General features: G+C 40.9%; 2 protein-coding genes across 4 annotated transcripts in view; one reads left to right on the top strand and one right to left on the bottom strand.

Annotated features, from left to right (window-relative positions):
• The window catches only part of LOC138971061 (caprin-1-like), a 28,701-nt gene extending 11,320 nt beyond the window's left edge, over positions 1-17,381 (bottom strand). Inside the window, exons 1-8 of the mRNA XM_070343664.1 lie at positions 17,194-17,381; positions 15,116-15,178; positions 14,490-14,576; positions 12,479-12,640; positions 8,362-8,605; positions 3,271-3,446; positions 1,017-1,230; positions 1-389 (exon numbers count right to left, since the gene is read on the bottom strand). The exon at positions 1-389 is cut by the window's left edge and continues 42 nt beyond it. Of these exons, the coding sequence (XP_070199765.1) occupies positions 1-389; positions 1,017-1,230; positions 3,271-3,446; positions 8,362-8,605; positions 12,479-12,640; positions 14,490-14,576; positions 15,116-15,178; positions 17,194-17,310 (1,452 nt within the window). The 5' untranslated portion in view covers positions 17,311-17,381. The remainder of the gene's footprint in view (positions 390-1,016; positions 1,231-3,270; positions 3,447-8,361; positions 8,606-12,478; positions 12,641-14,489; positions 14,577-15,115; positions 15,179-17,193) is intronic.
• Positions 17,382-26,514: 9,133 nt separating this feature from the next.
• On the top strand, positions 26,515-60,397 carry LOC138971065 (serine/threonine-protein phosphatase 6 regulatory ankyrin repeat subunit B-like). Of its 3 annotated transcripts, none has more exons than XM_070343666.1 (23): positions 26,515-26,594; positions 27,415-27,478; positions 30,178-30,273; positions 30,585-30,686; positions 31,356-31,595; positions 33,034-33,129; positions 33,574-33,669; positions 34,039-34,137; positions 35,105-35,167; positions 38,671-38,763; positions 41,718-41,816; positions 43,083-43,175; positions 44,372-44,491; positions 45,450-45,563; positions 46,100-46,207; positions 46,532-46,600; positions 46,924-47,010; positions 47,382-47,468; positions 48,235-48,321; positions 53,482-53,583; positions 54,717-54,830; positions 56,231-56,326; positions 57,005-60,397. In XM_070343666.1, exons 2-23 carry the CDS (start codon positions 27,458-27,460, stop codon positions 57,068-57,070), a joined length of 2,148 nt encoding a protein of 715 aa, XP_070199767.1. In that variant the 5' UTR covers positions 26,515-26,594; positions 27,415-27,457; the 3' UTR covers positions 57,071-60,397. The 3 variants fall into 3 exon arrangements, with proteins under 3 accessions (XP_070199767.1, XP_070199768.1, XP_070199766.1); XM_070343667.1 differs by lacking the exon at positions 38,671-38,763 and adding an exon at positions 40,148-40,240 and having other exon boundaries at positions 26,570-26,858; XM_070343665.1 differs by having other exon boundaries at positions 26,571-26,858.
• Positions 60,398-63,810: the final 3,413 nt, after the last annotated feature.

Below are 63,810 nucleotides of genomic sequence, written 5' to 3' on the forward strand. Positions count from 1 at the left end.
GTCAAACGGAGGGTTGGCTGGCTCCCCCGCACTGCGGCCCTGCCCCAACATGACATGGGGGGCCGAATGCTGCGGCTGCTGCTGCTGCGGAACGGTGGGTTTGGTCGTCTCCTCCACGCCTGACTGGAACAAATTGTCGGCGCCGGGGGCAGAGGGCATGTTCTGTGAGTGGGACAGGCCGGCCTGAGCAAAGCTCTGACTGGCACCGCTATAGTCCAAGTTTGATTGAGTGAGGCTCTGCTGGGACAGGGACAGGGGGTCCTGCGCCTCAGTGTCCAGCGACTGGTCCACCACGGGGGGTGCGGGGAATCCCACGGGGAGCTGCGAGCTGGCGGAGGACGGTCGCATCATGGGCTGGGCCGCTACCACTGCTGGGTCCATGTGTGGTGCTGAAACACGACCAGGGATTACATTACAATACAAGCAGGAATCTGAATACGATGACTGCTATACCACTGCTGGGTCCATGTGTGGTGCCCAAATACAACCAGTTTTTCTGCTCACTGCTACCAGGGTACCACAGTCAAAAGTGGAAGACTTAAATCAACAACTTGCCTCCCTTGTTATATTGTATTCTAACCCCCTCCTTTTGATATCAAAATAAAACGAAAACAATTCAAAAATGTGCAGGTTGAAGGTAAGCGTGAGCAAGTGAAATAAGGGTGAGTGTATCTGACTATGTGTGCTTGCATGCACATATTTTGATTACCTTTGGGACATATTTTTCTTGAGAAGACAGTGACCTACAATACTACCAATCCTGATGGGGCTATGAAGTAAATATCACCAAGTTGAATTCTTTGTACATCTCCCAGTGCCAAGTTTCAAAAGCTTCTCGTCAGTCAAATTGAACAAACAGTATGACCTACGCCGAACAATCACTGAAAATAATTATAAGGTGATGCTGAAAACAGCTAAATGTAACTCGTTCCAGCCTTTTAAACTTCCACTCAATTCTGAACGCATCACAGTAACCATTTACTGCAGACATAAGTGAAAGAGAGAAGGAAACTCACAGTCGAGTTCAATCTCCGAGTCCTGCAGAAAGCTGAATGTTCCCCTGACAGAGGAGATGATCTCGGGCAGTGGTCGTGTCTTTGCGGAGGCGTTTTGTGGTGGTGGTTGTGTCTGTGATGGCTGGAAGGCGGTGGGGGTGGGGGTGGTGGTGGTGGGCTGGTTGTAATATGAAGTGTGTGCTACCTCTGACTGCTGCACAACCGTGGGCAAAACCTGACACAAACAACACAACACTTACAATGTATGGACACTCTAATCATTAGTCTCTGCTAATTCAATTTTTTTTTTAAACACGACCAAATAACAGGATGCTTTCAACACACAGACACTTGTCATTGCATCTCTGGAAGTCTTAAAAAGAAATCATGTTACTGTGTTCTGCCTCTGCTGGACAAACAAAGAAATGTGTTGTCAAGCGCCGTCTCAGCTAGAAAGAAGAAACTTTTGCTTGCGTACTGTGTATGTGTCTTTCCATTTTCAATCATCTGAGGAAAACTGAGGCAAAGTGACTTTTTTGGTAAATGACAAAATAAACCCTTGTGCAACCTATAAGAACATGTTTACTGTTGGTAGCCATATTGAATAAGTTTTGTACATGACTTGCAAGTTTTTCACACACAAAAAAGTTTTCCATAGCTGAGCAAGTATGTAACACAACAAAGGCCACTCCAACATTTTGTCCCGAGTCATAAATTAATGAGAAAACACGGATTCACACCACTCTAAACCTGCAGCACATGTATGGGCACAGACCTTGAATCAATGATAACACGCATGCATATCTATAAGAATTGTTCGTTCCACCTTCATTCAAACCTCCCTGAAACCATACCAAAGCTAACACCAACAAGAAGAGCAAACGCTCGATCGAGTCACTTTCGCAGTTCTGAATATTATATGAGGCATCAGATGGACAGGAAGAAATTGCTATTCACAACACAATGAGTCACGTTCACATAAAATTTGAGCCCGGTCACTTTTATAGTTTCCGAGAAAAGCCCAACGTTAAGTTGTGTGTTGCCGAACAGAAAAGGCTAGTTATCTCCCTTGTTTTTCTGATAACGTTCGTAAAAGGCTACAGATGTAAATACTTTGATGTAAAGAATAATCCTACAAAGTTTCAATCACATCCGATGAACTTTGTCAAAGATATAAAATGTCTAATTTTTCCTTTGACGCTGACCTGTGACCTTGAAAAAGGTCAAAGGTCAACGAAACCATCGTTAAAGTGTAGAGGTCATTGGAGGTCACGACTAAACAAAATATGAGCCCGATCGCTTTGATAGTTTCCGAGAAAAGTCCAACGTTAAGGTGGTGTCTACGGACATTTTTGAGTCACTTGAGAAAAAGTGACTATGTAATCGGTCAGTGTTAGTCTGTCCGGCCGGCCGGCCGGACAGACTAACACTGACCGATTACATAGAGTCACTTTTTCTCAAGTGACTCAAAAATGGTCGATTCTTCAAAGGTACTTTCTGAAAAAGGAAAAAATGGGATCAGCCGCACAGCAAAAACTGTACAAAGAATAGCGGGTTATTTTCAGAAACCAGATTTGTGTGCTTGGTGTAATTTTGCTTTCTTTCTTTATATGGTGTTTAACGTTGTTTTCAACCATTCAAGGTTATATCGCGACGGGGAAAGGGGGGAGATGGGATAGGGGAAAGGGGGGAGATGGGATAGAGCCACTTGTTAATTGTTTCTTGTTCACAAAAGCACTAATCAAAAAATTGCTCCAGGGGCTTGCAACGTAGTACAATATATGACCTTACTGGGAGAATGCAAGTTTCCAGTACAAAGGACTTAACATTTCTTACATACTGCTTGACTAAAATCTTTACAAACATTGACTATATTCTATACAAGAAACACTTAACAAGGGTAAAAGAAGAAACAGAACCGTTAGTCGCCTCTTACGACATGCTGGGTAGCATCGGGTAAATTCTTTCTCGTCCCAACCAATATGGGACTCCCCCTAACCTGCGGGGGGGGGGGGTGTAATTTTTAAAACCCAGAATTTCTAGCAGCTACCCTGAAAGGTGTTTACCCTGCCACACTGTAGCCCTAGACTGAGGTAGACCAAGTCAAAGTGGGTGCCAACCAAACGGGAGAGAACAACCCGCCGGGTCTGATTGGTTGAAATCACAACAAATCTCAATTTCAACCAATCCAACACCGCGACTGACTCTCACCCGGTTGGTAACTTATTTGTGCACCTCGGTCGGCCCTGGTACCCTGTCCCTCATCAGCACCTACCTGTTGATGTGAGAGATTGGGCTCCTCCAGATCCGAGGCCGACTGCTGAACAGTGGCGTTGTTCTGAAGGTCTGATTCCGCAACCTCAGGGAAGGTCTCGGCAGGAGCTTGGACGACGGGGGTGGGTGTTTCCTCCTCCACCTTCTGCTCTGCCACTTCCTCTGCTGCTGTTGGTTCTGCACACAAAAATAGGACAGTTTCATCACACAGACCTGCCTACCCCAAAAATTACAAGGAGTAATGAGCCCAGCCAAAAAGAGTAATCTGGTGGTAGAAAGAGTAGTTTTTCGTTGCCAAAAGTAACGGCCATCGGTGGGTGTGACTAAAAGGAGAACCCAAATAAAGAATATGACACTACCTTGCCTGTAGACATCCTCATTTTTCTCCCAACAGAGAAATAGTTGTTCATAAAGTCTTGCAGGACACAAACATTCTTCTGCACACTTTCTGTTCATATTCAGATCACATGGCCTGACCAAACAGATCTGAGGACCAAAATGTGGGGAGCACTGGAGGACCTGGAAAGAACGTCCATGTTCATGGCATCCTCCAGATTCCGAGTCTGACACAACCGTCGTACGAAGAAGAAGAAGAAGAAGAAGATGCTTCGCAAAAATAAAATGTCATTGATTTTCTAAAATTGTGACGTCAGTCAATACGACCCTAGAACACAGCACTGGGAAACTATACTGATTAGAACGATCTAGGATGACAAAAGCAAAATATGTCATGTGCACAGTGGTCACACATCTCGAGAAATCAGCCTCGCACAAAACCAGCGCTCCACCATTTTGAGTTTGCTGAATGAGCATAGAGTTTATTTGGAGGTAGAGGGCTTTTTCAAAGACTTGTAATAGCATGACTTAAATCTGCCAAGTTCTGCTTGGCTGTACTGCCTGGTGCCGAAGGTTCCTGATCTTGATTTCAGGAGGAGCAGACTCTCCAATGTCTCATCCGACAAAGCTCACAAAGCTCGGCGAGAGCAAAAATACGAATCGGATTTATATCGGGACGAAATGTGAAAAATCGTACTTTCGATTTCATAAAAATCGTATTTCCATCGCGGAAAGCGTTGTGGCGTAATTTGGAATAAAATTCGTAGTAAATTACACCCAAATCGTAAGGGTAGGCAGGTCTGCATCACACCATGCTGTGCTAAGTGCAACACACTCTATCACACTCTAAACCTCTGCTGCTGGCAGCTCTACAAACGAAAGTACAGTTTCACTGTAAGACACCATGTCATGTTAAATGCCAACCTGCAGTCTTGGTACTACGCCCTCATGCAGGGTGTACTCGTGATTTCAAAGACCCAACAAACACTGAGATGGACCACAGGATCTTCAGAGTGCACATATATATATATATATGGGTCATTCTCAGAAATGGTGGTCCAAAGTGTTACATACAAAGTAAAAAATAAAGTGTCAAGAAATACAAAATAATTGTTTTTACTATGAAGTCTATTATTTGCTATACATAATAATGCAAAAATTAGACAAGAAGAGCAAACGCTCGATCGAGTCACTTTCGCAGTTCTGAATATTATATGAGGCATCAGATGGACAGGAAGAAATTGCTATTCACAACACAATGAGTCACGTTCACATAAAATTTGAGCCCGGTCACTTTTATAGTTTCCGAGAAAAGCCCAACGTTAAGTTGTGTGTTGCCGAACAGAAAAGGCTAGTTATCTCCCTTGTTTTTCTGATAACGTTCGTAAAAGGCTACAGATGTAAATACTTTGATGTAAAGAATAATCCTACAAAGTTTCAATCACATCCGATGAACTTTGTCAAAGATATAAAATGTCTAATTTTTCCTTTGACGCTGACCTGTGACCTTGAAAAAGGTCAAAGGTCAACGAAACCATCGTTAAAGTGTAGAGGTCATTGGAGGTCACGACTAAACAAAATATGAGCCCGATCGCTTTGATAGTTTCCGAGAAAAGTCCAACGTTAAGGTGGTGTCTACGGACGGCCGGCCGGACAGACTAACACTGACCGATTACATAGTCACTTTTTCTCAAGTGACTCAAAAAATGACATTTGGAACAAAACTAAGGTGAATGTCGCAACACAGAAACGAAATGCTTGAACCACTTTCGGTTCCTGTGCGACAGACATGAATCTGCACTGTTTGGCCTTTCCTGCCGGCAAAACCCGCCTGACCCAAAATAACTACACAAAACACAATTCGTCAGAGTTTGCTGTATTTGTTGAAAGTTCCTGTTGCGTTCAGATTACCCATTTTAAGTACTTGATGAATGTCGAACATCGACGATCAGAGGATACGAACACTTCTTGGCTGCTTTGTTCCGCTAAACTTCGCGCTTTGAGAGACTGTTTGCACTCGATATCCTTCCGACACTACATTGTCGCCATCCGCGGTGTGTAAGTTTGTGACAAAGCTTTGCAGGCTCGACAATTAAGTAAAAACCATCTTCAGTCGTAACGTAGGTCAGGAAACGACGCCATGAGTTGCAGCAAATGATATGATTCTGGTGTTTTCTGTGAATATTTGGCTGTGATTCAAAGGACTATTTTCTTGTTCGAACTTCCTGTGCGCCAAAGAGCTAAAAATAGCCGTGATGTGGCAAAGTCATGGAGCACATTGCTGTCCGATGTTCGCGCGTCAAGTCCGGATACGAAGTGTTACGACATTCATAATTTTTTGTTCGAAGCCCGTAACTTCAAATTCAGCGTAAGTTTTTGCAAAGATGTGTTGCTACGTCCAATACTGAACTCCTGACTGTCGATTGCAGTAATTTGTTGGTGTTTGCATGTTTGCATTTAGCCATGAGACTGAACATATTGTTGATCACGAAAGTCGTGTAACGCTTCGGCGATCCGTAAACGGCCGAACTTCGCAATTGAAAAGCACACAAAAACAACACCAACGTATAGAAACCATTTTTATTGACATACAACAATGCTTTAATGTTTCAGGAATAGATTCAGATGAAAAAAGTCGTGGTAGACATTTTTCATGATTTCAAATGTGTCACCCCTACTCACTCTCACTGGACCACCATTTCTGAGAATGACCCATATACTAGATGATTACCCGCTTCGCCGGGTACCGGCTTCGCCGGGAAGAAGTAGAGCCGAATACCAGGCTGCGCCTTTGCCGGGTGTACAACGGCTTTGCCGGCGCACAAAGGAAAGGAAATAAACGCGCAAAACACTGGAGACCTTCTAAAAATAGTAACGTGCAGTGACCTTCTAAAAATAGTAACGTAGTAACGGGAATATGGATTGACACCACACGGAGGAAGGCAGATAATCGCGGCTGAAAACACTGGAGAAGATAAGGAAGAGTTACTGGTAGTGGATCCCGACAACAAAAACAAAATCGGTTCAGCGCGCACAGCGCTGCGCGCTGAGAGCACGTGTTGAAATATCTCATCGATGAGGTTGTGTCCAGGGTGTAGCTGAATACGGTGTCCAAATTTGAAAAAGATCCACCGAGAACTTTGGCCGTGCATCGCAAACAGACAGACACTAGTCGTATATATTGTTTTATCGCATTTTTACTGATCACATGACAAAACATGCTGTTGTCATTGGTCAACTGTATATCAATTGACATCGCGCAGGAAGTTCCCAGCAAATTTGATATCGCGCAGGAAGTAGTTCATCAATTTTAATTTTGAAGAATAAAATCTCACCTGAAGGAAACAAATGTCTCCCTTTTTAAATCACAAATTTATAAAAGAAAAGTAATTGCATCAGAAAGATTAAGCTGTGCAATGAATAAAATCAAACTGTTCCCACCCAGCTTTAACAGAGAAGTAGTAGAAAAGAATGTTACAATCTTACCGACTGAGGTAGTTGGAACAGCCATAAACAAAGCTGACCTTGAAAGTACCAGTATAGTGGCAGTACTTAGAAAACTGTGAGATCTCTTGCAGTGTTTCAGCGCACATCACTCACAAAAAGGCAGGAAATGAGCAGACGATTTAAACAGTTCGCACCTGCATGAACCATTGTCCACCTTTCTTAGTCGTAGCCGTACAACATCAACCGAACAACTTTCAGCATCTTTCACAGTCACAGCGCCGTCGGAGGACGCCATTTTGGATGCGTCGTAAGCGAGACTGAGCTTCGACAACATTATTATGCAGTCCGCCGATACCGACAAATACCTGGAAGCTTTCTTGGGCACAGAAAATGAGCCAGAGGACTTCGCTGATACTGCCTGGCGCACTTCAGTTCCTGCCATCGTTCAGAATTGCCAAATCGAACAGTCAAAAAGAGTACGACTGAGGAAGTAACTGGGACATTCTTCGCTGTTCCTTCGAACTGGCAACTCCACTGAACTTGTTAGCCTTTGTTGGTGATCTGTTTCGACCGTATATTTTTGTTCTTTTTTCATTATAAATGCCTTATTTTGTCTGAGAAAAAGAACCAGTTACTGAAAAATAAAAGTAAGAGCAGCAAAGTTACGAAAGCAGGAAAAGACAACCCAACATTTCCAACATTAAATACAAGGCAGTAGCCTCCCTTGCGTTTGTCTGACTTCTTAGGTAGGTTTATGATTCCTACTGTTCCGAAATCGAATGCGATAAAATCGTTATCGTTAGATTTGACTGTGATATCAACATTTATCAGTCTGAATGTCTCGAAAGGCTGAATCATATCAGATCTCGGCGTAAGCTTTCTCGACATTCAGACTGATAAATGTTGATATCACAGTCAAATCTAATGATAACTAATAATATATATATATATCAGATTACTGCATGGGTGGGACTAAAAAATTTCATGAATACTGAATAATCTTAAGGGGGGGGGGGGGGGGGGTCTGGGGGCCCCCAGACGCTGAAGGATTTGTACAATCAACAATCAAAGAAACATCACCACAGACATTACGAATCTGGATTTCCGGAATATACCAGAAGAATCCCACCCATGTTACTGGCATGCCCAAACACATGACGGAGGTTTAGGCCGAGGTCCACACATATCTAGACCCAGGCACCCTTTACCCATCAGGTGCTGCCAGGATTCCTACCCCAAACCTTCCACTAGGAAGGCAGTAGCACTGGCGTACACACCAGTCTTCTTTTTTCAAAATCCTCCTCCTCACCTGCAGAAGTTTCCTCGGCCTCGCGAGCGCGCTCAAAGTAGCCACAACCATTGATGAGATCGATCAGCTCCATCAGCTCTTTGTAGGTTGAGCCGGCCACCGCACGGTCCCGGAACTCCAGCAAACTGATTACGTGTTCGCTGGCCACGTTCAGCTTGTTCCCGAAGTTCTCCTCGCCCTCCCGCGTGGGGCATATCAGCTGGTACAAATCGTCCAGTGCTGTCAGGTTGTCTTCAGTTAACACCTGCACACACAGAATTCTTATGTCAAGTTGTCTTCTGTTAACACCTTAACACACAGAATTCTTATGTCGAGTTGTCTTCTGTTAACACCTTAAAACACACAATACTTGTGTCCAGTTGTTTTCTGTTTACACCAAAACACATATAATTCTTATATCAAGTTGTCTTCTGTTAATACCTTCACACACAAAATTCTAATGTCAAGACGCTTTCTGTTTACACCTTAACAGAACAAAATTCTAATGTCAAGACGCTTTCTGTTTACACCTTAACAGAACAAAATTCTAATGTCAAGACGCTTTCTGTTTACACCTTAACAGAACAAAATTCTAATGTCAAGACGCTTTCTGTTTACACCTTAACAGAACAAAATTCTAATGTCAAGACGCTTTCTGTTTACACCTTAACAGAACAAAATTCTAATGTCAAGACGCTTTCTGTTTACACCTTAACAGAACAAAATTCTTATGTCAAGACGCTTTCTGTTTACACCTTAACAGAACAAAATTCTAATGTCAAGACGCTTTCTGTTTACACCTTAACAGAACAAAATTCTTATGTCAAGACGCTTTCTGTTTATGAACAGCTCAGATCATGGGTCATTTTAACACCTTCACATTTAAATGCTTATTTTATAGCCATCCATTGAATTGAGAAGAAAACAAAGCATACTAAACTGCTAAGCATGAATCAAACAATAAGAAAATAAAAAGAAACAACAGCATCGTTTTGTATGTGTGGGTAGTAAACACGTTTTATTTACAAAACACGGCGGAAAATGGCGACAAATTTGTTGCACAGCGACAGGTCACTTTCTTCAACCAAGGCCAGTACTTGCATACATGACAAAGGAAAGCAAATATGGCCTGAATAATAAAGTTATAGTGTTCCTTTGCGTGTCTGAGTGATAAACTGTTTTAAACAACTATCTTCTGAAACGTAATTGCACTCAGCAGATTTTGTCTTCAGCTCATAACTTTCGTGTCACACGGGCTTTGCGACAAACAGATAGATCGCATTCTCGCAGAAAATCATTGACAACACAGACCAGTCATTTTTAGCATTGCATTTGGGAAGGGCTACTATTATAGTGTGTTTTAAAAAAGAAAGACATTACAGTATCGGCAAAACACGACCAAATAAGTTTTCGTGTCACAGCGTTATGGGCGTGAGATTGTGTTCTCACACTGTAGCAAAATCATTGACAACACAGACAAGTCAGTTTTAGCATAGACATTGGGAAAGGCTACTATTATAGTGTGTTTTAGGAAAGAAAAACATTATAGTATCAGCAGAACACGACCAAATCATTTGCGTTTTGGGCGTTATGGGCGTTTTTTCACACTGCAGATCATATCTCAAAAACTACGGAGTGGATCTTTATGAAATTTGATATGGATATTTTTGACTGGATTTTCTCAAAGAAGGTTTTCCCGTTTATTGATAGGACAGTTTGATGACGTCATATTTTACCGTTTGCCAAAAGGTCGAGGCAGCACTTTCACAGTTACAGTTTTTCATCAATTTGATCTTATTTCTTATCACACAATCTCAGATCTAGGCCGGATTATGGGATTGCATTTCAGTTTGGTCACTTAAAGTTTTGTTATTGAAATGTTTGTTCGAAATATGTCATTTTTTCAAATTTTTAAAAACTAATATTTGAAACAAAAAAAATATATTGGTGTATTCCCTATTGCGTCCTGTATCTAAAACTATATAGTTTTGTTGTTTTGTATTGATAATTATGCTTAAAAATGAAGAAAACCGATAAATAACCACTATCTTTATTTATGAAAAAAGACACTTAAAAACAACTTCTATCTATTCCTTACCATTTTCTGATTCCAAATATATATAGTTTCATGGTGTTTGACGTTGAAAATAGGCTAAAACTTAACAAACTCAGATCGTTGAATGGAAATTATACTTCCAAGCTCCGTGCAGCTGACAACATGATAAAAACACGTCATTTCAAGTGTGGAACACGCTCATGACGTCATACTGAAAGGTGATGAATTATGGCTTCACCTTGCGATGTTTCATTTCAAACATGGTAACATTTTTAAAGGGGTTTCTTTCTCAGATTTCTGTTTGCCCTCTGTCTGTCTCTCTATGTCTCCGTCTGTCTGACTGATTCAATTAAATGTGTAATTACTTAGTTTCTCAAAAGTCAAACTAAGTAGGATATACCTAATTGATTCAGGTCTCTAAATTCTTATTGTAAAATTGTGAGTTTTATTCAAAAAAAATTTAATTGGTGTTTTAAACTCAATAATGGGGCATGCTGTGATGAGTGGAAGAATGTGTGCTTACGAGCAGAAAAAGCCCATCAAAGTCAAGAATCGTGTTTTTCTTTTTCTATTTTCACCTTGTAGCTTCATACAGACACTAAGCAACAGTGTAGTTCCACTTCCAGTGCAATATCTTGTACTTTAATTTTGACCATCTGTGTAACACTTTATTGACCCATGATCTGAGCTGTTCACCTTTACACCTTAACAGAACAAAATTCTAATGTCAAGACGCTTTCTGTTTACACCTTAACAGAACAAAATTCTTATGTCAAGACGCTTTCTGTTTACACCTTAACAGAACAAAATTCTAATGTCAAGACGCTTTCTGTTTACACCTTAACAGAACAAAATTCTAATGTCAAGACGCTTTCTGTTTACACCTTAACAGAACAAAATTCTAATGTCAAGACGCTTTCTGTTTACACCTTAACAGAACAAAATTCTAATGTCAAGACGCTTTCTGTTTACACCTTAACAGAACAAAATTCTAATGTCAAGACGCTTTCTGTTTACACCTTAACAGAACAAAATTCTAATGTCAAGACGCTTTCTGTTTACACCTTAACAGAACAAAATTCTTATGTCAAGACGCTTTCTGTTTACACCTTAACAGAACAAAATTCTAATGTCAAGACGCTTTCTGTTTACACCTTAACAGAACAAAATTCTAATATCAAGACGCTTTCTGTTTACACCTTAACAGAACAAAATTCTAATGTCAAGACGCTTTCTGTTTACACCTTAACAGAACAAAATTCTAATGTCAAGACGCTTTCTGTTTACACCTTAACAGAACAAAATTCTAATGTCAAGACGCTTTCTGTTTACACCTTAACAGAACAAAATTCTAATGTCAAGACGCTTTCTGTTTACACCTTAACAGAACAAAATTCTAATGTCAAGACGCTTTCTGTTTACACCTTAACAGAACAAAATTCTAATGTCAAGACGCTTTCTGTTTACACCTTAACAGAACAAAATTCTAATGTCAAGACGCTTTCTGTTTACACCTTAACAGAACAAAATTCTAATGTCAAGACGCTTTCTGTTTACACCTTAACAGAACAAAATTCTAATGTCAAGACGCTTTCTGTTTACACCTTAACAGAACAAAATTCTAATGTCAAGACGCTTTCTGTTTACACCTTAACAGAACAAAATTCTTATGTCAACTCAGTGTACCCAAAACCTGCACTCGTAATTCCAGTCAACTAAGTGTACTCTGCAAACGGTTCAAACCTAAAACATTGACTAAGTCTATAACAACAACCCAAGAGTGGTGGTTGTAATGGAGAGGTGGTCGCCAATGCAGGGGTGACTGTTCCTGTAATGAGGGGGCATGTGCTGGGCCAGCAACCTATCCTTACATTGCAGATGCCCTCACACGATTTGTGTACTTTGTCAACTCAATTTTATGAACAGAGAAAACGCCAAAGACTTGTATAGTTGCAAGAAGGGCCTACTGTGACTACCACCAGACAAGTGTTTTTTTCCAAACAACTCATAACACGAAACACTTTTTGCATGACACACCCTCTCAGACCAACACAACACAGATAGAAAAAAAACATTACATACCACAGCGCCAAATTTGCCAGTTTTGAAGTGCTGTCGAACGGCGTCCCCTCCCATCGAGTCGAGTGTTGTTTGTACCTGCAGCACCTCCATGATACGCTTCACTTCACACGTCGCCTTCTCCATCTTCTCTCGCTTCGCTTGCTTCTTCTGCTGCTTCTCAATCTGCAACATGTGACAAGTATAAAGAATAAGCTTTGCAAACTAGAAACAAACAGGTCCAGGGATGTTGCTACAAATTCATACCTATAGGACAAAGTTCTTCAGCATCAATAGGACATTTGACCGCTTTCAGAAAGTGTAATAGGACATTATGAATTTGCGCCAAACAGCTTTTAACACATTCCATGGAATTGTTCCAAAGTCATGCGCCCACACACACACACACACCCATGCGCGCGCGCTGTAGAACACACACATAATATAGTAAATACATCAACACAGTGTGCGTATAATGTTGTATTTGTTTAGTTTCAAAGAAACCACAAAAAAGAAACCAACATGAACAACTTCAGAGCTCTTACTTTGATTACAAACTGCATGATTTGGATAACATTTGAAAAACAAGAAGAGCAAACGCTCGATCGAGTCACTTTCGCAGTTCTGAATATTATATGAGGCAATTTTTCCTTCAAGACATACCTGTGACCTTGAAAAAGGTCAAAGGTCACCAAAGCAGACGTCAAAGTGTAGAGGTCACTGGGAGTCACGTTCACATAAAATTTGAGCCCGGTCACTTTTATAGTTTCCGAGAAAAGCCCAACGTTAAGTTGTGTGTTGCCGAACAGAAAAGGCTAGTTATCTCCCTTGTTTTTCTGATAACGTTCGTAAAAGGCTACAGATGTAAATACTTTGATGTAAAGAATAATCCTACAAAGTTTCAATCACATCCGATGAACTTTGTCAAAGATATAAAATGTCTCATTTTTCCTTTGACGCTGACCTGTGACCTTGAAAAAGGTCAAAGGTCAACGAAACCATCGTTAAAGTGTAGAGGTCATTGGAGGTCACGACTAAACAAAATATGAGCCCGATCGCTTTGATAGTTTCCGAGAAAAGTCCAACGTTAAGGTGGTGTCTACGGACGGCCGGCCGGCCGGACGGCCGGCCGGACGGCCGGCTGGCCGGCCGGACAGACTAACACTGACCGATTACATAGTCACTTTTTCTCAAGTGACTCAACAAAATGATCGGTTTGATCTAATGCTGATCTTTTGCAGGCTTTAGTTTTTTTTTCAGCGGCATAATTCAGTGCTTCGTCTCGTATCGAAAACAAAAGCAGACGACAAATTTAGTCAGTTGGAGTTGTCTCCCGTACTCCTGTAGCATGCACTGATCTAAAAATAATCCACTATTTTTAGATCTGTGCGCTGCACCGAGACGGTTATACCCAAACGACGCATACCGCAAACGGTTCGGGAATTCCCGACAAAAGAAAAGATCCGCACGCGGCACTGGCAACTTCAGTGTCAGCTGAACACGAGAGCGTTCGGTCTTTTAGAAGATTTGTATCTTGAAATGAAAATTAACGAATATCGCGCTGTCCAATGGAATGGAGTACTAATCGGACAATGACCACGCTCAGGCTAAAACGATAGGACATCTGACCGACATGCGGCAATGTGAATCAGACATTTGGGGATTTTCATCATTATATGTCCGATTCCTGACGCCTATCGACATCCCTGCAGGTCATTTCCACAAAGTGTCAAAAATAACAACAGAAGTCATGTTTTCATATTCTTAGATTTACAATGAAGTAGAGTATCCTGAGTTTAGGGAATTATCAACGCTTTTCCTCTCATTACTTAAATATTTTTTGAAAGCCAATTTCGTGAGAGGGGATCGGCGTGCAGAATGGTAAGGTCGCAGTTTAAGTGAAAAATTGTATGGTCAAAGTTCTGAAGAATCAAATGAAAACAAAACTGTGGACTGTACTGGGAGCATGGCAGTATAGCTGAATCAAGGGAACGAAAGAAATGGCCAGCTGAAAATGTCAGCAACCAACACCTACGTCAGCAGCAACTTGGTTGAAGTTTTTCTGCAATTCCCTGGCAAACTCCAAGTTTGCGATGACCTCCTCATAATGAGTAATGGCCTCCTGCAATCATACCACATTCAAAACGTGCAGTCAGTGAGTCACTCTTACACAAGGTCAAATCAAAACACATTAATCACATTCAGAAGAAAAACTGAACATCAATATCACTAGAAATAGTACATTACATGCACACAACACCACCAAAAAGTAGGTACAAGAAATCCCTGCTTCAATTCTTTGAGACTAAACAAATCATGCTTGACAGTATTACAATGGTGCTTATCAACCAGCGCACACCTACCCTGACATATGATCACATAAATTACCAGTTAAATGTAGATAGACTTATCATCAGGGCTAAATACATATTACTTAGTATTAGTAATACTATTATAGTAATACTATTTCTAAGACTCAGTCACAAGAGCGCTTCTGTAAAAATACAAAATTACAATTTAAAGATATAACCCCTCTGCCATAAAACACCTTAACTTTTACCAATTCCGGACACAGCATTTCCACAACATTTATTGATTCAAATTTACAGGAAAAAATAATTTTTTTAAAAACATCTCATTTATTCAAATTATTGGTTTTACCTTTTGTTCTCTCTCCAAAATCTCTCCTGCGTCCTGCTTGGCACGCACAGCGTCCAACTTGGACTGAAAAACAGAGAAAACACAGTTGTGAAACTTGAAACAGTTGTTCTCAAACATGCACCATTGCACACTGCTATCAGTATCACTAGTTTTATGAACACTCAGTAACTGTTGACAAAACAATCTTTGTTGTATAACAACGGCAACAGATCAGTTATTCAGTGGTTCGACACAGCAACAACAAACGACTAAAAACTATCAAATGTAGATCAAGTACACGCCTGAAAGTGACGAGTAGAAACATGTATTGATGTAACTGGCGAGTAGAAATGTCCATCTACTCACCAAATGCAAGTAAAGTTGCTGAAACAAATTGTTGGTGTGGCTAGTAAAGTTTGCTCTGTGGCTAGTAGTGTACTAGTACATTTTCAGAATCACTAGCAAAAGGCGAGTATACCGTTTGTTGGACTTTCAGAGCTGAAGTGGTAATTGTACCAAACTTTACTTGGGATCATGTTTACTCTGCGCTATAGTCATACTCATAGAACAAGACATGGATGGATCGTTTTGCAAAGTTGGGTTAAATGTTGTCAGTGTCACATGAATCATTGAATGTTCCCTTCAAAGTTCAAGGCATGTATTAAACTATTGAATATAAAGTGGCAAATAGATTATGGAATGTGTACTCTTGATTTCTGTTACAAATACTTCCAAAAATATACATTCATGGGTGGGAGCCCAAAATGTTGCCAGGACTGATCATTTTGTAAGGCAGGGGGGGGGGCTGCAGGGGCAGCGCCCTTGGCAGTAGCCCCCCAGCCAATAACGAATTTTAGCATTTTAGGGAAGGTTTAGGTGGCATCTTTTGACTCTAAATCTAAGAACAAACAAGCTTTTTGGAGATGCATAATATGAACAACCTTGTAAACTTGAACGTATTTGTAACCACCCAGCCGAAAATTCATTTTAGCATTTCAGGGAGGGTTTAGGTGGCTTCTCCTGACTCCAAATCTAAGAACAAACATGTACCAGACACTGACAGCTATTTGTAATTGTAATTTGTAAAGCATGTTAGTTTGCTAGTAGTAGTATGCTACACTGTTTATTGGTACAGTCGATCAAGTCTACAACAACCATGACCAAAAGTGGTCATTATAATGAGATAGTTGCTATGGAGGGGTTAATAATAATATAGAAGATAAACTTGTCTGGTATCCTTCACTGCGTCAGAGTTGTACATACTTGTATTTGTGGGCAGGTTCAACTTTTCGTGTGATAGTGACAGAGTCTACTTTTCGATTCAGGATCATAACAATCCACAAAAGCGGGCTATATCGATATAGAAATTGTTAAAACAAATTCACCAAACCAAATGCTCATAACATAAATAAAATCACTGAAGGAGTCTGGTTATGTTTACATCCTGGTTAGATACCTTTTGTGACATTCTAATTATGATCTGACCAGCACCACACTTTGTTTTGTTCTGATGAAGTGACACCTAGAACTTATCTAAAAATATATGCACCTGAACTTACGATCGACACGATACTCTGTCTCTCTGAAAGGTACAATATTTCATGCCTGAACTACAGCCCCCACTACCCTAGCTCACATTTTGGCTATTTTGAAATTTGACTGAACTCATATTCGTCATAATTAGACATCACAGTGAATGTTTCTGTCAAGAGAATAGGTTATGGCACAACATCATCTCATCAACATTTTGATTCATTATTTTACATGTCTAATGAGTGCGTAAAATGCTGCCGTTCCCCCGGCCATGTGCGTTTTGCCTTGTTCATGCTTGTGTTGGCCGCCATGTTGGATTATTTGATCAAGAGGCAGCAAAACGCAACAAACTATGACAGAAACAAAGCATAACAGGTGACTTCTCACACTGCAATGTAAGTAAATGCATTAAATGCAATTGTAAGATAGCTTACGGCTGCTGTTTTCACTGGGCAAACGTGTTCGACATTTGACGGAGATCGTTACCGATAATCTTTGTTGTCTCCTCTGGCAGCCATTATAGATAGTTGACGGAATTTCCATTAAAGATTCAAGAAACAACTTACTTTCCTCTTCTCAATGTTCCGGACCTTCTTGTCCAGTAAACTGAGAAACTGCTTCGTCGGATCCAGTGCCTCCGCAGAGGGCTTTGTTTCGATTTTGTTAGATGCGGCCGGCATCATTCAGACAGGCAACCAACTATTTTCACTCAGACATCTACCTTCACGTGCATTCGTGTATTGGTTTCTAGAGTCTCGCGAGAACTCGCTTTACTCTCTAGCTCTTCTCGGGTTAAATTTCTATCTCAACGTGTTTATTTTGCTTATGTAACCATCGTTGAACACTGGAAACAGTATAACAAGAAATTTGAATCTTAAAAGCGACAAATTTGCTACTTGGTTGCATTTTTCCGCTTGCAAACTAACTAAATGTAATCCATTACCAAGGAGCCATCGCGGAACCTTCCTGAAGCCGCGATAGCTCAGCATGCGCAACTAAAAAATACCGCGTGATGTGAGACTCGATGCTCGGGTCACGGAACAACAAAAGACTACAACACCAGCAACATCAACAACAACAACTACGCATAGACTACGCCCAGTATCGAGTAAACGCCTACCCCCTACTTTTGGTCAAATTCATCGCACAGCGTGAGTTCCTGGTAAACGCCCACCCCCACCCCCATTTTCGATCATTGGAGTAACAGGAAGCAAAACATGAATTTTCAGTCTGCTGTTGTTGTTATTTTTAATTGTTTCTCTTCCTTGGAAATGTTTTGCGCGCGGTAGAGATTTCAGTGTGACCAGATGCCATCGCTCACTAATGTTTCCCCTCATTAGGTGAACAAACTGACAACAAATAATCTTTCGCGGTTTCAGAGACAAACCTGACTTTTACACTGTCTTGATTGTGATATTGGTTTATTAAAGTTTCAAATGCTGATCGGTTTGTTCACCACTGATCTGGATTTATCTTAGTGGCCAGTTAGCATTATCTTTTAACGTTATAAAGTTATAAACTGCAACTGTCAGTTTACAGACAATAAACCAACAAGATTTCCTTCATGGCCCGTTTGCTTGCAGAATTCCTTGTGTGTGAGTGTGTGTGAGAGAGAGAGAGAGAGAGAGAGAGAGAGAGAGAGAGAGAGAGAGAGAGAGAGAGAGAGAGAGAGAGAGAGAGAGAGAGAGAGGACATTTTTGTGCAATAACACTTCGATCATAGCAAGTGACCAAAATATCTTTATTCCAGCAAAGAAACCGCTCATCAGTGCAAAGGGCATAGTACCTAGACACATAAACGCCCACCCTGCCAACTTTTGGGCAAAATTGGTGCAATTGTGGGGGGGGGGGGGGCGTATACAAGGTAGTTTACGGTACTTTTACTGCTACTACTCAGGCATGAGACCAAGCGGGTAGGGCGGATGATGGCGAGAGGTGAAGGGACGGAGAATGTTTACAGTGCGGTGTGCCGGTGTAACACGAGAAAATTACTCCCACGAGATTTTTACTCCGGAGTAAACATTTCGTACGAAAAAGTTACTCCCTTTACGAAAAAGGCACTCCCCCATTTCACGAGAAAATTACTCCCCAAGACAGGTGAGGTCCGAGTAAACATTTCGTACAAAAATGTTACTCCCCTGACGAATGAATAACGAATAAATTACTTCACCCAAACACAAGCAATTTAACTTCCCATGCCAGGTGTACGAAATTTTTACTCCCTTTGTCCCCTGTTAGTCTTGGTGGTGGAAGGGGTGGAAGGAGGGTAGCGCGACATTCGTGTGCGCGAGATCACTTATTGGCATTATCCCTTCGCCCGCATCCCATTTTTGCATACGATATTTTTACTGGAAGTAAAAAAAATGGGGAGTAAAAATTTCGTGGAGGGAGTAATTTTTTCGTGCCGTGTGGAGTTCTTTTCTCGAACGAAAAGTGTACTCAGAGTAAGAATTTCGTACGAAATATTTACTCCGGAGTAAATTTTTCGTGGAGTAAAAATTTCGTGTTACACCGGGCTGTGAGCAGTGCTCGCAATGTTTAGCTCAGGCACCGTCGCGGCAGACGCGCCTAATTAGTTCTATGCAGGAACATGCAGCGCACTATTCTGGTCATCAGTCTGGCCAACTGTCGTCAGTCCTCATCTCTAAGGCAGACTGACTGATACCAAGAGGTGTAAGTTACACCCGCCTTCAGACTCAGGCATTTTCAAACGCTCGACTCAAGACTATACTACTAGTGTACTACTACTTCTACTACTACTACTACAGTAGGCCTACTGCAATGTCAGTGCCCACGCGCGTGCACGGTCTCAGTGTCACTACTCAGTGAAGGTTTATAGAAGGTGTTTTTTTACTAGACGTATGTTCGGAGGTGGACAGGCTGTCCGCACCGATCCCTAGTGTTTATGGGTCGAGTGAGCTGAAATTCGATGTGCCGGCATCGGTGAGTGAGATTGATGACGGTGCCAGAGCGGTGTGTGTGTGTCTGTCTGTTGGTAGCCAGAGCGAGGCTGTTCAGTGGTCACAGTGCCCCTGCCACCAGACCCGTGCTAGCGAGTGATAATGGTAGTATAGCGAGTTTTTTTAACATTAAAAAGCTGCGCTGAGAGTTAGAATGTTCTTACCTCGCCAAACGTAAGAAAAGGTCATACTGACACAGTCAATGAAGGGAAGGTTTGTCAAATATGGCTGTGGAAGGTGTAATAATTAATTAAAGTCGTTAGTTTCAGTATAAATGACACACATCGCCGACCATACAAATTAAGCGATGCGGTGCCCGCCGCGTCAGAATCTGACACCGGATGGGAGCAGAATTATAAGGTTCGGCGGGTCTGCAAGTCTAGCACTACCGTGGAGCATGTTGGTGAAGACATATGCAATTTTAAACGACCGTTCATCAGGATGAAGATAAAACGGCCCGGAAACACCTCAGTCGACACAAACAAGCAGGGGAGGGTGCTTGTTTTAAGAAACAGGTTGCTATGTTAAAGGCAGAGTAAGCCTCCCGTAAACCATCACAGATACGGTCAGGCTTTTACACACAGTACAGACACTCTTTCATTTAAACACTCACCAATTGAGAACATCCTAGGTGCCCTCCGTAAAGAGCGAACAATTTTCAAAGAATTTATTTTTGCGTGGTTTATCTTACCCCTGAGCCATCGTGAACCCGTGTGATCCAGTTTTCCCTTTTCACAATGCAGTCGTCATAGTTAGTCATTTGAATGCGACTCGACGTGAGCTTATCTACAAAAGCACGTTTTTTATGCACGAAACAACGGCTGTGGTTCACAAGAACTCTAGCGATGGCTTTTGACTGTTGAGAGGAACGGCGATTTGCACTGATAAAACCGTCGTCTGCCACGACCCTTGCGTGACCCTGCTTCTGGGCTTTTCTTTTTTTTTTTAAACTTTCACAACTTCGAATTGTTCTGATCTTGTCTTGATGAAAAACGAATTCTTTTATGATTAAAGAATGTTTGTGTAACAAGCTGTCAATTTATTATTTAGATTTTAAAAGTTAGGTCTAGCACCAAAACGAGGCGCCATTGTTGTAGAGGACCAAGTCCACGAAAATAAATTCTTGGAAAATGTCTTACGCTCGACAGAAAGCAGCCAGGATGTTCCCGTTCGGTGAGCGTTCAAATGGAAGTATGCTTGTACTGTATTTAGACGCTCGGGGAGCTCTGTGATGGTTTACGGGAGGCTTACTGTGCCTTTAAAGGTTATTTGCAAAGTAATCACTGAGAATACTGTGGGGTTTTTTTTTTTGTATGCGCACATAGCTTATCAGGGATGGTGTTTGACTTGATTGATCGGCAGTCTGGAAGACGTACCCACAACTTTTTTTTTTTTTTTTTAAACCATGAAGTCTTTGTCGTCCGTTCGCAGATCAGCCGAACCGATTCAGTTCAAGTACTGCCGTAAAATTTCCAAAAAATTGCGAAGCTTTAGGCCCTACTGTCCATTACATAAACTCGTCAAAGCAAATAAATCACAGCAAGATCTCTGATATGACACAGAAATCTGTCGTGTTGAACGGTAAACAGTCTGTGAAAATCAATAAGATGTAGTGCAGACAGAGTTTGAGTGTTACAGTGAGAGAGGTTTTCCTGTAAGCTGGCAGTGTGGGGTCATTCGGGAGTACAATGTATGGCAGGCCAACAGTTGTCACACCAGTATATTTTAATCTTCATGGGCATTTGTATTCATAAAGGCGTGGTGCATGTTAGCAATGTTGAGTATTTATTGTTTTGTTTCTAGTAAACATTGGAATTACTTGTAATTCGGTAATTATTTGTTGTTGACTTTTGGTTTAAACAATTTTAAGTTCAGCAAAATTACATACAACAAAGCCGCATACCATGAATTAGTAAATGGAGCACAACAAGCAAAGCTTTTAAACGTGCTCTTAAAAGCAATAATGATATTTGGTTTGGCGGACGATACGGGGAACTGTAGAAGGGAAAACAAATGAGAAAAAAAAACCGAAGAAAAAAACATATGCAAAAGCAACAACAACAAGACAGTTTGAGACTACATGTAACAACATGCAATTTAACACACTCACACACTCACTCACCCACGCACGCCCGCACACACACACACACACACACACACACACACACACACACACACACACACACACACACACACGTCGTCCGCATTAGAAATGCATTCTGAATTGGATAATAATGTTGAACAAACATAAAACATGTACATAGGGTAAATTAATAATTATCCAAACCGTTTGCTGGAGGCAATGAACCTGTACAACTGGACTTTTGACATAATTGTGTACTATAGGGACATTGCTGCTTCTGTTTAAAACGGGGCATTAATCCTCCAGTGATGATGATATAGTGTGAAGGATCAGTCTCGCCCGCGACTGTCAAGCATGACATCAAAGAATAAACGAAAATACAGACACGACTCTGTGTCATATACATGTACAAAACTCTTAGTCTGTCACTACAACAGAATCTGCAGCAATACTGGTACCTGTGTGTACTGTGTCAAACAAGAACTGACACGAGATTAAATAAATCCAAAAACAAAGAGACTGCCAAAGTTCCACATTTCAGAATTAAAAAAAACAAGAAAGGTAGGTTGTTGGAACGTTTGTTATTGACAAAACAATACGTTACACGGTCACAAATATATCGACCGAACGGTCTTTACAGTGCACAGACAAACAATTACAAACAAGAACTTAGCTTGATCGAATGTTTCGGCCACTTGTTGGGAAAGTCCCAAGCGAATCATTCGCTTGAAACATTCGATCAAGCTAAGTTCTTGTTACTAATTGTTTGTCTGTGTACTTTGTTGCAGCAATATCAAGGTCGAGAATATCATGTCCTGATGAAGTTTGACAAATACACAGGAGATGCAATCAATGAAGCCTGTTCGCAAGATACAGAAGTGCTGCATTTCGCAAAAGCTGCACAACTCATACGCAGAGAAATGTTCAAACTCTCAAACACTTTCAATTGAACCTTCAAGCGTGGATGTCAAAATAATGCTGTATATTTTGATATAAGCTGTGGTTAGCATGATACTACATGGCCCTGAAACAACGGAAGGTACAAACAAACAACCCTTGCAAAGCCAAGCTGTCTTGACGATGGCTCAACGCCAAGCTTTCAGCGCCAAGAAAAAGACACATAAAAGTAGGACTGCACACCCAAGGCACAGTCACAAACACGAGTCACAACTACCAGTGTACCTTTGCCTGAAGGTGCACTCGCTGACCAAGAAAAAAGACCTTGTTTACACTCTGCACACTCTTGGTATGGGAATCTCCTACAACAGTCGTGTGCTGACAATATATACAGACATAGCAAACACTGCCTGCAAGATATTTGAGGAAAATGGCGTTGTGGTTCCTCCTCAAATGACTGACGACATTATGTTTACCTAAGTTCTACAACATCAACTGAGTCTTTCAACGGGATACAGAATGGTGTGAAAGATTCTGATCGTCAGCAAAGTTTTATTTACATATTGAACCGCGGTCAGTCAAAGGAAGGACACATGTTGCCCAGTGTCCTCCGTGTTTGGTACACAGACATCGTCCCTCTTGCCTTCGCTAGGGATGATCAATTCCCACCGCCTTGTAACAAACCTACAGGTAACCATTCGTCCTGAAACTATCAGTCATACAACAGAATACACGTGGCTCAGTGGAACATTGCAGAAAAACAATCGGGGAGTACTGTTATGCTGACCACCCTGTATCAAGGTTAGCTTTTCACGCTGCGCATCAGGAAGAACCAGCTCAGTCTGCTGCAACCATTGCTCTGCTACCGCTCCGTAGAAATGTCCTGACACACACGGAGAGAAAGGTTTTCAAGTCTTTGTCATGATGGGCGGGTTTCACATTGAAATGGCGGCGTTAAAGTCCCTTGGTGACTGGCTTGACGGTAGTGGGAGGACCAACGTCACCTCAGCTTCAGGAATCCCATCCTGCGGTACATCAGATTCTGTCATTAAAGTCAGTCACGTGCCAAGAACCAGACATGCAGCACAAGGCCTTCTCCAAGTACGCTCAATCATGTGATTCTCCCATCAGTTTCGAGGAGTGATGCAACAAAACGAAGCAAGACCAACCTCAGTTTGCCAACTGGTTCCTCGTCCTTCAACTGGAGCTGTGCGTCCTTGAATTGGTCCTCTCGATTTGCAGACTCCTCGGTTGGACCATCACGATCAGATCTCAAGTGTCAAACTGAAGTTCAGAGAGGAAGTACAGTCATTATTGGTGTCAAGCTTCGAGGGCATAGGCAACGCATTTGAGGAAGACAGCGGCTTGCTCATATCATATTCTTGGACACTCGGAACGCAATGCCTCCGTCTGTGGTCAGTTGAAACCGTCCAAAACGTTCTCTCCATTGAGCAAGGAAAATACGACGCATCATTCATTTCCTGCTTTTCTCTAGCAGCGACATTTTAGCATGGAGATTAACTCACGACTTTCAGTGTAGCTGATCTTTTGACAACAAAAGCATATGTGGACAGACCGGCACGGTTGGCCTAGTGGTAAGGCGTGATCCGCCCCGTGATCAACGGGAGGTCGTGGGTTCGAACCCCGGCCGGGTCATACCTAAAGCTTTAAAATTGGCAATCTAGTGGCTGCTCCGCCTGGCGTCTGGCATTATGGGGTTAGTGCTAGGACTGGTTGGTCCGGTGTCAGAATAATGTGACTGGGTGAGACATGAAGCCTGTGCTGCGACTTCTGTCTTGTGTGTGGCGCACGTTAAATGTCAAAGCAGCACCGCCCTGATATGGCCCTTCGTGGTCGGCTGGGCGTTAAGCAAACAGAAAACAAATATGTGGACAATACAAGTCAATTTTCCCCTGAAATCGGTCTTCCTCATTGCTAGCAGATACTATGCTGTAATTTGAGATGTTTCATGATCAGAAACCAAACGTTTGGGACAGAAGGAGAAATTCACTGAAACTGGGTCAGATTGACTAATTTCTTTCTTGGTAATAATAACTTCTAGTTGAGATCAATGGTTTTACCTTCAATTTCCTGAATCTGTATGACTGGAGGTAAGCCGGTGTAATATATTGCATTTTTACTTCTTTCTGCAGTTTTGTGTGTATCACTAGGTCAAGGTGACCTACTTATTGCATAATCAGTCTCTTCCGGTCGAGATTTATGCATTTCACTTCTATTTCTAGTAATCTGCGATACATACAATAAGCAGGTACCAGTAATTGAAGTTTTACTTCTCTATGCAGGACAATAGTGAAAATGAGTCATGTTGACCTATTTGTTGAATAATCGGTCATTTAATAATAATAATAATAATAAAACATTCTTTTATAGCGCTGTTCACCGCCGAATGGCAGTCTCATGACGCTTTACATTAGACATTAAAATTCAACATTTTACATAAAAAGTTTCCGGTTGAGATGTACGTATTTCACTACCATTTCTTTCTATCTGCATTACATAAACTAAGGTGGTACTAATAATTGAAGTCTGTCTACGTTATTCACATTGGGTTTATACTGTAAACAGCACAACCACAAACCAACCGTCTACTTAAAAAAAATTTTTTAAACACTATAAGAAAAGAATACGACATAAGCTTCTAGGTCACATTGCAAGACAAAACACCTACAGGTCGGATGAAATAAAGATAAAACCTGCTAGACAGCAAGCAGCATTAACAGAGAAACACGAGAAGAAGCAAGGGGATACAAAGTGCATACACAGCCAGAAAAACCAAGGCAACAGTAGTCACAAACTGACGAAAAACCACAAGGTTCATCTTGTGCTGCTGCTACTGCTGCTGTTGCTGATGATGATGAGGAGGAGGAAGATAAGGAGACGGAGGAGAACGACTCTTCGCCACCTTCAATTCCACAACAATTTCAAAAGCTCAGTCAGGTATGGGAGGCAGCCGTCTGGTGGCATCGGCCCGGCCGTCTGGGTCCTGTATCAGGGTCTGACTGACTGAGCGAAACTCCAGATGCGCTGGCTAGCATCATTATACAGCCAGCCGCCTCTCCTTGTTTAGAGATGCAGGCTTTGTTTGGAGTGTCTGAAAAACACTGAAAATAAATTAGGAGACTGTGAGAGGAGGAGGAGGAGGAGGAGGAGGAGTGGAAGAGGAGCGGGAGGAAGCCTCGGAAAACGACGGGGAAGCGGAGGAAGAGGTCGAGAACAAAGCCGCCGGAGGAAGAGCGGACAGAAACAGAAGATAGAGCGGAGGGCAATGAGCTCGAAGAAGCAAACCGGCGAAGAACTGATAAAGCGGATCTGTCCGGAATCGCGGCTACAAACACTACTGACCCGGCGCCTCGTCTCGATTCCCGGTCAGTCTATGTTAAAACTGACATGTATACAGCCGGTCTACACGGAATGCACCCACGACACCAGCTTTCGTACACCAGAATCTTCAATATGCTGAAGGCGGGTGGAACCAGAAGAAGAAGACACTAGACTGACCCCTGAGTGCGGCCACATTGACTCGGTGGACTGATCAAACTATATCAGGTTTTACAATAAACAGTAGTTGAGCCGGGTGGCTATCTGACCTAGCTAGAATAGTTTGTAATCTTGTGGTTGTGCGGTGTACTTTAATTTAATAACTCAAAGCCGGTGCCGTGTTCTTCAGTTTGTGTCGTTGTTGTTCAAGTGTTTTGTCACTTTGTGGTTTTTTTTCTGGACTGAATTTTCATAGAGTGCTTACTGTTACATGTTAACTTTACTATACTGCTACAAATACATTATCGGAAGGTATAACAGTGTTGTTAACTTTCCCTTTCATCACAAATAAAGTATAACAATGACGCCCTTGCAATGTTCACTTCTGGCACTTGTGTACTCCCATAGATCGTATCACCTTTCCCGCGCTTTTGTCTCCATCTGAAATCAACACGCGTAACTTCCGGTTAGAGGGTTGCGCCTGAGTGCTTCATGGATTTGTTTACACTCACTATGGCGATATGAGGCAGGTGGGTCAATGTTCAGAGACCACTCTCTCGCTAACTCAAGTTCTGTGCAGGGGACGCGTGTATGGGGTTCTTGTCAGTTCGGCTACCTGCTGATAGAACACGTTGTTCATGAAATGATCCCGACCCTTCTTTTGTTGTGCGTGGAAGCCTCCACCCTGCTCGATTCGCGTTGCTAGCCTGCGAACTTGGAAGTTGAAATGGACCCTACTTTGGCCTTTAGCGCTTATGTGTCTCAGACGTGACGATAGAGGGAACTAGAGCGAGGTGCGGAACTGATTAAGTCCTCTTACGTATATATATATGTGTGTAGTGTTGATCTTTTTCGCCAGACATAATCCTGGGTTTAGGCAGGATTTCAGTAAGGCTGCGTTAAATGTTGTGAAAGTGGAAGTTGTGGCATTGGTGATAGTGCAACACAAAAGTCTAGCGGTTACTGGTGTGGTTTTCAAGGCGCGATTTTCATTGTCCTGGGGTGTGAGGACAACTTTGATTTGTGATCTGAAGGCACATTGTCAGTGGTGACCAGTCAGTCTTGAAGGATAGGTTAAGATGTGTGTTGAGCTCAAGCAGTGACAGAGAACATTTGTCTTTTATGAAGAAGACAACATATTTTGGAGTTGGCAGTAATTATACAAATCTAGCCCTGTGAAAGCTTTGTCGTCACACTGAATTAGAATGTCAAATACAAATCCAATTTACACTCTTTGGTCAGAATATGACGGTTCTTCCACAGGGCCATATCTGGAGTATGCCTTTATGTTTGCATCAGCAATGCTATGTATATATAACTACTGTTGCTTTTTTTTTTAATCATTTTCAGGTAAAAGTTTGAGAAGGGGGAAAAGAGACGAACGCTTGTAGACATGGCTGGTATAGCAAGCAAGGTGAGCGTTTAATAACTAGAAGTAAAATGTGTATATATATATATATATATATTTTTACACACTAATACAGGTTCGCCTTTTCTTTAGGATGACGTTGAAACTCCAGCACTTTTAGATAGATGCAAGTTCAGCATATGTTATTAAAAGTATCTCCCATTAGGGATTGAAAAGGACAGATTTTGTTTAAAAAAAATATAGAACAGTACTGTTTTTGAAGGGAGTATTAAATTAAGTGAGGTGCCTCCCTGTTCATGGAACGTGCTTGTTACGGTTTGAGCTACTTTTGCTGCAAAAAGCAATTAAGTATTTAAAGTCTACGGTCGTGTCATGATGTTGCTGACAGGGACATGTCATTCACAGAAAGTGTCACTGTACTGCTGAAGATACACAATTTATTTGTCAAATGCTTGCATGTTATAATATTTGCTACTTCAAAGTTGCCCAGCAAAATAATTGCAACACAGGTCTAGAACAGGTGTGCCGGAAAGTAGCCCTGCTAAAATTAACATTGTCTCGCTATATATATATGTCTCACAACACAGTTTTGAAAGGAAAGTAGGTTTGCTCTATGATTAGTGTACAGTGCGTTGAGAGTCAAGTGTGTCTTGTGTACATAATGAGTCTGTTATGAATTGCTGAACATTAGTACTGTACATATATATTACAATCACAAGTTCATGAACTGTACTTGTTGAACCCCCAGTGTAATTTGTAAATTATACGTAAACGGTATTCACAAGCAAATTGATTTACCCAAATGAAATACATGCATACCACTCAAAACAATTAAGTCGGGTATGGTTTTGAATGCAACTTAATTGATGCCAAAGTCACGGACCTATATTTTAGATAGGTTCTTGTATAGATCCATGGCCAAAGTAAATTGGTGTAAAACTTTAGGTCAAACATTAATTTTGATTGGTATATATATAGATGTATTATGTTTTCAGGATAGCTGCAGGATTGGCAATTTTATTTACCCTTTGCACTCATCCTGTGTATGAAAATACTAAAAGTAAAATGTTACCATTACATAAACAGACCTGTCTATCGATCCATACACTTATGTTTTTTCTTGCCTTGTGCCAACTTGGAGAAAGCCCATGTCTGTTTTTCTTTGGAAGCTATTTTTTTCTATGAATGTAATTTTTTTGGTCAAATTAGCTACTTTGTCCTGTTTGTAGGCCAGAAAAAAATTAAACGTAACATCTATTGCCAGTACAGTAATGATTAGGACTTACAAATTTATTGCCAGAACCCACACCCTTTTTTTCCTAAAAGTAAACTGAAATATAAAAACCGGTCCTTCGAATTCAGATTCACACCAAATGTATAAATACACATGGCTTAAAGAAGGAAATCATAGCCAAAGCCAATTAACTCACACAGCCCGGTACAGGCATGCACATGAATATATGCATACATCACACATAAAAGCACACACACTCTTTGGCATGAAGCACAGAAGCACTCTAGGGACTCTAGGGGGTTATTGAGTATTGATTTAGCAATAGAAAGTCCTTACGTTTTTGGCGCCCCGATGACAGGCTAACCTTTACATCTCCTCTACACTAACAACCATTGATTCATTGAGTCACAGCCACACTGACAGATTCAATGACTGCCCAGAAAATGAATTATTCATGGAGCTTTCACCTGGGAATTTATAGTACATTCAGATAAGAGATCAGGTGTGAAAATCAGCTGAGGTATTCACCGTTGTTGTTCTTGTGCTTTGCTGGGCAATTGCTAAAGATAACAAGGAACGGTTTTCTGTGTACACTCAAGGAAGAGGAAAGAAAGCCCTTCCTGATTTATTTGTTATTTATGATTTACAATACCGGGTCATGCTCAAAGTGTGTTTTCATTTTTATGGCCAGCAGTTTTTAGTTCAGATTTGCGAGAAGGAGATAATAGAGCTCTCAGTCTTTGTTAAGGGATGCATTGGAGAGATTACCAATAATTGTTTCTCCCACAAACCAATCAATGGCATGACATCTGTTGAAAACCCAAAAGGGACCTAGCTTCCTTCTCATGTACATGTATACATGTATGTATATAAAATATATCATATATAAATAATATTGAAAACACCAGCACATGTCTGTCTGTAACAGCGTTCTTCCATTGGGGCACATAGTCACATACCAAAATTCAACAACCCGCCTAACTGCTTCATGTAAATTTGTTGTTGAATGGATTTTTCATATTTATGAAAGTGTCAGTTACAAAGTTAATTCAGCCAAATTACTTCCCACTCTGCACAGGGAGCAACCACCCTTAATTATTTTTTGTTTTGTTGTTCGTATTTTTGGTGTGAGTGGAACGATGCTCATATCACACGTGGTAGCCTGGGGAGATCTTGGTACAGTACTACCTGCAATGTACGTGAGGCACCTCCGATGAGAGGACATCTCCCATTAAAGGACACTTTTTGTTGGCCCTTTTTCTAATATCTTGAACAAAATATACCTGTCATGTCATGCCACCTGTAATGTCGGAACACTTTTGGTTGATCCAAAGGGTGTCCTTTCATCACAGGTACCACTGTAATACACATGATATACACAGGGGAAGGAGTACTGTTATTGAGTGTTAATGATATGACTTTCTGTCTTTCGTTCTTTCTTTTCTTTCCTTCTTTCTTTTCTTTCTTTTTTTTATTTTGCTACATTTAATCAGTCATTCTTGTTTTTCAGCTGCACAAGTACATCAAGCAGGGGGATGGACCAAAAGTTCAACAGTTGCTGGGAGGAATTACTGATGCTGTTATCATTGGTGAAATTGAGAGATCGGTATATGAGGGATTTTTTTCCTACACTTGCAGGCTGTATGTCATTTATAAGTTCAGACAGTTAGGAGCTACTTTAAGTACATAGTCAATCTTTTTTTTAAGGTGTACAGAGTGGGGAGAATATAAGCTGAGTCTGAGGGGGGGGGGGGGGTCTTCTCTCATTCAAGAATTGTATTTTTGTGTGTAATTGATTTCATGGCATTTTATTAGAAATACATTAGCATCTTTAACCTACTGCATAGATGTTTTGGTTAATGTTCGGTAGCTGAAAGGATAAAGTCTTTGTTGCTCTCATGAATGTTGTCATTTTAGTTTCAGGAAACAGACCCAGTGAACCTTGCAATCAACTGCCGAGAGGAACACCTGGCCATCTACCTGGTAGAGAAAGGTTTCTCTGTCACTAAACTGTACCAGGTAAGAAATGATATCCTCTTGAAGATAGGATCTAAGAAACAAAGGTGCTCGATCGCTCTAAATATAGATGACAACAAGAGTAGGTGAGAGCTAAGCAGAACCAATCTCCTGGCACCTGAGAGAATTAAAAGTGTTGAAATGATTGTGATTATGATTCTCATGAAGAGAGTCTTCTGTCTCCATTTTGCCTTCCATTACAGGAAACTAAATGTCTTGTACACAATTTATCTCGGTAGTTCCGTCTAAGATTATACCTGGCGTCAGTATCCTTCCAAAAATCTACAACCCATGCAGGGTGGAAATGTTTCACAGAATTAATTTCTTAGCTGGCACCTGTGTCAATTATAATGATTAATTCAGCAAAAAATTCCTACTCTGCACATGAAGCAGGTAAGCTGTAGATTTGTCTTATGTGTCTAAGTACACTTATTCTGTGTAAAAACCTGGATAGATTTGTGTTTCTATTTACATGACTGGACATTTTCCGGACAGATATGACATAGGGATGGCATATATGTCATGCCAAATGTCAGGCGTGTCGGCAGAGAAACGGCAGAGATATAAGCGATCAAAAGTCTGACGGACAAAGAGAGGCCTTTGAAAAACTTAGATTACTGGCCTGTTTTCAGTAGAAAATATCAAGAAACCATACTGTCTTATCATCTACAGTCGGTGACAGAACGCTGCGATCAGTGGTGTCTGTCCCACCATCGCAATGGTCGCTGTCCGTCTCAATACGACTCGGGTGACAACGCGGCCTCCAAACATTTTCACCGCCTAAAGGAGCTGATCGAGGCAATACGTGACGGGCGTCGGAAGCCGGGTGACGGACTCACCAGCAGCTTGGTGCTCAACGGTCTCGTACCCCACCCTTCCAGTGAGAAAAAGGCGAAACCAGACAGAGACAGGGTGAGTTATACAGTGGAACCCCCCTTTTAAGAACTCAAACAAATCTGACAAAATCAGGTCTGAAAAACGAGGGAGCCTTGAAGGTCCTTGTCTACATTTTTATACCGAAATCGCCATTTGACCATTAAAATGCAGAGTCTATTATCTACAAATATCAACAATACACCCCCTTTCGATCAGGAAAGACGAAGCCAGTGTAGCCGTTTGAAAATTCATTGTAGTATTCCAGCGTAGTACTCATAGTAGGATATCCTTATTTGGAAAATGCCAAGCGCAAAACTCCTCCCAAATCCCATGCATTTCGTGCGTTTAAAAAAAAGCGTGGACAGCGCTCCAGTGTCAAACTGTTGCTGCACTTGTTTGGGCGTGGCTATAAGCATAGTGACATGAATTTGATTGGTCAGTATTTTTAGGCAAAGCACATGTTCTCAGCAAATAGAAAACAAAATATTGGAAGCGTGAGTCACGCTACCCAAAAATAAACTCTTTTTTCACATATATTTTTTTTTCTATAACTTTTTTCCCCATGGTTCATTCATTCATCATCTGACATAACTTTTTAGCGAAATCTAACCATAAGATTATTGAAAAAAAGCAAAAAGGTAGACGACCACGTTTAAAAATGGAGGTAAATTTACAGAGGTTATGAATAGAAAGTCCCAAGAAAACAGGGTCTTAAAAGGGAGGGAGTCTTAAAGGGGGGGTTCACTGTAACTGTTTTGAACTTCTTGATGGTTTGAAGAGTTCATGATTTTCTTCGGTAGAAAAAGATGAAATCAAATGGATACAGGGTGAGTAAGTGCATGGTGTCTTCGCGGTTCTTGAGGGCTAGAAGAGTTAATGTTTGTTTGGGATAGGAAAGCATTTAACTTTTCTGTCCTTGCCATACACACGTTTCAGAGACTGAGTAATTTGTTGTTGTTTTTTTCTCCACAGGAATCACAGTAATTGATGAGTGTTTTGGTATTTTTTATGGGTTCAAAGTATGAAAGGGAAGCATAACTGATGAACTGGGTGTGTAAAACAGTGACAGCTAGCTGTGTTTTGTGAGAGAGAAAACAGGTAGAGAGGCCATGTTGGCTACTTCTGTGTCAATATTCCATGACCCGAACATTAACGATTTTTCATTTGTGTTAGTCTGTGGTATGCTGTATAATAGTAGTGTGTGGTATGCAGTATAATGGTTTGATTTTATTTTACTGTATTGTAAGGTGCAGATGCAGAGGAGAGAAAGAGAGCAGAGGCAGAGAAGAGAGAAACATACAAACAAACGAAAACAAACAAGTTAATTTAAGGTTGCCACTCTTGGCCACTTTGGTGACATTTATTTTAATCTTCCTATATTTTTCATTAATTTTATCATTATTTTATCATATCTTGGGTTTTTTTCTATTTTATTTTACTGTGTTTTATTTTGAAACTTGTTGGTGGTGGACAGTTGCTTGCTCCAGGGGTGAACAAGGAGAACCCCAAGAGTGCGGCCTTTGAAGCAGTAGGACTGCTGGAGACATATGGTGCTACTTTTGTGGACAAGGTGGGTGAAAAACTCATTTCTTAACACAGGACCTCAGGTTTGGGACCTGTCATCTGATGCTTTTAAACAAAAATAGAATAACAATAATGTTGTTGAATAAGATTCTCTCAAATTCATTTAAGGCTAAGGATAAGGATATCAATTATCAGATGGTCCTGTGAGGTTACCCTCATGTTAATTCGGGCTGCTTTATCACTGGGGAAAGCAAGCTGCTGTACAGTATGACGCCACCTGTAACCTAATTTTTTTTTTTTTCCCCTGCATATGTGTATTCATATAGAGTCATGTAGCATGAGAATTGATGGGAACTTTTCTGTGGCTGGGGAGTCATGGTTTTACTTTTTTGGTGGTCTGAAGTGAGGGGGCTGGGGGTGGTTAGGGGGCACTGCAATTCATTACTAGAGTATGCTGGACAACTGAGTGAATTATGTTGTACTGTTTCAGGATGGAAGCACACTGCTTCATCGTGTGTCCAACTCCACGCCGGCACATATCTATGTCCTGGCCAACAGAGGGGTGCCTGTCAACGTACAGAGCAACGTGAGTCATGGGGCTTGTGCAGTGTTCCGAGAGCTAGACGTGAAACTAGTTCATACTAAAAACGGTTTTTTGAAAGGTGGATAGTGTGAGGATGCTGCTGCTTGTGCAGTGATTGTGCAATGATTCTTGATTGTACATCTACATGTGAAATAAGATTATGCTTTTGTGTGTTCCCAAAGGTGCCCTTTCATTGCAGGTACAGTGGAACCCCCCTTTTAAGACCTCCAAAAATCTGAGATAATCAGGTCTTTAAAAGGAAGGACTAAAAATGGGGGTGAATTTACAGAGGTTATGAACAGACATTCTTAGAAAACAGGGTCTTAAAAGGGGGGTTCCACTGTACTGTGTTTCTCTTGTTGTGTGACACAGGACGGGGACACAGCTCTTCATCTGGCTGTGAGGAACGACAACTTCGAGTGTGCTGAGGCCTTGATACAATGCAGTGCCGACCTGACCGTGAGAAACGGGGTGAGTACTAAATTCTACCCTTTTGTGTGTGGTGGAAATGCATTCTCTTTGTTTCGTTTTTCATTACATTTAGTCAAGTTTTGACTAAATGTTTTAACGTAGAGGGGGAATCGAGACAAGGGTCGTGGTGTATGTGTGTGTGCGTGTGTCTGTCTGTCTGTCTGTCTGTCTGTCTGTGCGTGTGTGTGTGTAGAGCGATTCAGACCAAACTACTGGACCGATCTTTATGAAATTTGACATGAGAGTTTCTGGGAATGATATCCCCAGACGTTTTTTTCATTTTATCAATAAATACCTTTGATGACGTCCTATTCGGCTTTTTGTAAAAGTTGAGGCGGCACTGTCACACCCTCATTTTTCAATCAAATTGATTGAAATTTTGGCCAAGCAATCTTCGACGAAGGTCGGACTTCGGTATTGCATTTCAGCTTGGTGGCTTAAAAATTAATTAATGACTGGTCATTAAAAATCTGAAAATTGTAAAAAAAATAATTTGTTTTTCTTCTTCTTTTCTTCTTCTGCGTTCGTGGGCTGAAACTCCCACGTACACTCGTGTTTTTTGCACGAGTGGAATTTTACGTGTATGACCGTTTTTTACCACGCCATTTAGGCAGTCATACGCCGTTTTCGGAGGAAGCATGCTGGGTATTTTCGTGTTTCTTTAACCCACCGAACTCTGACAAGATTACAGGATCTTTTTCGTGCGCACTTGGTCTTGTGCTTGCGTGTACACACGGGGGTGTTTGGACACCGAGGAGAGTCTGCACACAAAGTTGACTCTGAGAAATAAATCTCTCTCCGAACGTGGGGACGAACTCACGCTGACAGCGGCCAACTGGATACAAATCCAGCGCGCTACCGACTGAGCTACATCCCCGCCCAAACATTTAGTCAAAACTTTGACTAAATGTAAAAACAGAAGAAAAGAATTTGGCAAAATGATAAATAGAAATGTTATCGTGTGCAGATGGGTCAAATGCCAGGGGATGAGGCAGAGGGGCCATTGAAAGAGATGTTGGAGAGATGTCGGGTAAGTGAAACAGTGTTATTCACTGCAGAACATTTCAAGAGATTATTGACATGAAGGAAGTTAAGAAAATGAAATGTTGTTCTTGTCATGAGATGCATGGCACATGGATGTATGGTTAGACATTTGTATGTCATCAAAGCAAATATGCTCACTGTGGATTATTTGATTTTTGAAATAAGGAAATACCATACAGAGTTTCATTGTTGTTTTAATGTCTGCAACAGTTCGAGATCTAAATGATTTTCTTTTTTCTTCGAAGTTATTTCTAATTGTACTTGCAATTGGTTCATTTGTGCAAAATATGATATTGTCTCAGATAATGTTTGTGTTAGGCAAAAAAAAAAGAAAATAGTTTGTTTACGGTATCCCGACCGACCCTATTTTTTCGCGCGACCCTAGACTTTTTTTTGGCATTTGGGAAAAATCAAAAAAATAAATTTTTATTTTTTAAAAAAATCTTTGTTTTTTGGCAAAATAACTTAAAAATATGTTGTTTTTAAAAAAAAAATCCCGACCTACCGACCCTATTTTTTTTGCCTATGTTACCGTAAACAGACTATTTTTGTTTGTTGGCCTTAGCCTCTATGCACCATGACCAAAGCCTATGGATACTCATGCAGTGTCTTCAATTTGAGTAATATTTTTGTGTCTGTTATTGATCTTATTTATCGCATGATATGCACAGAGCAGCACCTTTGTGGTAGCATTTTGGTATGAACTTCCAATGATTTTGTCAAGATTAAATTATAACTACTGTTTTAGTTTTGTTCTTGGGGTATGTACATACCTAAGCATTGACGTTGTGTTTAATTGTATTAATAGACTGTTACTAATACTGTTTAGTTGTATATATTCCAAAACTTCATCTCTGTGTTATCAGTCTGTTGTTGCATTTTGTTTTGTTTTTAAGAAAATGGTTTTGAATCTAAAAATCTATAGGTCAATGTGAGACTCCTCCCCTGCCACAACCCCCCCCCCCCCCCCCCCCCTTTCAACCCGTCCAGCCCAATCTGCAGGTCAGATTATGAAATTGCATGGTTGTTCCCTTTTCATTCCTTCTAAGAATCCTACACATTGCATCAGAAGCAGCATCTGCATCTGATGTAGCTGAGGTGTAGCTCATGTAATGTTGGTTGACATATCATGCAGAGCAGCGATACTCACAAGTATTTGATACATTTTGTATACGTGTATATTTTGACTTATAAAATTATAACATGTACAACTCATGTTGTTTTGTATTAACTGAACTAACCAGATCTGTATCCCAAATTTTTAATCAGTTTACTTATGTATGGTATGATAGACCATTATTTGTGTCTTTAACATTGTTTTAGGTGACAGTAATCACATATATTCCCAGTGAAGCTGGAGGTATCCCTCGAACGCTATACTTTAATCGACTTGAGAAATTTTCATACCGCTAATTACACATTAACATGCTTCCATTTGAAACTTCGAGGTCTTCATTGGGGATTGACGCCCGACAAAAGCTAATTGAAGCCCGACAGAGCGAAGCGACGGAGGGCTTCAATTAGACTTTGGGAGGGCGTCAATCCACGATGAAGACCTCGAAGTTTCAAATGGAAGCATGTTAATGTCATGGGTGCAACTCTGCCGGCTACATGCCGGCAGCCGGTTTTTGGTTTCATCGGCTGCCGATGTTTTTGTTCCAGGAGAGGGTTTAGTTTTGCATTTTAAATACTAAAAAAGCTGGACCCCAACTTTTGCCGGTTTTTGGAATTTTCCAGGTTGCACCCATGTAATGTTATTGTAATTCAATCTGACGACGATCTCTTTCCTGCTTTCATGCGGTTGTAAACAGACAGAATTGGTTCTGTTCTGTTCACACACTACTTTCAGTCCACCTACCTGCAAGGGTCAAGTCCCAAGAAATATGTCTCTGTATTCCTATCGTATCACTCTGCTCCTGTTTTGTTTTCTTTCACACACATTTTCCCTTCTTTTTTGACGGGTTTCTGGACAGCAAACTCTAAAACAAATTCTTATCATCACAAAAGCGATCTTTGGAATTGACTGACGTAGTCCGGAAGAATTCATGCATCAACTTACGTCACGTATTCGACGTCATCACTTCGCATACCTTATGGTCTCGGTATTTCGTTGGCCTTCATATTTCCTACTTGTAAAATGACCCTCAAAGCTAACCGAGACTAGTTGAGGCTGTATCAATGCGCCTCTCCAGCAGGTTGTTAATGGATTTTTTAGCGAGTGGCTATCGACAATTAATGACCGGTAATTTTTAATGAGTTGGGGCATTCTGACCAATCACAGGATCTGTTTCATTAAAACGCAAACTTGATTGAATTACAATACATGATAAAGAAGGATTCGTTGTGCCCGATCAGGGGTTACAGTTGGAGATGGAAGTTCACCAAAAATTAGGAACATACTAACTAAAATACGGTGGGTGCTATAGGCGCCCCCATTTTTTGAGCAAACGCCACCCAAGGCCGCTTTGGCCGGGTAGAAATTCCGTAGTTTCCAAGTCTATGGATAAAGCTCGCGCAAGAAGATTACGTCACGGTCGAAAGTCTTTGACGTCAATTAATGCATCATGACGTCATGCCTCCCTGTAGTCTTTCTCTCTCGCGCGGTGTGTGTGTGTGTGTTCATTTTGTGCACATGTGTTAGTGTTACTGTTTGTGTGTGTGTGTGTGTGTGTGTGTGTGTGTGTGCGCGCGTGCATGAGTCTGTACTCATGTGTGTGTGTGAGCCAGTGTGTTGTGTGCATGCGTGCGTATGTAAATGTGTGTGTGTCTGTTTGTAAGAGAGAGAGAGTGGGTGTGTGTATGTGCGTGTGCGTAAGTGTATGTGTGTGTGTATGTGTGTTTGTTTGTAAAGGTGTGTATGTCCGTCTGTCTATATGTGCGTATGGGTGTGTGTTTTGTGTGTATGAAGTTTGTGTGCGAGAGTGAGTGAGTGCGTGTGAGTGAGTGTGTGTGCGTGTGAGACTTGGGGTGTGTGTGTGTGTGTTTGTGTGTGTGTTTGAGAGAGAGAGAGAGAGAGAGAGAGAGAGAGAGAGAGAGAGAATGTGGTTATTTATATGTGTGTGTGCGTGCATGCATTCGTGTGTGTGTGTGTTTCTGTGTCTGTGTAAGAGAGAGAGAGAATGTGTATATGCGTGAGTTTGTGTGTAGGGCATATGTTTGTGTGTGAATGAGTGTGTGTGTGTGTGACTTGGGATGTGTGTGAATGTGTGTGTGTGTGAGAGAGAGAGAGAGAGAGAGAGAGCGGATTTGTCCTTCGCTGGGGGTATGCAGTGCCTTGGCATTGCACTTCTACTTAATTTTTATTTGTTTTTTTTCATGTGTAATAGACCAGTGTTGTGTGTTTTACCTTGATTGAAATTAAAATAACTTATTTTCTTTCAGTGTATTTGATAAGCAATTTTTTTTATCTGTGTCTTTAAAGGATATTAACTTTTCCTCAGTGTCTTTGACAAACGATGTAAATGTTTTTGTTTACTTGTGTGTTTCAAGCCTGACCCGATCGAATCTGTGCTTGCCGGCAACGGGTCGATGCTTATAAAACACCTGCGACACAACTGGTGTAGTGTGATGAGCATTGTCAAGGTAGCGGGGAGCTTCCACTTCTTCTTCTTCTGCTACTAACGCTTTTGGTGTTCTGCTTGTGTGTGAACCTTTTCCAGTTAAACGCACACTCCTTCTTGTGAAAACAGTGCCACTCACCGTTTTAGATCTGGCAAGGCTTCTACATGAAACAACACAATCCCTCTACTTAGTCTCATTCAAAAAATGAACAGTCTGTGTGCTCTTTGCGCACAATGAGTATTTTTGTATGAATTGACTTCATGAAAGCCATTATAGTGTCTTTTTGACCAAATTAATTCATGACAAATTCTAACTCACCACGGCACGCAGTCATGGCAGGGTGTTGATGTTTAGTATGTGTTTAAGTGGAGGGATAGTTTTATCCCTAGTAAAAAGCCTGTCTAGATCTGACATGGTGAGCCAAACTGTCTTCATGGGAAAGGAGTGTGCCTTTAATCTCTGCTACTGAGCCCTTCTGGTGTGGGAGTTTGGTCTTGTGCTTAGCTTGTGTGTTTACCATTTGCGCATTTTATCTTGTCTGCTAAATCAACGCTGGATTTTAATTTTTCTAGTGGGGAGTTTGATTTAATAATATATTGCTTGTGTGTTCATCTTCTGCATTTAATTATCTCTGCTTCTAATGCTTTCCATGTTCTGATTTTGAACTAAAAAATTAATGCTTTCAGTGTTTTGTAGTAACTAACAAGTACGGTTTTGTTTGGTTTTGTTACAATCTTTTTTTCATTTCTGGTTTTGCTACGCCTAAATTCTTAGTTTTTGTGTTGTTTTACTGAACGTTGGCATGTTTGCCAAATAAGGTGCAATGGGAACTGTTCAGATTTACAAGGTGAGATGTCTCCTGACACAACTTTTTGCTTTGATTTTTTGCTGCAGAGAATTTTGTGTTTTATTGAAATGTACACAAAAAAGTTCTCTTTTTGGACAGTTCAGAAAAGCAAGATAAGGATTTTCCTGCAATGCTGTCATTACAGTAAGAAAGATAATTTTAAAGTAATCTAAGGCAACATGCCAACATGGAGAATCCAAAATTCTTCAAAACAGTTTTGCCCGTTTTGTTTAGTTAGTTATAGTCTTTCAAACAATCCAATAATGGGGAAACAAACAATAACTCTGCTTTGCCTCGTTTTGCTTTGCTTTGCTTTGCGACTGCGACTGCAGGTGCTGCTTTTTTTCATTTATTTTTTTATTCTTTCATTTACCCAACCTGATGCACCTTACTGCACCGCTGTTTTACTGTCACTGAATTGAACAGAAAAAGAATGCTTTCCTTCAGCGTACCAGAAAGGCTTTGGGTAATGTACTTACTTCCCTTCAGCCTTGTAGTTATAAGAACGCAAAAGACATGACAAAAAACTGATGTGAGTTGTGGATGGTTACCCGACAGTGCGGTGTGGTGGCTGCTTTTGAAACGGGTCACCCTAAACTTCTCAGCCATCTGCTTGGGAAGACTTGGGCCAGTCTCTCCACAATTGTCAAGGTAAACCAGGCGTCAGGATAAGCAAGTACAATATGTGGTTTAGGTTTACCTGGGACAGCAAGGTAAAACCCTTTGTCACAGTAATCAGGTGTGATATGATTGAAATTCTATCCGCATCTGCAGAGAAAACCATGGTTAATATAACCAAATGGGATATGGGTGAACTTTGCTTAGGACGGCATGGCAGAGAACAGTATGGGTAACATTTTCAAGAGTTATGCTCAGCTTTAAAGAAAAATGATGATCGAGGCACGCGCTGGTAGCGTTGCTTGTGGTAGAAAAAGTCTAGCTAATAGCAAGAGACGATTTGCTTTCTTTGGTCAGTGCAAGATATTTTTCAGAAGAGCTTTAATTGTAGCCCAATTTGCTTCAATTGTCAGTCCAAACAAGCTTCACAATTTGCTTGTCAAAGTAGAGGGGATTGGCCATGCTGAAAAACTGGCTGTCACATAGTAAAACCAGTCATCATTGCTGATGTTACTTTGTGCAAAGCCTCAGTTTGATAAGGCTTTAACGGTTATTATTGTGGTGGGGGGGGTATCTGTTTGTGTGTGTGTGTGTGTTTAATTCACACCAGTAATTGTTGACCAGAAAAAAATTAACACCACCGTCAGAAATTACACAGCACATTCACATTTATGTTCTCCCATGCACTGTGTGAGAGAGTGTGTGTGTGTGTGGTGTGAGAGTACTCTTTACATGTTGTTGGTTTTGTGTGTGTGGTTGTTGGGTTTGGTTTTTTTTCGGGGGGGGGTGTTGGACAACTGTTAAAATGTTCTTGATAATGTAAATAAGGAAGAGTGTTTGTCTGAGATTGCATGTTTTTTGTTTGTGATATGTTCACTACCTGTAGAATTACAACATACTCTTTATTGGGGGTGTCAGTATGGTTGTTTTTTTCCTTCCTCTCTCTTTGCATGTTTATGCATGAACTTGGTCTATATTTAATAATGTGGGAGTCTTCCGTTTGTGCTGGAGCTAACTTTTTTACAATACAGTGTCTACAATCTGTTCTTTCTCTTGTTTCTATGAATTACTCAAGAAAAAAATGTGTCCATTATTGTCCTCAAACCAGCTTCCTCCACCTCTGTCAAGCACACACACACACACACGCACGCACGCACGCACGCGCACACACGTACACACACACACACACACACACACACACACACACACACACACACACACATATTCTGAATTTGAAGCTCTAACGTGCATGCGTTCATGTGTGTGCATGTTTGTGTGTGTGTGGCTGTTTGTGTGTGTGAGTGAGTGCATGCGTATGTGTACATGCATGTGTGTGTGTGCTTGTGTGTGTGACTGAGTGAATGGTCTGAAAAAGAATTTACTGAGTATAAAGTCCTGAATGTCAGCAGAACAACAATGATAAGCTAAATATGCCTTACAGATTTGTTGTTTGAACTGGCAACATGACTTGTACATGAATGATGCTAACAGATAGTGTATGTCGACACAGGACGGCAAGAACCTGATCCAGCTCGCTATGAGCATAAGCAGCGATAGCCCGGAGATCATGAACTGCTGTCGCATCCTACAGGAGTACAGAAACACCAGCGTGAGTTGCTCTCTGGTTGATGTCTTGTAACGATATATTATTGGCTCATTGCAAAAGTAGAACAGTGGTACCATGTATTATGTACAGGGTGACCCAAAAAAAAGACTACCCAAACAAAACGTCATAAATTGAACAAAAATAAAGCAATCTTCATAAAATTTATTTACACACACAAGTAGCCTCTGCATGATTTCAACAGAAAATGTTAGCGTTCTAGCTTGTCTTTCAGGAAAGTTATGCTCATTCTACAGAACATGCTCCAAATGGCCTCCCCCGGATTTAAATCCCCCAGATTTCTATCTTTGGGGGTTCCTGAAAGATAACGTCTACAGGAACAATCCACAGACAATCGCAGAACTCAAGCGAGCCATCACAACAACCATTCGTGGAATCTCGCAACAGGAGTGTGTGCGGGTGATTGATAACTTTGCGCGGCGAGTTCAAGTTTGCCTGAATCGGCGCGGAGGCCATTTGGAGCATGTTCTGTAGAATGAGCATAACTTTCCTGAAAGACAAGCTAGAACGCTAAAATTTTCTGTGCAAATCATGCAGAGGCTACTTGTGTGTGTAAATAAATTTTATGAAGATTGCTTTATTTTTGTTCAATTTATGACGTTTTGTTTGGGTACTCTTTTTTTTGGGTCACCCTGTATATATTTTGTGTTGCATCCACAAGCTGTGTGGTGATGCCAAACACACACACACACATCAATCAATCAGTCAATATGAGGCTTATATCGCGCGTATTCCGTGGGTACAGTTCTAAGCGCAGGGATTTATTTTTTTATTTTTATTTTATGCAATTTATATCGCGCACATATTCAAGGCGCAGGGATTTATTTATGCCATGTGAGATGGAATTTGTTTACACAATACATCACGCATTCACATCGGCCAGCAGATCGCAGCCATTTCGGCGCATATATATCCTACTTTTCACGGCCTATTATTCCAAGTCACACGGGTATTTCGGTGGACATTTTTATCTATGCCTATACAATTTTGCCAGGAAAGACCCTTTTGTCAATCGTGGGATCTTTAACGTGCACACCCCAATGTAGTGTACACAGAAGGGACCTCGGTTTTTCGTCTCATCCGAAAGACTAGCACTTGAACCCACCACTTGAACCCAAACACACACACACAGATCTTTCATAGCAAACACCTGTTTTATGTGTTGACCTGGTGTCATGCTCCATTGCAGTTTGTCCCTGTGGGTCATAACCCCACATCCTGTATTGACTGGCCTACTTTGTGTCCGTTCAGGAACTGGTCCATGCAGTGTTGTCTGAAGACATAAAGAAACTGGAACAGTTCTTTGTAGACCACCGGGGCTATTCTGTTAACATTCGCTTCAGGGTAAGTCATCATTTTTTAAAACCTTTTTGAAGATTTTGTTTGTTTGTTTGTTTGGTTGGTTTTTTGTTTTTTTGTTTTTGCAGCAGGTCATGATTACATATTTTTGTGGATTAGTAACAATTAGGTGAAACTCCTTTAATAATTTCATTTGCACAATGAAAGTTTAGCATATTACTGTGGGAATGTTAAAAGTGATGAATAGTTGCTCCCTATAGTCGGCAGTGCTGTGTGGCAATTGAACAGTGCAGTAATTGCGGAGTGTTCCAGGAATACCAAGCAAAGGTAAAACTGCTCTGAGTGGACAGTAATAAACATGTTGCCTTTGAACAGTGTAGGCTATCTATTTGAGTGTAACATCCCCTCAGACAAGGTGGCCTATATTGTGACAGGTATTGGTGACACTGAAGATATGGTGTGACTCGAACTGGAGTCGTTTCACTCCCATCTCGGCAGCAGTCTCCTGCAGCCGGGCATGAGAGCCCCTTGAACGCACTCTCCCCTGTACATAGTTTTAACCTCCCCACCTTTTTAATCTCCCTGTTTGCCGGAGCTGGCCACTCTCGGTAACAGTGACTCAACCGCAGGACTCTGAGACGTTCGCAAGAACCCAGTCCTCTATGGAAGAAGAAGAAGAACAACAATTGAGCCCTCTGTGGCTCTTCTTTGACACCCCAGCATTAGGCTTGGCTTGTCGAAGAATCAAGATACGATCATGATGATAAGAGTAGAGAGATAATGCATACATGTCTTCATGTTTTCCAAGCCCTGAGACTTTTGCTGTGGGTTTGGGATTTTTAACGTCGACACGTGCAAGAGTATTTTCAGACACCGAAGAGAGTCTGCACAAAGTTAACCCTGATTAATTAGAAAAAAACCCACACTAAACACCAAGTTCCAAAGACTTTCGGGCCATGCCCTTCTTCAGTGAAATGAATGTAAGCAAACAATGATGTAAAATTCTTGATTAAAAAAGAAAAAAATCGTCATGTAAAACCCTGAGTAAGGTTTTTGGACACTAAAGTGAGTCACAAAAGTAATAAAGCTGACCTGCCAAACCTGGGATTCAAACCCATGCCGATACATGTAGTGACGAACTGATTTCAAAGCTAGGATGCTACCAACTCAGCTACGTCCCAGCCCATCAGTGATGGCAAGCGTTTATTGCTGAAGTAAAGTGGTGTGTATTATGTTTTCAGGACCAGTACGGCAAAACGCTGCTGTCCCACGCCATCGACGGCAACAACTACGAGGTGGTGCAGATGTTGGTGACGGCCGGTGCCAGGGTCAACCAGATCCGTGTCAGAGACAAGGGCAGGGTCAGTTACTGCAGTGCTACAGTGGAACCCCCCTTTTGAGACCTCCACAAATCTGAGAAAATCAGGTCTTAAAAAGGAGGGAGTCTTAAATTGGGGGTAAATTAAAAGATGTTATGAACAGAAAATGTGAAAAATCAAGGCCTTAAAGGTGGTCGTCTACATTTTTGCTTTTTTTCAATAATCTTATGGTTAGATTTCGCTAAAAAGTTATGTCAGATGATGAATGAACCATGGGGAAAAAAGTTATAGAAAAAAATATATAATGTAAAAAAAGATTTTATTTTTGGGTAGCGTGACTCACGCTTCCAATATTTTGTTTTCTGTTTGCTGAGAACATGTGCTTTGCCTAAAAATACTGACCAATCAAATTCATGTCACTATGCTTATAGCCACGCCCAAACAAGTGTAGCAACAGCTAGTTTGACACTGGAGCGCTGTCCACGCTTTTTTTTTAAACGCACGAAATGCACAGGATTTGAGAGGAGTTTTGCGCTTGGCATTTTCCAAATAAGGATATCCTACTATGAATACTACGCTGAAATACTACAATGAATTTTCAAACGGCTACACTGGCTTCGTCTTTCCTGATCGAAAGGGGGTGTATTGTTGATATTTGTAGATAATAAACTCTGCATTTTAATGGTCAAATGGCGATTTCGGTATAAAAATGTAGACAAGGACCTTTAAGACCAAAACAACTTTAACTCCTTGAAGAATAGTTTGTGAAAGGCAGCCATTGTCTGTGTGTAGCTTTGTCATTTCCCATTTTAAAAAGTGTTGACCATCTATGCATCTTTTCAAATTTCTGGTATTTTCAAATTATGGTAAGTAAAATATCCGACTGAAATACAAATGTATCTAGTCTACTGGCTCTGACTGGTACTCTATCATGTTTGGCCTGTGTTGCACTATCATTTTGCCTTGCATTCATTCTATGTACGTTCATTCTTTTCCACAGGGCCCAGAAACAGTGCCGCTGTTCTTCAAGGCTCTGAGCAAAGACATCAACCCAGACATCACACAGTTCCTTCACTCCGTGCAGGACGCCTCGGAAATGTTGGAGAAAGACACTGTGAGTACGGAGCAGCCGTTTTCACAGCTTTTTCCTCACTTACTGAGTTGTGTGTTATTTATGTGATGATAGGATTTTTGTGTTAGTGTTTCAAGGGGATAGGCACTACAGTGGACAACCATTGGGACCAACCAAAAGTTTGTCAACATTGTAAATGGCCTGTGATAATGTTGCAGGTGCTGCTGTATCAAATTAACGTGTTTGAAGTGGCTCTAAATATATTTCTTGATAACTGTAAAAATGTGCAAAGAGAAAAAGGTCATTTTAGTCTTTTTTTCCCAGGCTATTTGCTTATTAATCAGAACAAAATTGTACTAGAGTTCACAGTGGCTATGTGGGTGGAGATTTTGAATCTTCAGGGTATGTGTGTGGTTTTCAATGATACGGCATGACTGTCATGATTAAAATATTTTTTAAGTAAGTTTTTATTGCATAACCATCACTGGTGAAATTGGTGACAAAGATTATGATTAAAAAAAGTGAAAGCTAATACTGCTGCAAAACGCACTGCATTACATGATTGATTTTTCTTTCAGAGAGGGAACACGGCCATACTGCGAGCGATAGAGGAAGGAGCATCTGAACAGATCATCAGCTGGTTGCTAGCTACACAGAACGGTCTGAATGTCACACATAGAAACAAGGTCAGTCTCTTTCATTAATTCTTTATGACGTGAATATATTATAGCCCTTTGAGTGCGGTTGACTTACAATGCAGGTGAGTCTGAAGAAAATCTGCATGTTGGAGAATTTGTGTAGAGAGCAGTATGGATGTACTGAAAGGGTGCTAAAATTCGTTTTTGTTTCTAGATAGCCGCTCATTTACACAATAAACTTGTATGTGGGTGTGGGTGTGTGTGTGTGGGTATGCGAGTCTGAGAGAGAGAGAGAAAGAGTTTTTGTGTGTGTGTGTGTGTTGCTGTTTGATTCGTTTGTTTGTTTACTTATTCACTTTGTGTATTTTTCAGGATTCCCGCAATGCTCGAGAACTTGCAGATTACTATGGTCGTCAGGAAATCGTCAACCTCATTGACAAGGTGAAAACCTTCTAGCCTTGATCTTTACTCTTTCCTATATTCATTGATATTCCAGAGGATGAATTCTTTCATCCTGAAGCTGATCATAACTTGTTGAGAGGCAATTGCCAGTATTTTTTAACATTTTGGATTTTGACATTGAATATTTTTTTCACGAATTGTTGATTTCCTGTTTAGAGTGATGCTTGGGTAGCATGATAATTTGAGGCCTCAGCATCTAACTGTGTACACACTGGAATGGAATTTAGATTCATTGACTTTGCGTGGTTCTGTGCTTCTGAGTTAAATTTCATACTGATTCCGGTGTGTTGTTTTCTCTTCAGTTTGTGCTGCAGCAGAGAAAGAAATTTTTCCTGATCAACTTACCTGTGCATTTCTACGGTCTGGATAACCTACATTTTGTGGATGAGGTTTGCTGAATTCATTATTTTTCCTTTTGTTCGTTCGGTCTTTATCTTGCACATTTGTTATCTGCTGCATTTCAAATACTGTAATGTTACTTTCAGATCTCAGGGACTACTTTCTATTCTCAGTGAAATGCAGTACGTGGGGAAAGATGTACAATTTTGTGTAATGTAGGCAATACCAATGTCATGTGGGACCACATGCTTTCTAGCAGATTGCGCGTGTGTGTGTGTGTGTGCTTGCTTGCGTGCGTGCATGCGTACGTGTGCACACGCTCACTCCTATGCATGCAAGCATGTGGACTTCATGCAAACAAACACATCAGTACCTGTTTCTTTACTTACATGTTTCACTGATTCTCTGTTAATCTGCTCAGCACACTGGCAAATCTTTTGAGGAGGTGATCCTGGACGGGCGAGATGAAGATGACCGAAAGAGCATCAGTCACTACAAAGACATTGAAGTGAGGCTCTGGCAGTGATGACTATGCATGGGCTGTGTGTGTTGGGGGGGGGGGGGGGGCTTTTTGCCAATAATTCTTGAGAGTGTGGTAGGGGGGTGTCTGTATGGTTATTTTGCCAATAACTTTTGAGAGGGGGGGGGGGGGGATGTTTGTGTGGGCATTTTGCCAATCATTTGTGAGAATATGTCTAAAGCTCCAGAATTCATTCTTGATACCCCAAGATTGCACCAGATTACGCAATTTTGCATGATAATTCTTCATCTGATAAACATGAGGAAGCAAGCGCCCTGTTTTTTAAGTATGGGTTCAAGTGCTAGTCTTTCGGATGAGACGATAAACCGAGGTCCCTTCGTGTACACTACATTGGGGTATGCACGTTAAAGATCCCACAATTGACAAAAGGGTCTTTCCTGGCAAAATTGTATAGGCGTAGATAAAAATGTCCACCAAAATACCCATGTGACCTGGAATAATAGGCCGTGAAAGGTGGATGCAGCGCCTAAAGGCAGTCGATCTACTGGCCGATGTGAATGCGTGATATATTGTGTAAAAAATTCCATCTCACACGGCATTAATAGGTAACATGCGCCTTGAGTCGCCTTGTGTGGTGAGATACGTGCGCGATATAAATCCTCGTAAATAAAATAAATAAATAAATAAATAAATGTGTACTTGATTTTTCTTCAAAAATGTGCCAGGGAGTAGGGGTATGCGTTCAGACTATTTTTAACGTTTCATCATCTCATGCTTGTATTTTGTTGTGCAGAATCGTGGCATCAGTCTGTTTGAAGCAGCAGCCAGGGGAGACATGGAGCAGGTACAACGACTCAGTGTGGCCAACTTCCAGGACAAGGTGAGACAGGATAAAGATGGAGAAGATGACGTTTATAGATCCCACTGTCTTTTGTCATGACTAGCTTTCAGGACTAGAATCTGCACAATTAAAACAAGTCGCATGAAGCGAAATTAATACATCTAGACAATCTGTGTAATCCACAGACTGAAATTAATGCACCGCATTTTTTCACTGATGGTCAACAGCTTTGACCATTACATACCCTGCGGCCGTGGTGACACGGTCACTCACAGAAAGTGACCAGCCAGTACAGCGCAGTAGCACTACACAGCAAAGTGCGCTTTTCTGTATTGGAATCTGTATTCTGTTTTGCTAGCACTCACAAACGTGTTTTTCTTGCATGAGCAGAATTAGCTCCCTTTGCAGGTTTAAGTTGTCAAGTTATATATACCGTATTTGACGGACTACAAGCCGCGATTTTTTTTCAAACAAAATCGCATTGCGGCTTATAGAAAGATGCGGCTAAAACGTTACCTAAACTTGAATAGCATTCACCTAATGAAACACTTTTGCACTGCACTGACACAACTACTGGATTTACGATTTCGAAGACCAAAAGAATCGCGTTCTGATGCAGCGTTCAAACTGAAGGCGATTGCACTGGCCGATGACAAGGGCAATAGACGCGCTGCTTTTGAGCTTGGAATAAATGAATCCATGGTGCGACGATGGCGATCCGTGCGCCAGCAACTCTCGAGATGCAAGAAAAACAGGAAGGCTTTCCGAGGAAGAAACGCGAAATGGCCTGAGTTGGAGACCGAACTGAGAGCAGAGATCATCGCAGCACCTACAGCAGACGACACGAGCGGGACCGATTCAAGCTCCGATGATGACGTCACCCCCTCGGCCTCGACTTCGACTTCTTCAGTTCTGGATGAAGCGATCATGTCGCTGTTTGTGTCCGACAGCGAGCAAAGTGACTTTTCTGGCTTCTCCGCAGCAGAATCTGATGGTTCCGACTAGGCTGACTGAACGGTAGACACCTTTGTACATGTGTGTGTTGGTTACAAATTGTGTGTGTGATATTTTTCTTCAAACTTTTTCACTTGTTTATTCTCGGAGCCGATTTCGCCAAATACCGTACCTTCATTTGCCTGGTTGTTTTGATTGATTGACACGATCTGATTATATTTTTTTCGACTGCGGCTAATATAGTGACGTGGCCTATACGTGGCTCGTCCCAATTTTTGTTTTTAATGTCGGGGGTGCGGCGTATAAAACGGTTTGTCTTGTAATCCGTCAAATACGGTACATGTCAGTTTTGTGTTCCTAATTTCTCTGCCTGTCTGTTGTACAGTAAAACCTGCGAGCAAAGGACGCTCTTGGGGAGCCTTGCCACTGTCCTTTGTAGCAAGGTGTCCTTTCTTATGAATATGAATGCGCCAACATTTTTTTGGACAAAAAAGAAAACCAAGTCACTGATTCTTTTTTGACACAGTGATTATTAAAACTCAAAGTTTTGAAGCCCTCAAGTTTTTTTGTTTTTTGTTCAAAGAAAAGGAGAGAGAGAGAGAGAGAGAGAGGGAGAGAGAGAGAGAGAGAGAGAGAGAGAGAGAGAACAAGCGAGCGAGCAAGAGAGCGAGAGAGAGAGAGAGGTGCAATCGGTTTCTTATCTGAAGCAATGGGCCATTCACTGGAAGATTCTTTGATCGAGCTGTTGAAAACCACTCGAAGAGTTCTTCGTTCAACTCATCATAGGTTGTTTTTCTTCTCTTAACACATTTTGCCGTCGATCTAACACCGGAGTCCCACTGACTGAGAATTTGTGTTCGATCAGCTTTTATGTTGGAAATTTGAGTTTTTCCGCAATTCAGCTCATCAGCAACTTTTTGAACGGTCTTTATGACATCGACTCTCTCTTCTAAAGTCAAAATTTGTCGTTTTGGCATGATGAGACGAAGACGAAGGATGAGACGAAGATGCACCACAGCACCACAGTACAGAAAGTAGAAACCCGAAATGTTTGTGAGTTCACGGCATCGACCAATGAGTGTGCACCATACAAAAATCAACTTCTTTCAAGTGCTGTCATTGGCTTACAAAATAAGCTTCTCGCGCGTTCACATCGCCAGCGAGATTGTATTTGCAGAACCAAGATGGCGGACCAGCGTCTGCTAAAAGCTGTCTGCTTCAAGGGTTTGTCCGTTGTTGACAAGTAACGAACCCAATCGGGACCAAAAAAGGGTGTCCGCGTCCGCGCCTTTGAGGTGTTCGCTCTTTTAAGGTGTTTTTGAGAGTAAAATACATCCGTCCTCACTTGAATTGTCCGTTATGCTAAGGTGTCCGCCGAAATAAGGGTCCGCTAGATGCAGGTTTTACTGTATGTGTGTCGGTGTCTGTATGTTCATATCTGTGTCTGTGTGTTCATATCTGTGTCTGTGTGTTCATATTTGTGTCTGTATGTTCATATCTGTGTCTGTATGTTCATATCTGTGACTGTATGTTCATATCTGTGACTGTATGTTCATGTCTGTGTGTTCATATATGTGTCTGTATGTTCATATATGTGTCTGTATGTTCATATCTGTGTCTATGTTCATATCTGTGTCTGTATGTTCATATCTCTGTCTGTATGTTCATATCTGTCTGTTCATATCTGTGTCTGTATGTTCATATCTGTCTGTGTTCATATCTGTGTCTGTATGTTCATATCTGTGTATGTGTGTTCATGTCTGTGTGTTCATGTCTGTGTGTTCATATATGTGTCTTTATGTTCATGTCTGTATGTTCATATATGTGTCTGTATGTTCATATCTGTGTCTGTATGTTCATATCTGTGTCTGTGTGTTCATATCTGTGTCTGTGTGTTCATATTTGTGTCTGTATGTTCATATCTGTGTCTGTATGTTCATATCTGTGACTGTATGTTCATATCTGTGACTGTATGTTCATGTCTGTGTGTTCATATATGTGTCTGTATGTTCATATATGTGTCTGTATGTTCATATCTGTGTCTGTATGTTCATATCTGTGTCTGTGTGTTCATATCTGTCTGTGTGTTCATATCTTTGACTGTGTGTTCATATCTGTGTCTGTATGTTCATATCTTTGACTGTATGTTCATGTCTGTGTGTTCATATCTGTGACTGTATGTTCATGTCTGTGTGTTCATATATGTGTCCTGTATGTTCATATCTGTGTCTGTATGTTCATATCTGTGTCTGTATGTTCATATCTGTGTCTGTGTGTTCATATCTGTGTCTGTGTGTTCATGTCTGTGTGTTCATATCTGTGTTTGTGTGTTCATGTCTGTGTCTGTGTGTTCATGTCTGTGTGTTCATATCTGTGTCTGTGTGTTCATATCTGTGTCTGTATGTTCATATCTGTGTCTGTGTGTTCATGTCTGTGTCTGTATGTTCATATCTGTGACTGTATGTTCATATCTGTGACTGTATGTTCATGTCTGTGTGTTCATATATGTGTCCTGTATGTTCATATCTGTGACTGTATGTTCATGTCTGTGTGTTCATATATGTGTCCTGTATGTTCATATCTGTGTCTGTATGTTCATATCTGTGTCTGTATGTTCATATCTGTGTATGTGTGTTCATGTCTGTGTGTTCATGTCTGTGTGTTCATATATGTGTCTTTATGTTCATGTCTGTGTGTTCATATCTGTGTCTGTATGTTCATATCTGTGACTGTATGTTCATATCTGTGACTGTATGTTCATGTCTGTGTGTTCATATATGTGTCCTGTATGTTCATATCTGTGTCTGTATGTTCATATCTGTGTCTATGTTCATACCTGTGTCTGTATGTTCATGTCTGTGTCTTCATGTCTGTATGTTCATATCTGTGTCTGTGTGTTCATATCTGTGTCTGTGTGTTCATGTCTGTGTGTTCATATCTGTGTGTTCATATCTGTGTCTTTATGTTCATGTCTGTGTGTTCATATCTGTGTCTGTGTGTTCATATCTGTGTCCGTATGTTCATATCTGTGTTTGTGTGTTCATGTCTGTGTCTGTGTGTTCATGTCTGTGTGTTCATGTCTGTGTGTTCATATCTGTGTCTGTGTGTTCATATCTGTGTCTGTGTGTTCATATCTGTGTCTGTGTGTTCATATCTGTGTCTGTGTGTTCATATCTGTGTCTGTATGTTCATATCTGTGTCTGTGTGTTCATGTCTGTGTGTTCATATCTGTGTCTCTGTGTTCATATATGTCTGTATGTTCATATCTGTCTGTATGTTCATATCTGTGTCTGTATGTTCATATCTGTGTCTGTGTGTTCATATCTGTGTCTGTGTGTTCATATCTGTCTGTATGTTCATGTCTGTGTGTTCATATCTGTCTGTGTGTTCATGTCTGTGTGTTCATATCTGTCTGTATGTTCATGTCTGTGTGTTCATATCTGTCTGTGTGTTCATATCTGTGTGTTCATATCTGTGTCTATGTGTTCATATCTGTCTGTATGTTCATGTCTGTGTGTTCATGTCTGTGTGTTCATATCTGTCTGTATGTTCATGTCTGTGTGTTCATATCTGTCTGTATGTTCATGTCTGTGTGTTCATATCTGTGTGTGTTCATATCTGTGTCTGTGTGTTCATATCTGTCTGTATGTTCATGTCTGTGTGTTCATATCTGTCTGTGTGTTCATATCTGTGTGTTCATATCTGTCTGTGTGTTCACATCTGTGTGTTCATATCTGTCTGTGTGTTCATATCTGTGTGTTCACATCTGTGTCTGTGTGTTCATATCTGTGTGTTCATATCTGTGTCCGTATGTTCATGTCTGTGTGTTCATATCTGTGTGTTCATGTCTGTGTGTTCATGTCTGTGTGTTCATATATGTGTCTTTATGTTCATGTCTGTGTGTTCATATCTGTGTGTTCATATCTGTGTCCGTATGTTCATATCTGTGTTTGTGTGTTCATGTCTGTGTCTGTGTGTTCATGTCTGTGTGTTCATGTCTGTGTGTTCATGTCTGTGTCTGAATGTTCATATCTGTGTCTGAATGTTCATATCTGTGTCTGTGTGTTCATATCTGTGTCTGTGTGTTCATATATGTCTGTATGTTCATATCTGTCTGTATGTTCATATCTGTGTCTGTATGTTCATATCTGTGTCTGTGTGTTCATATCTGTGTCTGTGTGTTTATATCTGTGTGTGATTTTCTTTCTTTTTGTCTTGATGTTAAACTTTGTTAATCTCTTTCAGAACGGGTACACTGCTTTAATCAGAGCCATCGTCTTCAACCAACCTGAAGTGGCCAAGTATCTGTGCACATCCAGACCGGTGCTCAAGTCTATTCCGGACAATGTGAGTCTGTGTGTAGCATGACAATGTCTGTTCTTGTGTGAGTTTATCATCTGGTTAATAGGTCAATTATCAATCGTTGTCCTGTCGCGTTTTGATTCTTTTTTTTTTCTTTTTTTTCTCTTGTCGAAAAGGTTGTAAGCTGAAAGACAGTAATAAAAATAAAAAATTTTATTTTTTTATTCAAAATAGGTCAATTCCTGACTACTTTGGAAATCAGTTCCAGACAATGTGAGTTTGTTTTGTAGAATGCTCAAACATCTGTTTTCATCATTTGGTTTTAATCAACACAAAAAGAAAACACAACAGCAACCAATATTGGGTAAATTCTTCATCAAATTGTTTGTTTGTTTTTTTCGTTCATGGGCTGAAACTCCCACGGCTTTTACGTGTATGACCGATTTTACCCCGCCATTTAGGCAGCCATACGTCGCTTTCGGAGGAAGCATGCTGGGTATTTTCGTGTTTCTATAACCCACCGAACTCTGACATGGATTACAGGATCTTTTTCGTGCGCACTTGGTCTTGTGCTTGCGTGTACACACGGGGGTGTTCGGACACCGAGGAGAGTCTGCACACAAAGTTGACTCTGAGAAATAAATCTCTCGCCGAACGTGGGGACGAACTCACGCTGACAGCGGCCAACTGGATACAAATCCAGCGCGCTACCGACTGAGCTACATCCCCGCCCAAATTCTTCATCAAATTTTATTCAGACAGTTGCTGACTTCTTCGGGATGGCAGGGAAACGTTGGGAATGGTGGCACGTCATTTGTTTTTAAGTCAAATTTTGACTGCCTGAGCTTTTTTGTGATTGATCTCCATATTTCTTCAGAGCTTTTTCTCTGCCTGACCCAAACCCCTTTCCCGGCTCTAAACTCCAATCCCTATCAAAAGCTGAAATGGTTACATATACAATTGTCTGACGAAATAAGTTGACAGGTGTTACGGAAATTAAAGTGTCATTCTCCCGAAAGCGGTGTATGGCTGCCTAAATGGCAGGGTAAAAACGATCATACTTGTAAAAACCCACTCGTGCAAAAAACACGAGTGTACGTGGGAGTTTCAGCCCATGAACACAGAAGAAAAAGAAGAAGAAGTCTCATCATTTTTGCATGTGACATTTTTTCTTTCAGTGTAATCGCTACCCTCTTCACTATGCCTGTGCCTTACCTGATGGTCAGGACAAAACATTCGTCAAGATTCTGTTGGAGCGTAATCCTGAGTTGATCGAGAAAAAGATGGACAAGGTAGGTGCACTGTATGCATTGAAAAAAAATGTTTTGTTTTCTGCTGATGTCAGCATTTTAAGTTGAGGTATTACCATCCATCTAGGAAAGGTATTTGTGTTATACTGAATCAATGTATGAGCATTTCAAGTTTGTTAGGTGGTGGGATTTTATCTCTTGGGTTCTTTTGTCCTGGCGTTTTATTATTACCAAAGCATAAACTTATGCATGGGTGCAACTCTGCCGGCTACATGCCGGCAGCCGGTTTTTGGTTTCATCGACTGCCGATGTTTTTGTTCCAGGAGAGGGTTTTTTTGGCATTTTAAATACTAAAAAAGCTGGACCCCAACTTTTGCCGGTTTTTGGAATTTTCCAGGTTGCACCCATGCTTATGTGATCAGAAATACCTAGTATCATGCTTGACATTATTTCATCTGAGACTGCATGGCTATACAACTATGAAAAATAAAAAAAGGCATTTATTTTTTCAAGTCTGTTGCATTTACTGTCGACTTATTTTGAATAATCTATTTCTGATCTATGCCAGTTATGTTTTAGTAAATTTGGTCATTTAAAGTTATGTTGTGTTAGGTGTGTCAAAGAATTTTTTTCTCATTGAGTCACTTGAGAAAAAGTGACTCTATGTAATCGGTCAGTGTTAGTCTGTCCGGCCGGCCGTCCGTAGACACCACCTTAACGTTGGACTTTTCTCGGAAACTATCAAAGCGATCGGGCTCATATTTTGTTTAGTCGTGACCTCCAATGACCTCTACACTTTAACGATGGTTTCGTTGACCTTTGACCTTTTTCAAGGTCACAGGTCAGCGTCAAAGGAAAAATTAGACATTTTATATCTTTGACAAAGTTCATCGGATGTGATTGAAACTTTGTAGGATTATTCTTTACATCAAAGTATTTACATCTGTAGCCTTTTACGAACGTTATCAGAAAAACAAGGGAGATAACTAGCCTTTTCTGTTCGGCAACACACAACTTAACGTTGGGCTTTTCTCGGAAACTATAAAAGTGACCGGGCTCAAATTTTATGTGAACGTGACTCCCAGTGACCTCTACACTTTGACGTCTGCTTTGGTGACCTTTGACCTTTTTCAAGGTCACAGGTATGTCTTGAATTCTTCAGGTATGCATTGTGTTGTGAATAGCAATTTCTTCCTGTCCATCTGATGCCTCATATAATATTCAGAACTGCGAAAGTGACTCGATCGAGCGTTTGCTCTTCTTGTTTTTATCTATAATTTGAATGGACAGTAAAGTGTTGCTATTGTCATTATTGTACTTACTGTGCATCATTCCTGTTTAACTAAATTAACAAACGACAAAAACGATTTTTGTATAAATAAGTACAGTTTTATGAGTTGTTTAGTACAACACATTAAGGGTCAAATATGATTGTTTGTCAGGATGGCAAGTACCCAGTAGAATATCGCAGCATGCGAGGATCCCCGGCCATTCTTCAGAAGTTGTTGGACGCTCGCACACTGGACGCCTATGGAGATGTGAGTTTCGTCGTCTTGTTTGTCTTTCCGTGGCCCATGGCCTTTTTCAACATTATTTTTTTTATGTTTAGCAAGGACAAATTACTAATATTTCTACATGTATTTAACAGCTGATTTTCTGTGCACATTGAGGTTGTCATGGAATTTTGGCATAACTCGTTCTAGACAGCTTTTCAGAAGGCCAAAACTGATTATTTTTATTATGAAATAGTGTTAATATTTGTACCTGGTATGGCTAGAAAGATAAAAGAATGTTAAATCATGTATTGTCCATCATATTTGAAAGAATATTTCTCATGGATAATGATTTACTTAGTCTGAAGCACAAAAACATCAAAATCGCCAAGAGTCGCATTACGCCACCATTCCAGGACGACGAGGAAACGTAATGTAAATTACTTTCACAGGCCACAGGAAGAAACCCTTTTTATGGTTTGCAGCATAAAGTATTCTCTGCACAAAAAGTAGCGTTTACACTTTGTTTATGAATGGTCACGTTACCATAATCAAACATATATAAATCTTCTCTTTTTTTTGCGTCAATACATGGATTTATTACAGCTTGCAAGGTTTATTCCCGTTGTCTTTTGCAGGAACTGTTTTTTTCATCATTTGTAATGTCATTTTAACAATAAAAGCTATGTTCAAAAAAACACTTATTTTGTTCCACTGTTACAGAGAGGTCCGCCTCTAGGACCTTGGCCTGAGGAAGCGCAAACCACAGAACCCACCTCTGAAGAGTGACTCCCGTACCAACACTAACTCACGTGTCACAAGACTGACGCCCATATTAAAAGTCTAAGACCCTCACTGGAGGGGTGTGTGGGTCATCTTCAGAGTCGCTGGAGTAACAAAGAGAGACTGAAATGTGATACGGTCATGTGAAAGAAATTTGTAATGCAGTAGTACAGTAGAGCACCCTTTTAAGACACCCCTCCTCCCCCACCCCCCCCCAAAAAAAAAAAAAAAAATCCGGAGGGAGTCTTACAATGGGGGTAATTTCTCATAGGTTATGAACACAACATCTGAGAAAACAGGGGGCTCAGGTCTTAAAAGGGGGGTTCCACTGTACCTGCGATGCAAGGCCCCTCTGATGAGAGGACACCTCTCAAAAAAGACACCTTTTAAATGACCATTAACTTGACCAAAATATACCTGTCATGAAAGGACGTCTTCGATGTAAGGACACTTTGTGGTTGTCCACAGGGCGTCCTTTAATTCACAGGTACCACTCTCCCTCACACCTATTCATGGGTTGGAACACTTTTTCTTGACCGCTGGGATAGCTCAAGTGCTGTAACATTTATTTCTCCACATCTGTCATCTATCTATATATATATACGACTAGTGTCTGTCTGTCTGTCTGTCTGTCTGTTCGCGATGCACGGCCAAATATTTTTAGAAGGTCACTGCACGTTACTATTTTTAGAAGGTCTCCAGTGTTTTGCGCGTTTATCTCCTTACCTTCGTTCGCCGGCAAAGCCGGCGTACACCTGGCAAAGCCGGGTCCCAGGCACAGCCTGGTATTCGGCTTTACTTCTTCCCGGCAAAGCCGGTACCCGGCGAAGCGGGTAATCATCTAGTATCTGATATTCCATTAATCATGTATTACATGATCCATTATGCATGTTTGAGAAGCAACGCAAAGATGATATCCCAAAAATTGTTCAGTATTGTGTGTGTGTGTGTGTGTACAAAATATTTCTTCATTTTACAAAGGGACAGTCATTAAATAGCATTAAAATTGACAGTATTTTCCACATTTGCCTTGGATTCCTCCGCTTTGAGGGGGGAAAACAGCATTAATATTTGGATGTCACAAATGTTCCAGGAGTTCAAAATCTGATCATGTCATCCTGAATGCATCATGTTGTTCTTCTTATCAGTATTCATCAGAACTACAGATTTAAGCCCTGACAAGTTTTGTCTACAGGTACAGTGGAACCTCACTTTAAGACCACCAGATTTAAGACTTGCCTTTTCAAGACCTTGCTGGGTTTTTTTAAAAAAATTTTTACAGATTTTTCTGCTCGCAGTGTCTGCAGTAGTTTTACCTCCTTTTAAAGACTCCCTCTCTATTAAGTACTGACTTTCTGACATTTTTGGCGGTCTTAAAGGCGGGGTTTTACTGTACAGTACTGTCCGTCATGGATGGATGGATGATCAGTGTCATAAGAGTGTAGATTTCTATGTGCCATGCTTCATTGAACAGGAGGGTCACTCTCAGTAGGCTCTCTGTCTTCTAATTTCATGCTTGGATGCCCTCCTGCTGAAATTTAACTTTTTTATTTTGATATCAACTTGAGACGAAAATAGAGTAGCTAAGGGCCCCTCTCAAATCAGAATGTGAAAAAAAAATGGCATAGAAACTGGAATGAATATTTTTGTGTATGCATGTGTATGCTGTGCAAGAGATATGCAGTGCAGTTATACCAAAGAGAACAGTTTCTGAATGTGTGCTCTTGCTATTTCTGTTAAGAGTACGTGTAATATGTCTGTTTTGTTTGACAGTTACTGCTGAGCAGTTTGCAATAACTGAAATATGTGATATTGTGTAAATAAGACTTCTGTGTGCATGATACTAACTTGCTGCATCTTTTTTGTTTGTTGAATGAAATGATAATTTACAAGGTATTTTCACATAGTGACCCCTTCTTGCATCATTGTTCGGAGTGTTTTTGGTAACTGCTGGTTTTATTGGTCGTTTATTCTTCATTTTTGTTCATGATTTGGATTGCTTTTTTTGTTTTGTTTCTTTGCCAATGAAGATGGACACAGACAACATCATTATCTTGAATGAAAAGTTCATGTGTGACCCTCCACCACGGAATGAGTTGCATGTCACCTTTGCATAATTTTCATAGTTTTATGTTTTCCTGAAGAGTTTTTTATGCTCTATCCAGTGGTAAAAACCGTTTTACAAAAGAGCGAAAACTGTTTGAGTTATAAGCCTGTGGCTAATGTGACCCTCACACTGTTACCAGACACTCCCCGGACTTATACTAAGCCTAGCGCAGAACCGTGCGAGGTGACCTGCGACTCATTTCGTGGTGGAGGGTCACATGTGTGGTGCGTATCACATTCATAAAGTAATGTAACAGTTGCATTTCATCCATAGGCATAAATGGTCAATTTGGCTTTTGGTTTTCTCTCTTTTTCATCTGTGATACATAACTCTGGTTTGATCTTATTTACATCACATAATTATTTACCTTGCATGTATAAAAAATCAAAGAAATCTATGATTTGACTGCATTTTCACCTGTGACACAGAGTGCTCATGAAGGATTAAGTACCTGGCACGGAATGGCATGTTGTAACCAAAGATTTTTTGTAGCTTAGTTTTGATGACAAGACATATGCCTCAGGTTTCTACTGTGGAACTCCTCTTTCCAGACCATCCCCTCCACCCCCCCCCCCCCCCCCCCCCCCACCCAACCCACCCCTGATTTAAAACTTAGGCTCCTATCAAGACCTATGTCTTTTTTTCAGATTTTCTGTTTTTAGCCTCTGTAAATTTACCTCCCCTCTAAGGTCATACAAGGTGGGTTCTAGTGTACAAATTAAGTTTTAGTCATAATTTTAAAAATGATTCACAGATTGATAGATGAAGATGCTAGGAGGTAGATGCTGATTGTTTTGTTAAGATTGCAGTCAGTCGTTAAGGTTAGTGTTAATTACAATGTTCAGTGCAATGTAGTGCAACCTTGCATTTTTGCGGAATTATTTTTATGAAGCTTTGGTACTCTACCATCTTTTTCCAAACTACCCCCCCCCTCCCTCCCCCAACCTCCCTTTGACTCTTCATTCTTTCTTATTCACACACACACACACACCCATGCACACACACACACACACACACACACACACACACACACACATTATCATAATTTCATGAGATCTGCTCCAGGTGGTGAGTTGGTTGTGATTTTCAAGACCTCAAAGGTTTTTTTCCCTGGCTGTGTGTGCCTGCATTTTACATATATTATACATGTACTGCAATTTTTGTATGCGGAAACTGACTATTTGCTGACAGTGTTTTGAAAAAATAAAATGTAAATGCAAACTGCACTTTGAATTTTGATTTTGGTTGCTGCTTTAATCTCTCTCTCTCTCTCTCTCTCTCTCTCTCTCTCTCTCTCTCTCTCTCTCTCTCTCTCTCTCTCTCTCTCTCTCTCTCTCTCTCTCTCTCTCTCTCTCTCTCTCTCTCTCTCGTGTGTGTGATTATGTCTGTCTGTGTGTTTGCGTGCGTACGTTTGTGCAAGTCTGTTATGGAAAAAAACGGCTCACGGAACATTTAATTTCAGACAATACGAAACATTCACTCTCTCTCTCCCTCTCTCTCTCTCTCTCTCCCTCTCCCTCTATTTCTCTCCCTCTCTCTATCTCTCTCTCTCTCTCTCTCTCTCTCTCTCTCTCTCTCTCTCTCTCTCTCTCTCTCTCTCTGTCAGTCTAAGTTTCATCTAGCCTACATTTCTTTTCAAAACATACATTTGTTAAAACCATCAAACGTCTTCGTTTATCTGTCTGTCTACCCCTGACCTGCTAACACGCATCGATTAGATCATATACAGATGAAATGTGTGTGCATGCATTTCACAGCAAATCAGTGCGTTCTGTTCGAGTAAAATCACCGCGAACCCCCACACAAAATATGCTTGCATTCATCTGGCTACCGTAAGGTCAATTTCAAGAACAGTGTCCCTGGTCTGCCATTCGGTTGAGTCACACATGCACGCACGCACACACTAAAACACGCACACTCACGCACACACACCCACACACACACGCACTGACACCACAAACTAATTTTGGAATTCTACTACATATGGGGAACGAGGATGTCCAAACCCTGTTTAGGGTCAGCCCTGCGGCCGGGTTATGTAATATTTCAATATCTTCCCACGTCTCTGTAGAACTCGGTCAAACATGCAGGCGTCATTCATTCAGTCAGTAAGTCAAGCACTTCTGCTGGTCAAACGCCAATACGTGCAAATAACCCCTGAAATGGATACCAGGCGTAGGACCAACAGTATCGGCATCAGTTTGCTTATCACTGTTCGACACACAGCAGTTCATATTAATGCACCACTCCACACATTGAGTCATTGGACGGCCTTGTTTGCAGACTGTTAGAGGACCTTTGATGCTGTCTGTAGCGTATAATGCGTAGTAGTCCTCTCGAGGGTTTCTGGGCTGGACATAAAACCATAAACGCAGTACGATTGATCTCAAAGACGGTGTCCAAGTCCCTGTGTCAAAGCTGTGGCGGTAAAAGACTATCCTTGGAAGAAAGGGTCAAACATCCCCCAAATAAGGCCCTGCAGAAATATTTTCGAGAAATAAGGCCTTATTTTATTTCTAAATAAGGCCTTAACTCTTTACGGTCATTAACAAAATGAAGGCGTACACTGAGAAAGAAGGCCTTATTTCTTCTGAGGACTTAATAAAAGCTGGCCTTATTTCTGGGAAGACCTTAGAGAAATAAGGCCTTAACTGAGGATCTATAAGGCCTTAACTGAGGATCTATAAGGCCTTAACTGAGGATCTATAAGGCCTTAAAATAATGCTTTAATAAAAGAAGGCTTTTTTTTCTGTCCATCTCTACTGCTCACCATAATAACAACATGCAATAAATAATATACATGACAACACACACACACATACCGTGCACACACACACACGCACGCGACACGCATACAATCTCAAAGGCATATATATGCGTGCGCGCGGGGAAAAAAATGAGATGATAAATGGAACAAGAGACGAAATGTCCAAAAGGTTGAAATTGTTTGTCGCACCTGTACTCTCCTGTACACATGACCTTACCTGTACCTATCCTGACACATTTGCAAAGACATATAAACACAGATACACACACTGTGACACACACACACACACACTGACACACACACACACACAAACACACACACACACACTAAAAACGTGAAAACACACACACACACACACACACACACACACACACGCGCGCGCGCGCACACACACACACACACACACACACCACACACACACACACACACACCTTCTTTCTTCTATAAGGACTCGAGAAAAGATGGCCTTATTTCTTAAAGGCCTTATTTCCAATATGACCTCAGAAAAATAAGTCCTTAATTATTTTTTTAAGGCCTTATTCTGAAATAAGGCCTTAAAGAAATAAAGCCTTGAAAATAAGGCCTTGAAAAAAAGGCCTTGAAAATAAGGCCTTGAAAATAAGGCCTTGAAAAAAAGGCCTTGAAAATAAGGCCTTGAAAAAAAGGCCTTAGAAAATTAGGTCTCATTTTAGAAATAAGGCCTGATTTTTGTAAAGGCCTTATTTTGGGGATTTTTGACCCTTTGTGCCAAAGAAAAAAGACCTCGGTAATTCTGCCAGAAATTCAGGTGGCTGACTGTATGGAAACACGCACACACCTGCAGGGTACAGTATGACATGAAACGAAATAATTAATTTTTTGGCCGACACTTTTGTCAATCTGCGAAATTAAATCAGCATACAAATGCCTACTCTGAACATCAAATTTTAATTTGCGGTATCTTTCTAAGTGGACTGCTCTTATCCCATGTAGAAACCCGAACAGATCTGCCGTGGCACGGTTTACCCGATTGCCGGAGGTATGTCTAAGGCACGTGCAGCATCGTTTTCAGTTTGAACTGGAGATGTGCTTGAAAAATTAACATCTCTGGCGCCTGTGCATAAATGTTGTCAAGTTGCGGGGGTAGCCCGGGTTCACGTCAAGTTCGCGACAATATTGCAAACAGCTGCAAATGCGGTTGACAGAAATTGCAATGAGTCCGAATATTTTGCTCATCTGATGTCCAGTACTAATCACGTGTGAACATAGGTTTCCGTGTTTACTGTCACATAATTATAGTTACTATGATGTGTGAAAATAAAATACAAAAGCGCGAACGCACGTATGATTTCAAGGGAGAAAACGTGTTGCCGGTCTGCCTGTTTGTGTTTGCAATACTTGTATATTATATTCAAGCGTAACGTAGCCTATCAAATAAATAGAAACCCACATTCAAGTCATGATGCACTAAAATAGTCTGAAAAATAAACAGGACTGAAACTACGGGAAAGTTGAGTACGGATTTCCGTATTTCATCAATAGACCTATTTTAGTCTCATCCGAAAAGCAAAACTTAAATGCAAAGCCGGAATAACAAATTAAAGTCAAAAATGTTGCGAAAACACAGGCACCCTAATCATATTAAAACCCATCTCTGTCTGTCTGTCTTTCGTATCACAGGCTTTGGGGTGGGGCGGCCGGGGGTGAAGTCAATCAGTGTGGTGGCGGTGCAGTTTCTCAGTAAGTCAGTTTTACTGAGTGTACATTTAACAAATGAAATATAATGATAATAAATAACTTTTTTTTAATTATAGTGCGAGTCCCATCAATTGGCTCCAGGCGCTTTACAAATGAACGGGGCCATGAACAGGCATAACCCTTATCTAAATGTAG

This window comes from Littorina saxatilis, linkage group LG7 (assembly GCF_037325665.1).
Source record: "Littorina saxatilis isolate snail1 linkage group LG7, US_GU_Lsax_2.0, whole genome shotgun sequence".
NCBI classification, from domain to species: Eukaryota; Metazoa; Mollusca; class Gastropoda; order Littorinimorpha; family Littorinidae; genus Littorina; species Littorina saxatilis.

Excerpts from the sequence above, each read along its gene's own strand:
- LOC138971065 (XM_070343666.1), top strand. The coding sequence starts at position 27,458 with ATGGCTGGTATAGCAAGCAAG. Across the intron at positions 33,670-34,038 it reads CTGTCAACGTACAGAGCAAC|GACGGGGACACAGCTCTTCA; the intron begins GTGAGTCATGGG and ends TGTGTGACACAG. Across the intron at positions 48,322-53,481 it reads TGGCCAACTTCCAGGACAAG|AACGGGTACACTGCTTTAAT; the intron begins GTGAGACAGGAT and ends AATCTCTTTCAG.